This window comes from Coffea arabica, chromosome 8e, assembly GCF_036785885.1.
Source record: "Coffea arabica cultivar ET-39 chromosome 8e, Coffea Arabica ET-39 HiFi, whole genome shotgun sequence".
In the NCBI taxonomy this organism is placed as follows: domain Eukaryota; kingdom Viridiplantae; phylum Streptophyta; class Magnoliopsida; order Gentianales; family Rubiaceae; genus Coffea; species Coffea arabica.
In genome coordinates, this window is record NC_092324.1 from 43,830,306 (window position 1) to 43,901,057 (window position 70,752).

The following is a 70,752-nucleotide window of genomic DNA, read 5'->3' on the forward strand; positions in this document are numbered from 1 at the left end:
ATATGTATGCACAACCTTCTTGACATTCGTTTGCACAAACTGCAGTGGTGTACAGTAAGTGAAAATTATGCCTTTTGCAGTTCTATTCTGATATTTTTTGAATTTGTGACATTAGGTGAACTTTCAGAGATTCAGCATAAAGTTAATAATGTTGTAAACAACAAAAAAGAAAAGGCTAATTTAATGATAGTATTGAAATTCAGTCATATGAAAAGCGCAGCCTGACTGATTTTTCTTCAAAACTTTCAGTCGAGAATTCACACATCGAGTAAAATCTGTGTCAATGGCTAAATTTTCTGTAGAAGAAGTAGATGCTCTTCAGGCAGGGGGTAATGAGGTCTGCTCGCATATCAGTTTAAACCTACTTTTGTTTCTTCAGTCGAAATTAACTGAACTTTATATAATGACTAACCTAATGGACAATGTCACAGCGAGCAAGGCAGATTTATCTTAAAGAATGGGATCCACATAGAAATTATTTTCCTGACGGGAGGTAAATCTATTTGCTTCCACACTAGGATAGAGGCATCATAGGGACTCTTTCTGTCTGATGAGATATTCTTTTTGTTTCCAGTAATCTTCATAGACTTCGTGATTTCATCAAGCATGTCTACATAGACAGAAAATATGCTGGTGTTAGGAGTAATGACAAGCTTTCAATGGTTAAAGCGGTAAGTCTCTCTGAATGGATAATCATACAGCCATTAAATCATCTTTTATTATCTTTAGCAGTTTTAATAATCTCACTGTTTAAAATATAACTGATCTGAATATGTACTTTGTAGTAGTTATTTGCTCCTATTTGTCTTATCGGCAACCAAATGCATTGAGTTTCTGTCAAAATGAACCTAGGCCAGGTAGATCTCAACTGACATGCTTCTGTATATGGTAAAGAGCGCAAAGGAGGACCTCCAAGAGCGGCATTCTTTTGAAACATCCCGTCATGGTGCTAGAGAAGAATTTTTTCATACGGATGATGCTCGGAGAGATGATTTCTTTGAGCGGCACTCATTTGAACATTCTTTTCTAAGTAGAAACGATGGCAGAAATTTGAAAAATCACATTGATCCAAGAAATAGCCCTCGATACAAACAAGAAATGCTGAAATCTGGAAGTCAGAATAGTCGGGCACCTCGATTTGAAATAGTTGATGATAGGTTCCGGGAAAATGGATATGGATCTGTAAGGAAAGTTTTGACTCACAGATACTCAGATACAGAGTCCAGGGCTAGAAACAGCTCACCAATTTCACAAAAGAGCAGAGATATTTCCAAAGAGCCCGCAATACGTCCACTAAAAGACATTTTAGATGACAAAATTTCTCCTCTAAAAGTGGGAGAATCTCCTAAAGCAAATGCTGTTGATGGCTCTGGCCATGTTCAGGTTAGTTAAATTTCTGATTCTGGTCATGCAACAAATATTAAATTCCTTTCACATGTTAAACACGTATTACTTGCTCCTTGATGTCAGTGTGGTTGTTGACTTAGCTATACTTCATCTGATGCTTCTTCAGTTGAGAAAGTCAGTGCTGTAAAAGGATAGTTATTAATATTAATTTGAACATTCATGATGCTGCACTTTATCATGCCCTAGGTAAAGATGGACTTGTTTTTTTCTCAATAACTTTTTTCCTACGGAAACACAACATCAGCATCTATAGAAATTGAAACATTGAACCGGAATGATTTCTCGCTTCAAATTTTGAATTTGGCCAGTGTATGTACAGCTCCATGTCAGATAGAAAAAATAGTGACAAACATGAAACACAACTTGCTGAACATGAAAGGTACATAGGATAGACCATTCTTCTCTTCACTTTTGAAAAGTTTTCAGAAATCAAATAGCAACAGATCACTTTTCTTTATTGAATTGTAAAATGCGCATAGCTTATTTATTTAGTTTTTCTGGAATGGCTCCATTTTGATTGCAAGAAAGGACAGATATCTCATCCAATGACTTTTAATGTGGCTTAAGGTATGACTAAAGTGATGATTCTTGAACAACTTCTTGCTTTTGGGATCCTTGAACACCTTCTCTACACATGCTCGACTTTTAATCTTTCAATATTCCCATAACAGACAGCAGGAAGCTACACAATTCCAGGCTCTGTTGATAAAAAGGAAGAGGAAAACAAGAAAGTGAATACTCTTAACAGCTTGATAGATTTTGATGCTAACCTTGAGCCTTCTGCAACAACAGCAGTAGTGCAGACTCAACAAACAGTTCCTGTTGGTGATGGTAGCAAGAGTGCTGCCATGTCTTCTGCAAATGAGAAGGCCTCTAATGCTCCAAATGCTAATTCACTTGAACTGCTATTGTTTGGACTGGCGGATCCTGCAGGTAGCATGCCTGAAATGTCTCCTGGTGGTGACAATCCAGCTGCTATTGTAGGTTCATCTAATCCTGATGTGGGTACAGTTTCGAACAATGTTGCAATTACTACTGCTTCACACATTGAAAATGCTGCACCATGCCCTGGTAATAGCAGTGACTCTAAGGATAAGCTTGCTGATGCCCAAACGCTGCCAGCTTTGCAGCAAAGTGAGCCATTTGGAGCCCCTCCAGTAAATAGTAACTTTACTGCTCAGAAGGCTACTGCTTCTCATGAAGCTGCAAACAATGAGGTAAGAAGTTGATTTGGCCTCAAGCTGTCCTTAGGAGATCATTCGTTCAAGTCTGGTTTAGGTACTCAGATGCAACAGTTGAACTGCAAAATTTTGTATTCTCCTGTGTCTTGCTTTAATTTGTCCAACCAAGGAGCAGTAGCTGATTCTACTCTATGCTGGCCTACAGTCCTTGACTTCAGAACCTGAGCATGCTAAAGTGCCACCAACCAATACATCATTTGGACAAGCAACACAAGTTGTCCCACAGGCAGCTAATGATACTAGTTTGGGAAATGAATTACTCAGTGGAAGAAAAGAACTTCCAGCGGTATGAGCATAGTGGAACATTTTGATTTTTTATGCAATTCTCACTAATTTCATCTAATTATAGACTGTACCATGCAGGACCTTTTTACATCAAGCTATTCATCATTTGCTGCTGCTGTTCCAGGCTGGCAATCCACTTCCCCTTATGGAATGGGATATGGCACTCAGTACCATGTTACTGCAATGGTAGCATAACACCCTCTAAAAATTTAAGATAACAGCAACTAAAACAAATTACCAGTTCTTTTAATTAACTCAATTTTTTTGTTCTCTCTCTCTCTCTCTCTCTCTCTGTGTGGGTACAGTCCATGGGAGCTCACCAAGATTCGGTTAAATCAAGGAACCCATTTGATATTGGTGATGATGGTCCCTTACCTCAAGGCACCATGGTAGGCACAGATCATCTCATTTATTTTCTTCCCCTTCCACCACCCCCCCCCCCCCAACAAAAAAAACCCCACCAACCTCATTCCCTTCCCAAGGCCAGAAAAGGACCAACAGGCATTTTAGCATATAATTAAAATTATTGTCTATAATTTTCTCAGGAAGATAAATTTTTGTTTCAATATGTACTAGCCATTCATGCACACTCTACACGTGTGCCATTCTAGAAGTTAATTTAGCACAAGTTATAAATGAAGTAAAGTTTAACTTACAACTTTAACAAAGGAGTAGATTAGGGCAGTTTGTTATTTTTTTGAGGTTTAATGAAAATGAGAAAATTGGTATTGCAACTGGCAACTGCCAGTAGAATAGGTCAAATCCTTTTATAATTAAGTATGATACTCTTCCTAGCTACCTCTTATCACAACTTCGTTCTAAATTGTCACTCCAAAATGGAATATGGTGATTAACATTTACTGGCTTGACAGACCTGTATCATGCGTGCCTGCAAATTTAGTTGATGTGAGTTCGGATGAACCTGAGTTGTGGAAAAACTCACAGAAAGACACTTGTAGTTGTTTTTATCTTCCTCGGTATATTCTTGCTTACGTTTGCATGGTTGTGTTTCATTTCTGGTTTCTAGATCAGGTATTTTTTGAATTTACTAACCATGAAGTATCATTTCTCTTTGTTTAGCTTCCTTCCATGTCACCTTTGCAAGGACCGATGCCAAATATGTCAACTTCGCAAGGGTTACAGCCTCAAGTAGTGCCATATTCATCGGCAACGCAACCACAGAGACCTCCTTATGGAATTATGAGGCCTCCAGGTTAAATGAAAGGATTCACATATCTCTCTTAGAAAATCTGTTTGTTTGTGTGTTATTTGTAACATATTGTCATCTTGACCTATGGCAACACTTTCAGGAGTATACATGGGGCAACAGATAGCAAATAATATACTTCCTTCCAGGTAAAGTCTTTGCTTTCGCTTCTTAGAACATCATATTATGGATATCTCTACCTGGTTGAACGAGGTAAAGACAAATAGAGACAGCCCTTAGGCTCTATGATTGCTTGAATGCGAACTACTCTGTAGTCAATTGATCCAATGGAAAATATTGAATTAAGGACTAAAGTAACATCTTACTCTGATATATGCAGACCGCAAGGAGCTAATACCTTTGGTGGCAATGATGCTGCCTTTGCCTCTCTTAACCCTATTAAACAGTCTAGTGGGATGAACGATGATACTGCCTTTTCTTCTCTTAACCCCATTCAACAATCAAATGGCGTAAATCCCTCATCAGCTGCACCACAATCCTACTCGTTGACAGGAGGAAATCCATTTGGATAGCTGCAGCCAAGTACGCATAGTTGAATATAGCACAATATGGTTCTTCTTTTCTGATTTCTGACCCCATCACATCTGAAGAATTTTGGTTGCTCGCTGCTGGAATGAGCTAGATTTAAGTGAGCCTTCTTTGCGTTGTGAATGTCCTTATACCTTTATGGGGATGCATATACAAAGGAATACTCTCAAAGTGTTACTAGAAATCTGTGTAGTACATGCTCTCATGTGCTGTGTATACAATTTAGAAGTCAGAAACTTGAAGTAGTGACATCTGTAGCTGGGAATTTTTTTTTTGAAACTTGAAACTTGAAGTAGACCACCATACTTGCAAAATTCAAAGAAAATTTTTTTTTTTTTTTGAGATTATAGAAAAAGAAAAGAAAGGTAGAGGGTAATGTCTATTTTATGTGAATTCTCAGTTAAATTGTATTTATTCACTTGTTCAGTTTATTGTCTACAAAGAAATTCTTTTAATACACTGATTTTTGTAATCTGGCATAATGGTACCATTACCATCCTTATCCCAATGTCTTGAGTTTTCTGGTCGCTTGAGCTGCTGCCTTTAGTTGTCTCAGTATGCCTTTGCGTACATATTTTTTCACCTTCTCTGCAGATATAGATGTCAGGAAAAGAGTCCCAATGAAACATTGGTCTAACCAATTCATTCTTTCACCAAAACAATCAAGTTATGTACACTTCACAAATTGACACTTTTAGCAAAAACTGGAAGCAAAAAATATTTGTTTGGACTAATGCGCAATGACACACTTTTAGCGCATTGGGTCACATCTGCAGAAGTCTAAACCTGATCCACCTAATCTAAGAAACAAGGTGTGATAACAAATTAAATATCGCTGCTACGTTTGTCCAACCCTCATTACTGATGCTGTGCCCACAAAAATCAGCCAATGAAGTTGGACTGATCAGTAGGTTTGAAAGGGGCGTAATAAGGCATTTTAGCATGGTTAGCAATCAGGAAACTAAGAAAATTGTTTGTGGTTTATGCATCCATAACCAACCAAATTTGGGGCATTTATAATGTTATGACATATGAGCTTGAGTGTTGGTACTACATCATACTAAACTGTTTTCTTTCCAAGACAAAAATGTCAAAGTTAAAATGTGTAATGTGTTGAAAATAAAGGGTTGAATCACGTCCAACTTGTATCCAATAATGTGGACATTGGCGCATTGATATGACTTTAAATCCGACAAACTAACTGTATTCAGCCTCTGAAAAGTCAAACTAATTTTGGGTATTGCTTTCCTACTCATACTCCCTTGAATGCTTTTGAGCATATCAAGTTCTCGACCTTTTCAATGGATCCTTTACTTGTTGTTTTCTGTGTTTTCAACCCAGTGAACTGAAGTGTCAAACTGCTTGATTTTACTTCATTTGTCTCTTATGTTGTGTATAATTGCCTTAAATATTGCATTTCATCAGTTACAAAGGGATATTGGCAACATGTTTTCATCAAATCAATTGTTTTTTTTTTATTGTCTATTTCTATACCCTGAAATTTGCTTTCTTACAAATTTAAGCACAACCTTATCAACTCGGAAATTAATAAAGAGAGAAGAAAATGGCATAGTTGGAAGATGATAGGGAGCTATAGTCAATATTCCTTGTGCTAACAAGAAAACGGAAAAAGGATGATGACAAATTTGTTCACTGTCAATCAATAGTGACGGTTAAAAATTCTGACAACTGGAGAGTTTGCTAAAATCTAACCTCTGAAAACAGGTATGCATCTCATTAGTTACCTTCCTAAGCAATCAGGGTGACAGGTGACGCCAATAGACGGTACATTTTCATGCAGGCACCAATGTCGGCAAAAATTTAATGCAGGGATGGCTCAGGAAAAACTAGTACTGCCATAAAGGACAGTTACTGTTTCACTGATATGAACTTTATTTGGAGTTGAGAAATTTTGGTGCAATGATTGATGGCTTAATGGTGGGGATGCAATCATGTTTCCTCACAATTCTTCTTCTTCTTGTTTTTTTTTTTTGTTTCAATTTTTTACAGTTCACATTTAGCAATGGACGCTACTTTTGGCTTAGAAGCACAGCACATCTTTGGAACATCAATTGAAAAACAACTGATATTCTTAGCTCCCTTTAGATTGGGCTGTTTATAAAAAATTTTGCTGTAGATGCATGTCTTCTTAGCTCTTAAATACTACTATTTCCTACTAGGAAAAATTGTGAAAGGAAGCAGTGATTGGTGGACATATGTTATTACTGATTGCGTAGACAATTGAACTATACCTACCTACCTGATGAAGAAAAGTCTTTGTAACGTACGTCTGATTGATACTTAAACAGGAAATCATGTTTAGCATTTAGTAATTACAACTAACTCTTTTGTTTTTTATGGATCAGCAAGTGATAAATCCTCTGGTGCTGATCAGAGGTGGAAAGTACTAGTAATTCTTAGGAAAGAAAAGTTATCTGCACGAACCATACATTAAATACATTGGACTGAAAAGCGCCAAGTTAGTTGGCCATTTGACCTATAGATAGTCCTTTTTCCCCGTAACATGTCAGAACATATCAAGCAAGTTTGCAAGGTGTTTATTGCACTGTTTCCAAGGAGAGGGAAAAAGGGGTCTGAACTCTGAAATGGGGAGGAGCATCAGGGTTTGGGGATTGATGATCACAGTTTATGTGTCAATGATGCTAGCTCAAAATGCCACAGGACAAAGCACATATGCTTGTTGGGGAGGATGTTACAATGTGTGCTTTCTGCTTAGTGGCAGCCCAATAGCAGAGAGGTATCCGTGTTATTTGAATTGCCTGGCCAGCTGCTTTCCTCAGTCTGCTCTGGAAAGCCAGCTTTACTATTGCCATGTTGGTTGTTCAGCACAACGTTGCCTCCAAATAAAAGATGGTACTATCAAATTAAGCACTCTCTGCTCTGTGTGTGTGCGTGTGTGGGTGTATTTGTGTCTGCCTGAGAGTTTTTCCGTCAAACTTTTAGGAAAATCATTTAAGGCTTACTTGCAATATTTTGGCTGAATTCAAGGCAATCTTTCTTTGCTTTCTAACACGTTTCTTTCTGTTTGTTTGTCTTCATGGGCAGCTTCTGCAAGGGAGAAATGCTTTGGTGGCTGTGGAGACGCCTGCAAAACTTAGAACTGTCTTGCAATTCTGTGGTGCATCCAACATAGGGAGTTTGATCATACTGCTTTATGTAATAAACAATAATTTAATGGTTCTTCTTTATCTTTTCATTCACCGAGAAAGGAATGAACTCCATCCTTTCAAATTTGTCCCTCCTTTTGTTCTTCCCCATTCCCGATCAAGAAGAAAGTATATTTTCCTTTTATTATTCTTGTTATGATTCACATAGCGCATCAAGCAAGGCGGAAATGTTAAACATTACCAAAAAAAGGTGTGCATTAAGATCACAGATCTTTTAATCAGTTCACTAAGGCGAAGCTTGAACAGCTTTCCAGGATTTTGCATTGAGACCTCAATTATGGGTTACCATGAAAGCAAATTGCAGAAGAAGACTGACCACCATACAGTTTTCTTAGCCTGAGGAGCAAATAAACAACAATTCCACTCAGGAAACCTAGTGCTGCACTAGAGCCTACCAGTGAAACAGCAGTGCAAGTCAGCATGACAAATGAATCTTCCTTTGAGTTCATATCCCTTGAGCAAATAGCAAGTTCAATCCCAGCAAACAATAACAGAACCCCCAATACTCCAACAGGAAATTGGTCCAAAATCTTCACTAGAGAGCTACCTAAAACTAAACCCAAAACCAACTTGGCTAAACCAAGGAGGGCCACACATCCACCACTCCTCCCACCAAATTTATACTGTCCAGCTAGCCCTCCTGCACCGTGGCAGCATGGCATGGCTCCAAACCAACATCCTATTAAGTTCATCATTCCAACAGTAATTGAAACAGACGTGGCTGAAATGTCCTTCTCTGGAAAAAGATCAGTCGACAACTTACAGACAGCAATCACTGAATTTAGAATTGATAGTGGAAGTTGAGGAATTGTGCCCTTAATGAATCCTTCCTTCCATGCATGCTTAGACATTTTCACAACTTCAATAGGAGATGGTCCAAATTTAAATCCTTTGACTGCTTTAGGCCCTCTAATAATTGCCAAAACCACACCTAACAAAAAGATGATGAAAGCAGAAGGCAGAGAAGTTATGATTTTTCGCAACCTTTTTCTTCTGTTGTTTCCTGATCCACTGGCATCATTGGCACCACTCTCAGTTTCTGCTGCATACTCATTGTCATCGCCAGCACCGTTAACACCTATAATGAAACAAGCACAAATAATAGCCAAGAGCAATCCATCTAAGCCTAACCAATGCCTGTCTGAACCAGACTTTGACTTAGAAAAGTTTTGTACTTTTCTTATGTACTTCACTGCAGTCATAGCAAATGACAGGCCTTGTGCTAGCTGAATTCCTCTGACAATTGAAATTGGAATAAGCTTATACACAAGTTGCATCAAACCTGTTACACCAAGAACAGCCAAAATCCCTGCAGTGCAAATTCCTGATGCCATAACTTCTGGAATATTAAAATCTGCATCAGATATGGCCACTGCTGCAATTGACTTCATCGGCTGCACTGGCATGGGGACACCATAGATTGCACCTGTGACAAAGTTGTATACACCGGTGAATATCAGCGTGGTACCAAGATTCAGGTCCTTGGCTAGTGTCAAAGCCAATATTATAGGAATATAAGTGCCCAAATCCCCCATTGCACCATTTAACTCAGCCCACTTTGATCTGAAAATTAAGTTGTTCTTCACTTTTTCTACAATACTGCTCCTATGACCTTGATTTCTGATTTGATTAGTGTTTTCAGAAGGGTTTTCCATAGCCTAACTCTTTGGTAGTTTAGTGGCTGTGGGTTATTAGGTAGTTCTTGTTATTGAAATGGTGCTAAAAATATGTCAAGAATCAGTCAGGATTTGATTGGGTTGAAGAGAGGTGTATTTGTGTATGATGCAGGCCTGCAAGACATGTGAAAGAACAGGTGTCGTTAACTTAATAATGCGCCCCTTGCATTGATGGGAGGTCGTTGGCAAAGGAGAAATGTCTGCCGCTGAATTTGGCCCAAGGCATCAAGCAAGCAAGAAATGTTGCAGATATATTCTATTAGATATATTCCCCTCAAACGAATTGACTCTGGGAAGAATATGAACGTTGTTGGTGATTAAGACTGTTTGGCAAGCCTTGACCTCGAATGAGATGTGTAAAGAATCTCGAAAGATGTGTATATATATATCTAGCGGTAACCTCACTTGAGATTTTTGACAATTTCACCAAGCTACTTGCAATTTATGAAAATCTCACTTGGCTCCCTCATTTGGAACTTGTATGGAACATATAAGCCCAAATCAATGAAAGGTTCAATAGAAAAATAATTGTTGGAGAGAGAATGTAATTTGGTGGCAAAAATGCCCTTACTAATTGTTGCAACTATTTGTTTTGAGAAACTATTAAATGAATTAAAACTTGGCAAACAAAAAGCAAAATTTAGATGATCAGACTAGCCAATAGCTAAATTTGCAATGTAGCTCAACTAAATATAACCCCCAAAAAAAACCTTAGAAAAGTAAATGATATAGGACACTTTTTTTAATAGTACGTAACTACCATTAGAAAAGTATGCCATTTGAATTTGGAGGAGAGATTCGCGCCAATTTATTGAAGACAATTGGCCAATTTTCTATCCTTTTTTCTTTACATATAGTCCAATAGCAATTTTTTAGGACATGTATAGTTAATATCACAAAATACTAAGGATATGATAGTCATTTCGCCACACCTTATATGGTCTCAATCTTATATTAGGAAAGAACGTAAGATTTTCAAAAGTTGAAGGAAGGCAAGTGAAATTGTCAAAAAGTTTGGGGAAGGTTTTTAAAATTATTATCTATCTCTAATCTCTTTATCTTCTTTCATTTTTTTTTTTATTTTAAACATAGGAGTAGGTTGATTATAAATTTCAAACATTATCATCTGCTCGAGAATGCAGAGACTTTAGTAAGATAAATTTAAGGGCAAATTACTTGTGACCTTCTTGTAATTTTACACAATGTCAGATGACCTCCCATAAGATTTTAAAATAGTCATCCAATCCCTCTGTAATTTTATGTAAAGTGCAAAATGGACGGAATGCACAATCAATTATGGCGTTTATACCAAACGTACTTTAAAAGCGCATGTGATAAAATTTTAATATCCATATAATTCCTCTATAATTTGTATAAATATCTACTTTATTTCCCTATGATTTTTGCATTTATCCACATAATCTCCCTTTACTTTTATACAAAGTGGTTAAGCCGTCGATTGATTTAGTATTTAAGTAAGGATACTATTGGTATTTCAACTAATGACATCACATAAGTTATTTTCCGTCAAATCTCCACTTTACATAAAATCATAAGGGGATAAATTAAGCTTTTAATATGTTCGGAAGCTATATGACAATAGATGAAACTACAGAAGATTATACGTAATTTACCCTAAATTTAAACTTTCATCCATTACTAACCACTGGACCTACTTGTTGTCCTGTGTGCCCACAATAAAATAACCATTCCGTGATAATTTATATGTATATTTCTAATCTATCTGTCTGTCTACAACTCCGTAAGAGCTAAGAAGCGTGATGAAGTTGTTTATTCCCATATTGACCTATGCGGAAAAGGTTGTCAAATGGGGTGACGAAGTTTTGAACTTTTCTATGAGTTTAAAGAACGATTCTAATCATTATAATTTTGGGTGCGAAATTTTGGGTTCTTCGCACTTCGCCTGGATAAATGACTAATTTGCAAGTATCGTATGTCCTATTCGAGGGCAATGTGATACAATAAGACTTCAATAGCTACCACATCAACTACCTATTCCTCTATGCTACACAGTCATTAAGGTTTGGATCAAATACTCTAATGGCCCTCAAACTATTATAAAATTTGTCTTTTGATCCTTAAAATATTAGCTAAGTAATTTTAACTCTCGAACTAATTAAAATGTACACTTGTAATTTTTCTGTCAATTTAAATCGTCATGTCTAACGGAAATAGTACCACATATGACAAACGATGGGCCTGTTTGTCTACACTAGAGAGATTTATTCAAGTTTCACCATTAATCATCATTCAAGCACCAAGACCAAGAAGATCACTGATTCTTTACCATAAGTCCGACCATCTTATATTTCCCTTACCATTAAGAATCATCATCATATAACTTCATCATCAAAAGCCTTAATCACCCGAACCAGAAACCTCAACTTCCCATTTTGCATTTCCCTTAAACTTTAGTCACAAAAATCCATGGTCTATCTTCATCTTTTCAACATTTGTCTAAAAGCAACCTCCAAAAATCCTCCGATCTCAACTTAACCTCTTAAATTCCATCCAAATTCAAAAAGGGAAAATCAATAAAAGAAAGACTAGAAAAAAGTGAAAAAAAAAAAAAGACAATAGGAAAAAAGAAGAACAGAAATGTAGGTGTTGCCTTTGTCGTTGCTAGAATCCACCAGTGCCTACCAAACCATCATCAAAACAGCATTATAAAGGGTCAAAAGTTAAATTTTATAATAGTTTGAGAGGCATTGGAGCATTTTGCCCTTAGGCTTTGTGCAGAATACTAATTACAATTAAACCCATTAATCATGAAAATGTCAAGAGTTTACCCAACCAAAACTCAGTTAATTAGGGCAATAATCGAAACATCTTCTCTTGGAGTGTCCCTATGCATTAATACCGCAGAAGACCTGCTAAAATACCACATTCGAATCCATAAGTCATAGCAAGATTTACCAATGGACCCTAAACCTAAATTCACCAAATAAAAGCTTTCTAGTGGCATTAAAAATGCACCGCAGCACCAACAAGAAGGCAGACTATAGACAAAGATCCTGATTAATGTAAAGCACCGAAAAATTGTATGAAAGGAAAACTGATTAAAAGCGATTAATACTACTAGGGTAGGCCTAGCGCCCAAAGAAGTTTTCCTAAAGTCCTTCTCGCTATTAGATTCAGGATTTGTGACAATTCTCAAATATCGATAATAGCCTGATTTCCCCTATGGGAAGGGAAAGTGAATTTAAAATAAATTTAGATGGTGCTATATCTAAAGATCCCGTTACATTGCATCTTTTTCTGATTATTACTTGGGTTCCTAATGATGTTTTTGAGAGTGTTTTTGAAAATATATTTCAGGATATTTTTAAGATTTAATATTTTAATGGGGTATTTTTAAAATTTTATAAAACTTTACCACCACCCACCATCCCTGCCCCGCCCCATTATCATTAAGACTTTTTACTTGATTTAACTTTTTCTATTTATATAGATCTAATAATAGTTTGTATTAACTGTTTTTTGAGGTGTTTTTAAAATATTAACTATAGTAATGTAATTAAAAAAAATTTTACTTTAAATGTTTCTAATGGTATTTTTTGAAGTGTTTTTGAAAATATATTTTAGGATATTTTTAAGATTTAAAATTTTAATGAGGTATTTTTAAAATTTTATAAAACTTTACCACCACCCACCATCCCTCCTTCTTTCTCCCTTTTCCTCCTTCCCTTTCTTCCTTCCCCTCCCTCCCCTTCTCCCTCCTCCTCACCCCTTTCATGCAACTCTCTTCTCCACCCCATCCCCCCTCCTATAGTCACCACCCATGACCAGATACTAGTCGCCATGGCCAGTGACCAAAGGAGAGAGGGAAAGGGAAGGGGGGTTGCAAGAGAGGATAGGAGGAGGGAGAAGAAAGAACGAAGAAGGATGAGGGAGGAGAGAAGAGGGGGAGCTGGCAGTGGATGGTGGTATGTGATGAAAGCTGATGATGGTGGTGGTGGGTGATGGGTGAAGAAGAAAGAGGGGGGTTTTTATTTTATTTTTTAGTATATCTGAGATATTTCTTTTTTTTAGTTGTTTTTGGAGTTGCTTTTAGAATTTATTATTGTTGATTTGTAAAACAAAACCAGTTTTTTAAAAAACTGTTGAATCCAAGCGGATTCTCACTTTATTATAACAACATAACATATTACTTAATTCATGTAAATATATTCATATAATAACAATAACATAGCATTTATAACATATTATACATTCCTCCTTGTACACATTCTGCAATTTGCAGAGATACTTTGACATTTAAATATTTAGTCCTACTCCAATGTGGTTTTGGCGACTGTTCTCTTTTGTTTCGCCAATGCAGAGCAAAGTGTCAATGAGTTTGAAGAAGCAATGCTGCTGCAATTAATTTTTAGTACAAAATCTACATATTTATAACATCTCCAATGTTATGTGTACATTAATTTCAAAAAATTAATTCTTATTAAGACAATTTTTCAAATTAGATTTGCAATCCTATATTAGTCCTCAAAACCTAACTTAACTAGTAAGAATATTAGTCCCTAACTGAACTTTCAACCCTTGAGAAATTTTATCCGTAGTTACCTTTTGACTAATGAAATACTACCAATTAGACAAATAAGGACACGCAATCTTATTTGGATTGTATTTAATATGGAATTAGTAAGCTCCACAATCTAATTTGAAGCTTTTTCATTGTTCAAAGGTCAACTATTAGAGTTGCCAAGTAGTTGATTCAAGATAAAATTTCTCCAATCTCTCCAATTTTCCTTGTTCTCTTGAAAGACTCATTTGAAAAAAATTAATTATAAAGTACGGAAAACTTTGGTTCGACATAGTAGCATATAATCAAGATTCAAGATTAACCTATAAATGACATGCAAGAAATTAATTTCCATAAAACAATGAAAAAGAAAATTATCATTATGAGAAATTCTACATTGTCATTGTGGGTACCATATTTTTAGCTCGACATTAATAGTTGATGCTATTGAACTATTGGTACCTATTGTATTTGACGCTTTCCCTATCTTCATATCCAAGCTTATGTACATTTCCAACAATTACAGAAATTAATTTGAAGTGTGAGAATTTTACAAACAAACTTTGCAATCATATCTGCTAATAAATCTGGACTAAACACAAGGACATTCAGAACGACACAAGGGGCACATATGACTCTCTTGTAGCCACTTGCGAATGCAATCTCCATGGAAGACATGATAGCAATGCAAACGAGTGACTTCTGATCCCAGAACCAAGTCTTCCAAGCAAATTGGACAAGACTTGTTTGAACTACAACCCTCTAGCCTCACCACCTCCAGTTTTCTAATGCATGATGGACTTGTTGCTCTAAACCTTGTGCTTGTTTCGTACGTCAATTCTTCAATCGTTCGCGGCCTGCTAATTGCTTCTTTGTAGTCCTTCTCGAAATTGGGGTCATTCTACTTCTTGTCATCATACCAAGAATTCCATTCCTTGAGCTCACTGTCTGGGGCTTTAACTTCTTTTCTGATTTCTAATGTAAAAGGCAGAATATTGTAGCTTGCAGGATTGATACTGCTTAATTGTTCCCTCATCCAACATGCAAAACTATAAGCAAAAATAGCTGTTCGTTCGATATCTATGTCGAATGGAAGCAACGTTTCATCACTAGCAAGCATGTATATTACTCTTTCTGTGAAGTCTGATTTTGAGGCTATATAGCGCAGTGGAATATCAAGTTGTTCCTCACGGTAAAAGCCTTGAATGCCTCTTTCATTAGCCGACTTGTAGTCGATGGAGATGATAATCTTGATTGCATATAAAGGAAGCGGAAGACATGGCTTGTAATCGGGGAGATCTGCACCAGCCTCAGCTATTGCTTCATATTCATGAGGAGAATTGACTGGCGGCAGCCAACCTGGTGGTGACATATTGAATGCTTTTCCAGAAAAGATGGAGAAAATCTTAGAAGAAAGCAAGAAAGATATCTCTGGGAGGGTTCGTTTTCTTGATTTTTTTTTTTCGATTGACGAGCTTTGATGTTTTCAAGGATAATGATCTGTGTATCGATATATGCACAAGTATCTAGCAACGGTTTTGTCATTCCTAATTTGTTTTGGAGATGGAACTTCAGTAAAGGCAATAATTGAACAATTTTGGTTCTTGGAAGTTGAATCCCATTCAGTGTTAATTTAGAATTAATTCTTGATAACAAATGCTTCGAGATCAAAGTCGGTAGTTCTGAAGTTGTTGTTATTATCATTATTATTAATTTGTTGGGTATTAATTCTCTGTTTTTGTAATGGGATAGTTCTTTTGAATTTAGATCAATTAATTAAAACACCATATAGGCATGCCCCGACAAATCTATTTGTGCCTTAAGTTGAAGGTGTTAAGAGTAATATACATGCAAGAATTTCATTATCAGTAGTAAATATCCCTTAAATCTTTGATTTATTTGAATATTGTTTCAGTTTTCCGTCCTGCTATTATTTTCATGTGTTTGATCAACATGTTCATCTGATTGTGATGCTGTCACTTGTACAATGTACTGATCGCGTTTATTCAATGGTGGCGACTAAATTGGTGATTCCATTATTTAGACCTTGATCAATTTGAAAGTGAAAAACGATTTTAGTTTCAAGGATTATGAACAATTTGGAAGGGGAAAAAAAAGAGAAAAGAAAAAGGTAGTATGTAAATCTTGGGGCTTGCTAAGAATGTACACGAAAGTATGAAATCTTGAAATCTCTTTTCCAGATGTGATTAGCATTTGAGCCTATTAGATGACAAGAATGGTGTTTAGGTCTGTTTAACGAGCGTCCATTGAACACTCGTTAAGGTATATTTTAGGTGTCATAATCTAAGAAATATAAGATTAAATGGGGAAAGTATATAAATGCAATGGAGGGTAATAATTATTGTTGTATATATATATATATATACATGATGTGTTAGGCAAATTTTAGGTGTGTTAATGAATATCCAATTGGCACCTATTAAAAAAACTTATGGAATTTATGTATGGGATTTCTTTGTTTCCTTGAGAAAATAGAGCAATTATTTGGATAGTTTATTATTTGCACAAATTTATTTGTTTTTATCATAAATATATTTTTTTTTAAAAATTATTTTTTACAAAAAAATTATTTCAACTAATCTCCTGTTTACACATACTCTACACACACACACACTCAAAGTTAGTAGTTCACTTGTCAACAAGGCTAACGCATTTTTTCAATGCCATCCATCTTATTCAGGAAAGTTTTATATGTGCGTTTTATCTCTTGATTTGCTTTTTTCTTCTCTTGTTTTTGTTCTTGTCTTTTATTTTGAGAAATTGCTCCAATCTATGCATCCAATTAATTTCACACTTAGCTGATTTGAATACATGTCCGTTCTTACCAACTAAACCAACTATAGTACTTTTTATAGAGCTCTGCAAGTGAGGGTAGACCTTTGTGCATTAATTGTTGTTATTAGCACGTACAACTCTTGGACTCATTGAGGTAATAAACTTTTTTTTATTGGAGTTTATACATCTAATAGGATGCCATTGGTTTGAAATTTTGTAAAATTTTGAAGTTTGGGAATGAAAAGTCAGACCATGACCAAAAGGTACCAAATATTTGGATTGGGTCTCAATAAGTTGCCATAAATCTACATGCCCATCTGGTTGAAGTCCTTGGACAATACTAAAAGGTCAAAGGATTTAGTTGGCACGAAGAACACCAGTCATAATCTTAGATCAATTGGACTTGAGGGAAGGAAAATTAAAGAGAGTGAAAGAGCTATTTAATTGTTAAAATTTGATAATAAAAAAAAAACTCCCAACGTGGCTGGAAAGTTTCCAGGACAAAGAACAAAAAAGAATACATAATCAGATATGTATGTTCTGCATTCATGCATTACAAATCTTCAAGAATTTGAAGAGATTGAATCAATTTGAAGTTTTTTAGGAGATGTGAATACAATCATCAATTATTGACCTACACAAGGGACACATATTACTCGTTAGCAACCACCTCGAAATACAATCTCTATGAAAAATATGCGAGCAAGGCAGTCGATTTTCTTGTGTTCCCACCTTCGACTCATCTAGACAGATACAACAATAACTTCTTGAACTCAAACCATCATCAAGGGTTACCACCTCTAATGCTTTAATTGACGATTTGGTTGCTCCCCTAGATAGAAGAGTCGTTTCATAAATCAATTCTTCATCCGTTCTTGGTCTTCTAATTGCTTCTTGAAAGTCCCTCTCAAAATTGGGATCATTACTTCTCTTATCCTTATAATAAGCATTCCACTCCTTGAGTTCATGGTCGGGTATTGTAACCATCTTCTCTATCTCTAACTTGAAAGGCAATTTCTTCTTGCCAGAATTATGTGCCTGTTCCTTCATGCACAGAAGAAATAGCCAGATTCTTTCAAGAAAATCTGCGTTGTCGGTCAATTTGTCGTCTTTTGTTGCCTCGTTTAACAGCTTTTGTCTCCAGATCGCTCCATCGAACTCAAAAGGGATTTTCATGTCATACAGCATAGATGATATGGCTTCCCACCCGGACACTGCGGTTACTTCATGACAGGGTATGGTGAAATATTTCTCCATATTCAGGCCTTCGATGCACCTCTCATTTGTACTGACATTGTCTGAGAAGAAAATTACAGAAAGTTTGATCAGGATTGCAAAGTGAGGAAATTCAAGTGTTTGATCATCACGTTCGGCCTGCCCCGGCTGTGATGCTTTCACGGATATAACGTACTGACTGTGAGCGTTCAATGGTGGCAACCATATTGGTGACTCCATTATTTAGACCTATAGATTAATTTGCAAGTGAAAAACAATCACTGAAGGGCTATGAACAGTTGGGGGGGAAAAAACCAAAAGGAACGCTAGTATGCAATTTACTGGAGGCTGGCTGAAATTAGATATAAAAGGGAGTATAAAATCTTGAAATCGTTTTCCAGATGTGATTAGGATTTGAGTTTATTAAATGACAAGAATGGACAGTTCACTTGGGAGACAAATAGCGTAGGCAGTTCACTTGGGAGACAAAAGGCTAACCCGTTTCCTTCACTGTCATTCAATTTAAGAAGAAAAAGGGTTATTATCACTTTACCCCCTTAACGTTTGGTACTACTATCAATTTCTCCCTTAACGTTATCTTTTAGTCACTTTACCCCCAAGACTAACGGTCTAACTTAATGGAGTTTGTTAATTAAAGTAAAAAGACGTGTTTAACCCTTAAAATTATTATCACTTTACCCCCATAAAATATAGTCTCATTATCAATTTACCCTCAGAGTTATTTTTTGAGCAATTTATCCTACCATTAAACCAATTTAGCAAGTTAAAAAATTTTAGAAGAAAATACCCTCCTCTTTCCATAATAAAAATAATAAAAAATTTAAAGTGACTCTTTTCCTTTTTAGTATAAAGAAAAAAAGTCAAAGTATTAATTTCTTTCTTCTTGGCAATCTTATTAATATTGAAAACAATAGAAAGATGGAGAGGGGGAAGGGGAGGGGGGGAGGGAGAGAGAGAGCTCAATTCTTTTTTTAAAAATTACAAATAAAAAAATTAAATACTTTTATTGTTTTAAAATTATTTCACTTTTTTGTTTACTACCAAATTCCAATCCTAATCTCGACAACCTTAAAGTAATACGATAATGTTAGACTTTTCTTTATTTTCTTTTTTTTTGTAAAATCTCATTTTTTTTGTCTCCTTCTTTCCTATCTCTTTTTCTTTTCCTAGTATTAGTAAATGTGAAAAAAAGAAATTTGAGAAAATCCTTTTATTTTTATATTTTTCAATCTCTTAAAGTACTGAAAAAATGAAGAAAAATCGTTCCAACTTTTTTATTTTTGATTATATATAAAAAAGGGTAAATATATTTAAAATTTTTTGACCATACTAGTTAGACTAACGATGAGGTAAAATGTCTAGAAAATAATATTAGAAACTAAGGTGATTGTATCACTATAATCTAAACGAATAAATGATAATAACAATGTAGTAATACTATAAAATAAAAGGGTATTTTTGTCCAAAATTTCTTAACATGTTGAGTTAAATTACTTATGGAGGTAAAGTGACTAAAAGATAACGCTAGGGGGTAAACTGATAGCAGTGATATAGTTTAAGGGGGTAAAGTGATAATAACCCAAAATTTTTTTTTTTTTTTGTTATGGTCTCTTCATTTGTTTTTTCGTTTTTAGCATTATCTCCAATCCAACCGTTAAGTCTATTCATTAAGATGACTTTCCTATATTCGTCTGCTTTTGATATTCTTTTTTGTTTTTTAGGGTAAAGTACAGGTTACTTCCCATGTGATTTAAAAAATTATACATAATCCTCTCATAATTTGAACTAAAGTGTAAAAATGAGGAAAATAATCATCTATAACAAAACCTAGAGAAATATCGAGATTATCCCTATTTAAAATCCTAATATATAAACCTAACATGGATGACAATTTAACCTCTTGTGATTTTGTGTTTTATCACATAATCTCCTTATAATTTAGTATTTTACCAAACAACCCCCTTATAATTTTTAATATATATATATATATATATATATATATATATATATATATATAACCACCCATGTGGTTATCAAATAATTTTTAACTTTACATAGCAGTAATTTTGACATTTTTTAGTTGACTCCGTTATGGAATGCAAATTCTATCACTTTGACACTTTAGTTCAAATCATGAGGGGATTATATATAACTTTTGAAACTATTAGAGAATTGTGAGGAAAAGTGCTAAACCATAGGGGTTGAGGTGTAATTTACACAACGTTTGTTAGTTATGATCTTTCTAGTTTATAACAAAAAGAAGACTTGTTTAATTTTGAAAAAACATTTCAATTTTATGAAATAATTTCTTAGAACAGTGCTATTAAACACAACTCAAGCTTTATTTTTATTAGTTTTAATTAACATTGTTTTGGCTATTTTTTACAACACTTTTATCTTCTGAGAGTTTCTGCAATTTGAAAAAGAAGAATAAAATAAAAAGAGACTAGGGTAACTGATGGAGAAATACAATAACAAAGATTGAATATCAAAAAAACCACAAAGAGATGTGACACATCCCTAAAAACTTAAAACTCTCATAACATTTTATCATAAAATTTACCAACATTTAGCGAATAAACGTCCTAAACTGATGAGCACGTCCTTATCCTTCTGAAGTATGCAAAATAGTGCATAACTGAGAAGATTTCTATCATGCCCTTGTGGGGTTGCCATCCTACATCGGTTCTTGGGGGGTTTGGGGTTGGGTTTATAAGTCCCTGGGGAGGACCTCAAAAGTTGCCGACTTTTGAGGTTTCTTCTGGGATTAGATTTATATATCTAACTTTCGTCAAAAAAAAAAAAAAAAAAAGAGAAGATTTCTATCAGGGAACACAAAAGAAAAAACAAAGGCTGGCAATTGTTTGGTGCATCTAGGAAGTTAGACCATACTCCTTTATGTAATAAACAGGCATTATTGTTCTTAACTATTTTAGAAACTTGATTTTAACTTTTGATTTATGAAAGGCTTTTGGGCCCATAAAAGCGGAAAATCAAAAGCACGTCTTGAGGTCAATTTTGATTCTAGCCTACTTTTTCATGTAAACAAAATTATTCTTCTAATTTTAATATAATTATTAAACTACCTTCAGATGACCATTTATGTGTCCTTTGTTTTTCTCATTTGCCATTTAATCTTCATAAGAAAAGTTATTAATTACATCAAAAATTATTTAATTAGCGCAAAAATTCATTGATATAGCATATAAGTGTAACATAGTAATCTTTTTGTCAAAATCAACTTTTTAACTTTTTTTGAGAACATCTATGCATTTCTTAAAATGACTTTTGTGAACAAGAGTTATTTTAAAAAGATCTGATTTTCAAGAAGCAATTCTACAAAATTAGAATCAGTTGAGAACACGCTCATAATAGGGTACGATTTAGCGATAAAAATAAACTAAAAAATGCACCATCTCCTTGAAACAAGGGGTTTTATGTTTGTGTGTACCGTTTAGGAACGTTGGAATTTTCAAATGTGTTTTGTAGGTGGACTCTAAATAATAATAACATGGTTCTTTATCCTTTCCTTAGTGTGGTAGGAATAAACTCCATCCTTAAACAATTGTCCCTCTTTTTTGTCTTCATTATTATTTATGAAAGGGTTAAAAACAAACAAAAAACCCCATGTGGTATATCTAATACACAGAAAAGCCCTCCACGGTTTCAAAACATACAAAACGACACCTCATTTTTGAACTAAATTGTTAACTAACAGAATTCGTTAAATTTAATGGAATCCGGTAAACTTAACGGTAAATTTAACGGAATCCGGTAAGTTTAACGGTCGAAACCGTCATTTTCATTAAGTTTAACAATTCCTGTTAGTTTACAATTTAGTTCAAAACATAAGGTGTCGTTTTGTATGTTTTGAAATTACGGAGGACTTTTCTGTGCATTAGGTATACCATAAAGGGCTTTTTTGTTTTTAACCCTTTATGAAATTTCTTTTCCTTTGCTATTCTTGTTCTGATTCACATAGAACATCAAACAAGTAAAAAACGTTAAACCATTATTATACAAGAGGTGTACATTAAAATTACAGATCTTATTGCCACCAGATAATGGTGGTGTAAGCATTAAAAAAAAAAAAAAAAAGACACAAAAATCTTAGGCAAAGCTTGGAAAGCTTTCCTGGATTCATACATTGAGACCTCAATTATGGGTTACCATGAAAGCAAATTGCAGAAGAAGACTGACCACCATACAGTTTTCTTAGCCTGAGAAGCAAATAAACAACAATTCCACACAGGAAACCGAGTGCTGCACTAGAGCCTACCAGTGAAACAGCAGTGCAAATCAGCATGACAAATGCATCTTCCTTCGAGTTCATGTCCCTTGAGCAAATAGCAAGTTCAATCCCTGCAAACAATAACAAAACCCCTAGGACACCAACAGGAAATTGGTCCAAAATCTTCACTAGAGAGCTACCTAAAACTAAACCCAAAACCAACTTGGCTAAACCAAGGAGGGCCACACATCCACCACTCCTCCCACCAAATTTATACTGTCCAGCTAGCCCTCCTGCACCGTGGCAGCATGGCATGGCTCCAAACCAACATCCTATTAAGTTCATCATTCCAACAGTAACTGAAACAGACGTGGCTGAGATGTCCTTCTCTGGAAAAAGATCAGTCGACAATTTACAGACAGCAATCACTGAATTTAGAATTGATAGTGGAAGTTGAGGAATTGTGCCCTTAATGAATCCTTCCTTCCATGCATGCTTAGACATTTTCACAACTTCAATAGAAGATGGTCCAAATTTAAATCCTTTGACTATTTTAGGCCCTCTAATAATTGCCAAAACCACACCTAACAAAAAGATGATGAAAGCAGAAGGCAGAGAAGTTATGATTTTTCTCAACCTTTTTCTTCTGTTGTTTCCTGATCCACTGGCATCATTGGCACCACTCTCAGTTTCTGCTGCATACTCATTGTCATCGCCAGCACCGTTAACAACTATAACGAAACAAGCACAAATAACATCCAAGAGCAATCCATCCAAGCCTAACCAATGCCTGTCTGCACCAGACTTTGATTTAGATAAGTTTTGTATTTTTCTTATGTACTTGACCGCAGTCATGGCAAATGATAAGCCTTGTGCTAGCTGAATTCCTCTGACAATTGAAATTGGAATAAGCTTATACACAAGTTGCATCAAGCCTGTCACACCAAGAACAAGTAAAATCCCTGCAGTGCAAATCCCTGATGCCATAACTTCTGGGATATTAAAATCTGCATCAGATATGGCCACTGCTGCAATTGACTTCATCGGCTGCACTGGCATGGGGACACCATAGATTGCACCCGTGACAAAGTTGTATACACCAGTGAATATCAGCGTGGTACCAAGATTCAGGTCCTTGGCTAGTGTCAAAGCCAATATTATAGGAATGTAAGTGCCTAGATCCCCCATTGCACCATTTATCTCCGCCCACTTTGATCTGAAAAGTAAGTTGTTCTTCACTTTTTGTACAACATTGAACCTTTGGCCGCGGTTTCTGATTTGATTAGTGTTTTCTAAAGGGTTTTCCATAGCCTAACTCTTTGGTAGTTTGGCGGCTGTGGGTTTTTGGGAGTTCTTGTTATTGAAATAGTGCTAAAAATATGTCAAGAATCAGGCAGGATTTGATTGGACTGAAGAGAGGTGCATTTATGTATGATGCATACCTGCAAGAAAAATGAAAGAGAGGATTTTTGGGAGTTCTTGTTATTGAAATAGTGCTAAAAATATGTCAAGAATCGGGCAGGATTTGATTGGACTGAAGAGAGGTGCATTTATGTATGATGCATACCAAGAAAAATGAAAGAGAGGATTTTTGGGAGTTCTTGTTATTGAAATAGTGCTAAAAATATGTCAAGAATCAGGCAGGATTTGATTGGACTGAAGAGAGGTGCATTTATGTATGATGCATACCTGCAAGAAAAATGAAAGAGCAGGCGTCATTGACTTTGTTAAAAAAAAAAAAAAAAAAGTTGTCATTGACGTAATAATGCGGCCCTTGGATTGATGGGAGGCCATTAGCAATAGAGGAATGCCCGCCGGTGAATTTGGCACAAGGCATCAAGCAAGCAAGGGAGCCCCCGGGTTAGATCACCCGGTCTGCGGCTGGAAAACCACTCGCAAGGTCGTGGGATCGAACCTCACCTAACGCCTGGGTGCGGTTGGGGTGGCGCTGTACTCCAGGCGCAGGGGATTAGTCGGGCCGCCTTCGGGTCTTGACCCGGACACCCCTGTGTTGACAAAAAAAAAAAAAAAAAAAAAAAAAAATCAAGCAAGCAAGGGCCAAGAAGGCTGCTGATGATGATATATTCCCCTCCGAGAATTGACCCTGGAAAGAACATGAACTGCTATTGTTATAAAAACTATTTGACGAGCCTTAGACAATTGATTTTCTGATTAATTTTTGTTTGTGAATATAGAATATAATAGGTTTCGTCTAATAAAGACAAAGTAAGATGAATATAGAATCTCAAACAATGATGGAAATATTTATTTATAATCTAACAATGTATACTTGTATAGTCCGAGAATCTATCTTTATCTATGCTTTATTTTATACTGTGAAGGAGTATATGCTTTATACTATGCTGTTGATTCCCACATATCTGCCTTTCTTTTTTATTCTTCTAGCCACACATTAATCTACCTTAATTGCCTTCATTGGAAAACTAGTATTTTGACCTGTGCACTAGCACAGTTCTTTTTTTATATTAGCACAAGTTGTGAATCAATGCAAACATGAATGAATAATTCAAGAAAAAAAAAACAATATTTCTATATATTCATGAATATTCATGTTAGAAATGTAATGTATTGAAGTGTTCAAGTACTCTATTATCGAGAAGGTTTTGATCTAGTGACTAAGGTTGAGATTTCAAAACGTAAGGGTCTTGAGTTCAAATCCTCTTTCCCCCTTCCATCATTTTATATCCCATCTATTCCCTGCCATCACCATTCCTATTCTGAGTGCTACAGCTTCCTCCACTGACCATTCCCATTCTGAGTGGTTCGCTTGAGTTTATCTCAGATCTTGCCCATGCCTTCAGTAGTCTTCTTTTCCAAACTCTATGCATGCAGGACTGGTCGATTCAAAAGAATACGTGCCATGGAGTTAGCTTAATGCAGCTCTTAAATTGATGAGAGGGCGTTAGCGCTGATGATGATCATGCATTCTCCTCAAGAGAGAATTTACCTCGGGAAGAATATAAAACTTGTTGGAGATTGAGATGGGTATAGAATCTTCATCATCTATAAGAAAGAGTTTGACGGAGTCTATATGTTACATCAAGTTAGTTATTCCCATATTCACTGCCTTAGTTGCATTTGTTTGTAATTATATCATGGTATAAAGGCCTTTTTTTTTTGGGTTTTATTTGGATGATGATGCAGGATCATAGTTAGTAAATACTCATATAATACACCCCCGCAAATATTATTCAAAAAACACATCTTAAACTATATAAAAAATAAGAGCAATCTATATCATAAAAACTATAATATATTTATCCATATTTAATATTAGTATAAATATAGTATAGTCTCCGAAAACTATATAATATATTTATTCATATTTTTTAGTTTCATAACTTTCAAATATGTTCGTACTACTCACGTATAAATTTATATGCTTGATTTTACCAAACACGTATTTTTGTGACGCATCGAAAACTTTTCATCGTACTCTTTGAAAAAAATTCATACAATTATTCAAGCAATTTTTGTGATACGTCCTTCAAACTCTACAATAGGATAACTATCCATTAAAATTTACCAACACTAGGCATATAAAGTTCCTGTCATACTTCCAAAGGTCATAAATTCTCATTCTCCCAAAATACAAAACTGGGAAGACGTCTATCCCCAATACCCAAAAAACAAAAAAAAAGAATGCAACAGCAACTTTTCCTGTGTTCACTCATCACCATCCTCGTCGTCATCATCATTTCCAGCAGCCGAGTTCAATGCATTTAACCTCTCTATCAACTTAGCCCTTCTTTCCTCATAAGTTAGCTTTTTAAGGTTGTACCTGAAAGAAGTATCCACTCGGTACATCAGAACAAGGAATGAAGGAAATATACAAACACATGTTTGGCAGATGAAGTGACTCAGCAAGAGTCAACATAATTGGTCTATTACAAAGAATTCATGTTCTAAAAAATTTCAGTTTAGTAGGAAACTACCAAGAAAGCAAATAAATGATTGAAATGCATCTATCTCATTCCTCACTGCTAGTAGGAGCAAATGTGCTTCAACTTCATCAAACAGTTACTCCAGCAACTACTAAAGAAAGATTGAGACCAGACCTTCTAATAAAACACTTACCTCTTGTGTTCCTTTGGAGGCTCCTTCTCAGATTTCTTTGCAGTAGGATCAGCACGAATAGCTGCATGGACTTTTTTGTACAACTCCTCGATATTTTCTGCCTCCAATCCCCTATTTATGTACTCACTAAAATGAGACTGATACCTCTCTGGTTCATCTTCAATCAATGTCTGCACATTCAGAAAAGCAACATAGCATCTCCAGACAGAGAATTAAAAAGAAACTGCCAAAACAGAAATGATGTCCATCCACATTATACTTACTCTCATGTAAGCCGCAACATGCCCACCATAGATGTACTTGCGGTGAACCTCAGGGTCAAGTTGTTTAGACTCCTTGTCAAATCCAGCAAACCTCTTTTCACCATGAGGTATGTCAAGCCCACCATCCAATGCCCCCTAAAACCAAGCACAAAATAATGTCACATGGTACAAAATTTGGACTGGGTTTGCAAACATAACTTGAACTAGTATCAAACTCTCCCTAAAAATTGGCTAGACAGTTTCTATGTCCAAAGGATAGTTTGGATATTGGCTACATTTGTAATTTTAAAACCTTCATCACCATTCCTATTCCTCAAACGTCAAGACATGATTTTGAACAGTAAATACAGTTCTTGAGAGCCAAGCAGGCCTTGATTTTAGATTACCATGACTTCAACCATAGGATCTTGTCAATTCCCCAATCCAAAGCTCTTGAAACAAGCAAATACATGTATCGTGCTTGATACATCAGCACAATATATAGTATAATGTTGACACAATTTTAATACTGAACAAACATAACAATTATCAACCATTCTTCATAGTGGACTCGTCGCGACAGAATGTCAATAATGAGGTTGTTCAGACTTATAGACCAACACCGTTACTCTCACCACATGCCGTTAGGAATATTCATTCAGATTTCAGAGTATTCTACAACTTTTCCACATCTCTATGACTAAAAGGGTACATATCATTCAACATATTATACTGGTCAAATCAGTTCACCACCAAGCATATCAAAATTGAAAGTGAAAGGCGGCAAAATTTTTTCAAGTTAATAGACCCGCATTTCGCCATAGCATGAAAGACCATGAATAAGAGTCTAACCTTGAGTGCACCAAAAACACGGTTGCCTGTGGTGGTCCGTACAAGACCAACATCCAGAAGAGCACGGAAAGGCCTTCTGCTATCAGCTGGTTCAACAGAGTAATCTTCACCAGTAGCCTGCCAATATAATAGGCTTAATAGCTCAATAAATAATTGCTCCAGATCACTGGAATATGACACCCCCTTTTCCCCCTCTATCAAGAGAAGTGCAAGAGAAGATCATATATACATTAAGAGGTATACACTCTGGTTACCTCAACATTTCCTTCATACTCCTCATCCATTTGAAGTTCTTTGAGAACTCGACGAGCCAGTAAAAGACCAGTACAGTAAGCTGAGATACCACTTCTCACAGTCAGAAGACATGCAACTAAAAATTTGCCCAAAAATCAAACTTACAAATCCTAATCAGTCAAGTAGGTACCAGCAGCATAATTTGTCAGTCCAATTTCAAGGCCGTAACGCGGCAATTCATGTGCATAAGCTGATGCAAGCACAATGTCACCTGCAATGCTAGCAGAAACAATTTGTGCAACAATGTCCTTGTTGGTCTACAGCCAGTGTCAAGGTGGTATATCGGTCCACAAAAACATAATGAGGTTCTATACTACACAGTAATAAACTATCTTCCAACTAGACATCACCAGTTCAGTCAGTTAGTCATGTGGCACCACGTAAAATAACCAATGAGATTCATGCACCAGACAGCGAGGTTCAGACATCAATACTACATCACATACCTATCAACTGCCAATAACTGAGAACCCACCCAAGAGGGAAAAAACAGCACGAAAAAAGGTAACAGGGAGAGAATAAGAGCAGACAAAAAACACAGGACACACATGCGGAAAGAATCCCATGCCCATGCAGGAAAAAGCAGAGAAAACCAAAAATAATCCTAGCAATAAGATAAGCAATGATGCCAAAATTCCTGTGAAAAAAACTTGGAAAAAGAAAGACAGTAGGATACAAATCTCACAACAAACCGATACTTTGGGGTATTATACTTGTTTTTGTCCTGATTGATCAACCGAACCCTAGCTCGATAGTCTGTCTTCCCCTCTACATAATGTAGACAAAAATCAAAATTAATAGCATTCAGTACCACATAATATCCTCAGCATGAAAAGCAACATAGAGGCAAACCAAAACCCCCATACCTCTCCTCCTCTTGAATTGGACTTGATACCGCTTACAGTATGCTTTTGTTTTCTGGGCTTTAACGAATCCCTGAAAGTAATATATGTTATCTGATTGAATCAAAAAACTTAAAAGCCTACCAAACACACACAACACACAGACACAGAAACTAGCAAAAACTAGTAAAAGTTGAACCCAAAAAGAGAAATTACCCATTGATCAGTTAAAAATAATCATATCATGCCCAGTTCTAGTGAACCCTTTTGGGATCAACAGCCCAAGAACTTCAGAGTTCAAACAGCAACGTTACCGCATACCATAATATAACAATCCCGGGCTTGTCAAATGAAGCAACATTTCTATTCTGAAACAATTCCAATTCTGATTCAGAACCAAATGCAGCCTATGCACATTCACATTCATGGTCCAAACCCAAAAATTTCCTCTAATTTTAAATCTTTTACCCGATTAACTGATAAATTTAATTGATATCTTGTAGTAGATTAACTTAACCAGCAGCATTTGGGAACCTAAAGTCCTCAATTTGACTAGATTGAACCATACCATTCAATTAACCTATGGAAACCCAAAAAAAAGGCAACAGAATAAACAAATAAACTAAGCAAAATCATCCACAAAGCAACAGAATAAACAAAATAACTAAGCAAAATCTTCCACAAAAGCAATCGACTCACTCCTGAAAACTCGTAACATTTCTTAATACAGTTCTCCTAGGCATTTCACAGTTTTACTCCGCATTTATCACCGAGAAAATGCAGAAAACTTAAAATAAAACATCAGAGCAAATCCATATCCAGGTAAAACGAAATAAATTACTGTAAAATTTTTAACAGCTTGAACCAGCAATGTAGGTTTAGTTTTTCTCTTTTATACCATTGTGGTTCCTCAAATTGCTTCCTTCCGCCGACAGCTGCCGCTTGCTGCCGAGATTTGTCGGGTGGGAGAGGGCGGGTTTAGGAAGCTGAAAAAGAGCATCCATCTCCAGAGAAGCCGCTTATATATCAGAACTAAAACCCTAGTGCTCTGAAGCTAAGTTTTACTACTGGGCTATTATCATTCGAAACTTTGGCCCAAACCAAAATTAACGAAGGCTGGGAGTTGGGTCAGCACATTGGAGATTTTCTCGGCCCATTTTATTTTGTTATATGCATTTTTGCTAAGGAAAAAAATCCAATTTTCGTCCTTATACTTTCAGCTAAAGATACATTTCATTCCTAAACTTTTCGACAAAACACATTTAGTACATGAATTAACAATTTCTGACCACATTTAGTCCAAAAATAGTAAATTGCTCAATTTAAATAGAGAATGCCATGTGATACTCACGTGGCCGTTAACAAAAACCCAAATATCGGCCAAAACCAACGAAACAAAACCCACAATTTTTACTCTCTCTTACCTTCATCGATTTCCTTCTCCAAATTTTCCCTTTTTACACCGATTCAAATCCACAATCAGCAGAGTAGAGATTTCTGATTTGTGATTGAAAGCTACCGAGCGTGGAGAAAATGTCGGTTCGGAAGAAAGAATTCAACGATCACGCACCCCCAAATTATAGTAAAATTTTTAGGGTTTTTGATTTATTAGATAAAGAGTTAAATGTAAAAGTTTTTAACTTTTGTGAGTATAATATTTAGATGTGGTTCCTGAGGTTTGCATTGTAGGTATATTCTCGTTACTTTGAGTTGTATTGGGTTGAAAAGATTAATTATTTTTAACCTAATTGTCGTTACTAACATATGCATGTGGTCCTTATTTGTGATTATGATATTAAGATGGGTCCATGATGTATGCATTATTGAGTGCATTATTGTTAGTGTGGGCCCTGTTGATTATTGAATGATTGATATGTGCATTTTTTTTATCAGAACAAGGTAGTACACTTATAACTCTAAGGTGTCACCATGGAGAGTTGATTTCATACACTCCTCATCCACGTTATGAGGATGGAGATGCATGTGTCATTGACTTTTTTGAAAGCATAGGTTTAAATGTTTTTGAAGTAGATAGATTGACTGAAAATGCTGATTTGTATGGACACAAAGTATATTATGGTTGGGAAAACAAGAACTTTATAAGGATAGAAATAAGTAGAGAATTGCATGGATATATTAAAAGGAATGGTGGTTTAAATAGGCAAATTATTTTGTATGTTGAGATATCATTCCATAAAATCTTTATTCAACAGCTAGGTTATGATCCGTATCAGATTGGTGAAAATGAAGGAATTGATGGTAATGACAATTTTAATACACCTAATACTGACCGTATAGGGGGAGGAAAGGGGAAGGAAATGACAATGAGGCTAATGGGAACAATAATAATGATTCTGATTCAGGGAGTGAATCCTTTTTTTCAGCAGTGGACCCTGATTATAATATGACTGATAGTGATAATAATGAGTTCCATGACAATGTAGATAAAAATGCTGAATGGTTAGATGTAGAACACCATAAGAATTTTTTGAAAAATAAATCAACTGAAATTGAAAGAGATGACAATTTGGAGCTGCCAGAGGACAATGATGTTGCCCTATTTTCTGAATCTGATTTTGAAACTGTGAATGAACATGATGATGAAAAAATCAGTGGTGAATGTACAGTCTTCAACCCCAAAAATATTGACAATCCAAAATTAGAGTTAAAAATGTTGTTCAGTAGTATAAAAAAGTGCAAGTTGGTTGTGACAAATTATAGTATAAGACAGGGCAAGCCATGTTAATTTGTAAAGCAAAACAAAATCAGATTGAGGGCAAAATGTAGAAGTGAAGGGTGTGACTGGCTTACTTATGCTAGAAAATTGAGTAGGGAAGATAGTGTGCAAATCAAGACATTTGAGGACACCCACAAATGTGGTTTTACCATGACAATTCATTTGTAAATTCTGGATGGGTTGGTAGAAAGTATATTGAGGAGTTTAGGACTAATCCTAAGGTAGATATGGAGTACTTTAGAATGACTGTAATGAAGGATAATAAGTGCTCTTTCACAAAAAAAAAAAAAAAAAAAACATACAGGGTCAGGAGAAAGGCTATGAAGATTATTCATAGGAGGTAAACTCACCAATATAATAAGTCAGGAGCATGCATGCATGAAATTCAGAAATCCAACCCTAGTAGCTCCATTATATTGAAAACTTATGGATGGATCTATAAGTACACCAACACAGTAGCAAAGGTTCCAAAGGTTGTTCATGTGTTTTGATGGAGTGAAACAAGGTTTCTTAGTTGGATGTAGGTCTTTGATTGGAGTAGATGGTACATTCTTGAAAGGGTCAGTTGGGGGAGTTCTATTGATAGATATTGGATTAGATGCTAATAATAACATTTATCCAACTGCATATGCTGTAACAGAGGGAGAAAATAAGGAATCTTGGGCATGGTTCTTCAAGTTACTCAAAGAAGACTTGAAAATTGAATGGGATTATGAGTGGACTGTCATAAGTGACAAGCAAAAGGGACTGATTCAGGAATGTGACAGTGTTTTCCCAAATACAGCTCATAGGTTTTGTGTGAAACACATGCATGGCAACCTTTCATCTGCTGGATTCAAAGAAGAAGCTCTGAGAAAAGTCTTATGGGCTGCTGCAAAGACAACTATTCCAGCAAAATTTGCCAGCAGAATGGAAGAAATGGCAGCAATTGACATACATGCAGTCAAAGGGTTTGATGATAAACCTCCATCTCATTGGAGTAGAGCCTACTTTAGCCCTCAAGTCCAAGTGTGATATCTTGTTGAATAATGTGTGTTTCAACAGCAAAATAGTAGATGCTAGGGAGAAACCAATCATTGAAATGCTAGAATTGTTAAGATTGTATATGATGCAAAGATTGCAACAGAATAGGGACTTGACTCAACAGAGGTGGAAAAACTATATGTACTGTCCTAGAATTATTGAGAGAATAGAAAAAAGGATGGAAAAGGTCACTCAGTGTTTTCCTTTCAAATCAAATGATGACTTGAATGAGATTTTCTCCCCATATAGTGATCATTATGCTGTGAACATCAAGACCATACCTGTTCATGTAGGAGATGGGAGTTGGCAGGAATTCCTTATCCCCATGCTATTTTTGCACTATGGATAGCAAAAAAAGATTCAATGTTGTATGTAACCAATAGGTATACAGTGGAGAAATACTTGAAATGCTATGAAGGCTGTGTGTCCAATGAATAGGGAAAGAAATTAGGAGAACACTGAACTTAAAAGGTCCAAAACCATCTCTGTACAGTAAACCAGCTGGAAGACCAAAGAAATAAAGGAGGAAGAGCATGGATAAGGTAGAGTAAGGAAAGGAAAAACAAAAAAAAAATACGCAGAGTTGGACAGGTAATAAGATGCAAATATTGTCTGCAAAGAGGTCACAATATAAGATCTTGCAAGCTTAGAAAGGATGAGCAGCATGCAGTATCTACTGAAGCAATCCATGCGGCCTCCCAAGTTCCTCAGAATACCACTGCAAATGTTGAAGACATCTCTGTAGGCTGCAATGAAGCTGAAGCTGAAACTGAAGAGCTAGCTACATGTATTTCTCAAATTTTTGACAAGAATTCAGTTGATAAGGCAGCTCCAGTGCCTATAATTATTGTATTTCTCTCACTTTTTTTCTGTTACTTCAAACATTCTTCAACATACTGTACGTTTATGTTATTGTTTTTGCAGAAAAGAAAGAAGCCAAAAAAGGGGGATGCAACTAGACCAACAGAAATAGTTGTTGGTGTTGGTGTCAAAGAGCCTGTCCCATCTTCACCTAATTTGTATGAAGTTTTTGGTCTAAAAAGGTCTCAAGTGAAATATAGCCAACCATTACATCCAAAAAAAAGACAAGGATAAGGTGTCTTTCAAGAGTAGGACTGGACATATAGACATGGCTGCTACCAAATAAAGTGTTGCTGCGTCCTCTAGGTTGAAGAAAAAAAAGAAGCAGCTATAAATATGCACATGATAGCAGTCTTTTGCTGATGCTTTTTATGTAATAGTCTTAGTCTTAGTCTTTGCTAATGCTTTTGAACAAGACTTCTCTTTTTGAACAAGATGCTTTCATTATGGTGCTAATCACCTTTTTGAGAAAGTCTATGGTTCGTGAACAAGTTGTCCAATTTGGTATTATTTTAAATTCTTACTTAATGGAAATGATGCCAATTTGTGTATATTGGCTTATTAATATATTACATAAAATCCAGATTAGCTTGTTATTATTACGTACAAACAATTTGTCTCACTATGCTGCTGGTCATCTTTTTTATGTTATTCCTATTTCATCCAAATTGCCTTACTATCATTTTGCTGAAACAGAGCAATTTTATTATCAAATTTTGTACAACATACATGCAACAACCATTCAAAACAATCTTTCACATTAACAACCAGAAGTAAGGGTAGTAGTACACAACATAAGCACTTTAAATTAGACCTACAAGTTACAGAATTGCGCACCATCATTTGCAAGATCTAAAAGCATGCTAATTCTACGTTTACAAATTCAGTCAAATTTCTGCCCCATGAAAGAAACAAACCATAGTCAGCAGCCCCCCTTTTGGTAACTCATTCCAACCTTAGTACCAACTTTCCTTCTCTTGCATTTGTATGTCCCCTATTTTTCCTAGCAATAGATATCATAAGTAGCATAGCAAACATCAGGATAATACAAATCATAATTTTTTCCCTTCTTCGACTTTTTCGAATTGTTTCCTCCATTTTATTTAACCTTCTCAGTAAACCAGGTATTATGCTCCTTCCTCTTGCACAGATTGGTTCATCAAACTATTCAAAATATTTGCACCTATCCGGCCTCTATAAATACAACCACATTCTTACAGCATCAGCAAAGTGAATTTTCTGCACTTTACTTACAAAAAATTACATTATGCTTACCGGCCATCTTGGACAACCATAGAATCTTCTTCCAGAATTATCATCCCGTTAACAAGTCGTCAATTTTGGTCTTAATCCGCACCCACAAACATGACTACTGCTATTGGACGAAATCGAGGATTTGAGCTTCATGACCTCATTTTAGGGCAAGTACCAATTGTAGATATAGTTTTGTTGCTTGATATGGTGGATTACTCCATTAACTCTACTCCATTTCTTGGTAGATTGTAGATCCAGAAGTTAGGGTTTAAGGATGGAAATTGAAAATCGGTGTGAAAAAGGGAAATTTGGAGAAGCAAAGCGACGAAGGTAAGAGAGAGTAAAAATGGTGGGTTTCGTTTCGTTGGTTTTTACCGATATTTGGGTTTTTGTGTCCGTCCAAATTGAGTAATTTACCGTTTTTGGACTAAATGTGGCCAGAAATTGTTAATTCATGTACTAAATGTGTTCTGTCGAAAAATTTGGGGACGAAATGTGTCTTTAACTCAAAATTTAGGGACAAAAAATGGATTTTTCCCCTTTTGCTAAAGTAGGAATGCTGGTATAGTTGAAGACTGTAAAGTAAAATTAATCCTAAAGGTATAAATGGCAATGAACAAAATACAAATCTTTTTGTGTTTATTGTTTAACCTTTATGAAGTTATTTTCTTTAATTTTTGTTTTTTCCCAATAGATAGTAAAATGCCACATGGTTGTAAAAGGGACTTTAATTTGTTTTGCATTATTAATTGAAGCCCTTTTGAAATGATAGTAACACATTTTAACCTAGGTATAATGTACCACAAATATGAATTTTTCTAATGGATTTAAAATATTTAGTTATCGTACACATTACACATTAATCCATACATGTAAGTTATGTCAAGAGTTAAACCATTGGGTTTGTCCAATGTCAAGGGAAAGGCTATTAGAGTCTTTCTTGCTATTATATTTAAGATATGAATCCTGTACCTGAGGGTGAAAAGGATGTGAGGAATGATGGAAGGATTAAAAAAACTAAAAATAAAAAAGTTACGTCAAGAGTTAGATGACATTATTTGAACTATAAATTTTTAAGTTGTACATTGTTGCCATTTATATTTTGATTCAGAGTTGATGTAATTATATTGTGCTTTTAATAGCCAAAATCAAATCACATCAATTCAATTTGATATGAATTACTCATTTCAAAATCACAAAATCTTGAATTGCATAGCATGACTTGAACTAAACTAATATGATCAATTCTAAACCATCAAAAGAACTTTTGTAGTTACACTTGCAATTGCAGGGCACCGAATCCCTTATTGTTTGTGAGATACAACTATTCCAACCCCGATTCCATTATGATGAATATGTACAGTTCACACAATAATTCCTAACAAAATCAATTAATTGTTACTAGAGGGAAGAGATGGAGGGAAGAGGGGAATGAAATAGATGAGAAGAAGAAAAAAGGAGATGGGAAGTAGCGAGGAAAAGAGGAAGGATGTAACAAATAACGGTAGGGAAAGAGGAGGATGTAGGAGGAATGAAATAGGATGAGAGGAAGTGGAAAGGGAAAGAAAGGTAGGGAAGGAAGGAAGAGGGAAGGAAGAGGGAAGGGAGAATGGAGAAGGAGGAGGGGGAGGTGAGGGTGGTAGAGGAAGGTGGTGGCGGCGAAAGTGAGGAAGAGAGTGATGGCAAGCGGCAAAGTTAGGGGCAGCAGTAGTGGTGCTAGGGTATTGGCACATGAAGGGTGACGGAATATTACAACTATCCTTCGAATACTTCCAAATACCCAAAAGGTTTTTTCAAAAATTTTGTAATAAATTAAAGTAAAATTTTAGACAAAAACCCAAAAAAACACATCATCCATATTTTGGATGAATATTTTTGGGTATCTTCGCATTTAAGCCTAGTCCCATATTCTTATGTCTATGCTGCCCAAATTAGGTTTGGGCGTGGGAAGGCCACTGGATCTTGAGAGTTACTGCCACCTCAAACTCTGCTTACACAACATAGTTTGATCAGAGATTTTGGTGAACAGTATGTCCTATATCACATGCAAGGGCAAACAATGCCTTGATGCTAGTATCATATAAGTTTTCTTCACTCAAGATGCCCTCAAGATGAAACTTGCTAAACTGCTCAAGATGAAATCTGTCAAAACTGATGACTATGTAGTTGTAAACACTGAGTTGAAAAAGGTATAGTAACATGGTAACATGGTGGAAGATTCAAGTCAGAACATCGGTTTCTAGACATGAGTTTCCATTAAAATTTTTCTTTTAGTAATTCTTGCCGCATGAAATGTGTTATATATATATATATTATGGTTAACTTTAATGAATTAAAAGGATAGAAAATGTCTAAACGATAAAGATTTGTATCTTTTCATTTTCTATTCATTTATAACGTTTTATTAGTACTATTTTTTTTCCTTTTACTACTAATTAATTTAACTTGGTAACATGGTTTAACTAATTTACGGGATGCAAAAATAAACTTATCATGATAACCAAATGTATCAATAATGCAGAGTATTTTTTAGGGAGAAATAATGAAAACCCTCTAAGAAAAAAATATAATTTTAAAAGAAAAAGAGAAATAGTGAGAGAAAAAGAAAAAAAAAGACTAATTAAAATAAAGTAATAACTGATAAGCGAATCTCAAAGACCTCTAAAAAACTGTTGGATTGAATGTGTAGATACTTCAGTTGTGGCAGTTGTATGCATGGTTGTCAAAATCGCGATCCGGACCAGAATCGATCCAGATCGCATTCAAAATCGCAAATTACATTAATCGTTCATAGGATCGGTAGGATCGTATAGAATCGTACGATCCTACGATCCTACAACGATTCTACAAAATTTTACTAATATGTGAAATATGAGGATCCATTTTGCAAGTAAATGAAAACATTTGGGATATGATTGTAATTTATTAAAGAATTGCAGCCTTTAATTGCAATGTTTTAATAACTTTTGCTCACAAAGTCAAAGAAAGCGCCGATTCTTCTCCTTTCCTCAGTCGGTCAGTTCTTTGGGTTTTGAGTCTTTGTCTCTTTGACTAATTGACTCCTTTCCTTTGTGACGTTTCTTTTAATCTTTTCTTCATTCTTCAGCCTGCACTTTCCTTTTCTTCTCCACCGCTGCCCAAAACCCTAGATTTATCCATCAAACCACCATTGCTGCAACTCATACGCCTACCAACAAGACGAAATCGCTGCAGGCCTGCGGCTTCTACGGTCTACCAAGTACCAACAAGCTACAGCTTCAAGCTTCAAAGCTTCAAGCTCCAACACCCGTTGCTTCAAGGCATCAAGGCACGAAATCCTGGGAAAATAATGATTTTGATAATGTGAATTATGGGGATAATGAATTTGATGAAATGATTGGTTATAAATTAATGTATTTCTGAATTATTATGATACTTGAAAATGATGAATTGTTACTATTTTATTTTTTATTTTTTCATGTTTGTTTAAACTTGACAGATGACATTTTAGTAGTTAATTTTGATCTTGAAAATCTTTTTGGATGTTTGGCTTTTTAGTATTTGTGGAGGTTGATAATTATTTTATATTTGAAATTATGATTGTGTAAACTATAAAGCATTTGATTTTAAAACTTGAAATCATGACAGATAACAGGTTTATGTTCTCTTCTTTATTACTTGTCAGATAGTAAGTAAAAAATGTTATATATTTATGAGTAATTTATTTATTTGATATCTTTTAGGATGTACAAAAGGGTATATGAATTTCAAATTCATTAATTTAGTAAATTTAGGAATTTTTAGTGGGATCTTACGATCCGATTCTGTGAAACTAAAATTGATCCTACGTAGGATCCCGATTTTACAAACCTTGGTTGTATGTCACCAATTGGCTGGATCGGGTTGCTCTGTGAGTCCCCCTTAGATTGCTTGTTTATCGGGCCGGTTTACCCGTTAACTCTCGTGCTTAGTCTAATTAAGTGTGTGTGTGTTTATTTCAGTATCTGAAAAAAGACAATAGCTTCAACTTCAACAAACTCACAAGAAACACTTCCATATTATTAACACAAAAAATAGGCGCCAATGCAGTTGGCCATCAGATTGTGTAGATACCAATATATGGCTACTTTCCATGCCTGCAACTGTAAACTGAGGTGAGGATTCTTTAATATTTCAGCTTCAAGAAAACTAGCAATGGATCAATACTAAGAGAGACACTATAATTGGACACAGCTATCTTTCTCGAGGATCATTGATGAAATAGATTTTGTACTTCAGGAGACAAATTTTACGCTTTAGAGGGCTGAAGTGAAAAAATTTTATACTAATGAACTAAAGTATCATATTTTTAAATTTAAGAATTAAAATAAGAATTCAGGTATAGTTTAAGGGTACAAAGTGGAATTAAGATTTTTTTTCTTTTTTTTTATTTTTTTGGGAGGAGGGGTGGGGTTGGGTTGATGGTTCAATTATTAACCATGTGACTATTGAATGGCTATAACTATAAGGATGGAATTGTAGAATTGTTTTATTTTATGATAAAGAATGAGATTAAGACTGAAGAGTGAAAGTTTGACATTGGTCGGTGTTGACAACTTAGGTGTCTTACCCAAACGCTTTGGCTTCATCAGACAACAAATGGGCGGCTTCTCTCTCATGTCTCCATGATGGTGAAATAAAGCATCTGATAGAGATCAAACAAAACCATAATTTTCGTCTGTGGTTAGCCTTTTTTTTTTTTTTTTTTTTTTTGTGGTTAGCGTATTTGTTTACATGAAAAGTGATTGTGTATGTCCTCAAAATACGTGTGTAAGCAACTCAATCTTTTAATGAATTACTAATTTTATTTTTTGGGACTTCAAGAGTAGTTTTAAGGCACCTTAGGATTCATTATCTCTTTTTTAGTTTTTGTTCTGTTCAATTTGGCCATTTTCGTGCTCATATAGTATTTGAAGGGTTAATTACATTAGCTTGTCAGATTACTCATAGATCTCTTGAAAAATCACTCCAATTTTTTAATTGATACTGCATTATTTCTTAAGTCATGAACTATAATTCAAATTTTCTTAATATAAGTAGAAACCTACATGAAATACATATGGTACTGCCAAATTTCAAGTAACACCTTAGTCCCCATTTTGATAATCCAATTCAACACTTAAACTTAATAGACTCAGATTTTAACATATTCAGGTGCGTTTGATAATAAAAAATTGAACATCTGAATTAATTAAGTAAAATACTGAATTTCTTAAGCAAAACTTGCTCCCAAAAATAAATGATGGGCTATTCACTTATCTTTTAATGTGGTATACACTCAAATGTATCAGATTCAATACTTAACAATTCAATAACTTAATGATTCAAAATTTAGATTTCAATTTTCAAACTTCAGTTTTACTTTTATTGACAAAATGAAAGGGAAAAAAGAAAAATGGCCGCTTGATCCCTTTCTCTTTTTGAATTCTTCCTCCCCTACAAGTCTCTCCCCTTTCTTTTACGGACATACTTTCTTCTGCCTCTTCACATTCATGCAAGAAAATATACAAAAAGAATCCTTCAGACACAATGGCTGGAATTCGGCATAAACGAATAGTATTTTCACCTTTCACCCACCTTTTTCTTAAAAGGAATATAAATCGATCAACTTTTAATTGTCATCAGATAAGGTGACTTTATGATGCTAAATTGCTAATATAAGCATCTAACAATTTTGCTTAACTATGTGCATTACACTTATTTTATCTTCGCTGGCTTCAATTGTTGAACAGTAATCATAGATTTTTTCTTATTACACATTATTAATGACTAGTGGTTGAAACACGCCAAACGTGTATGTAACTAAGGAAAACATATTAAAAAAAGATTAGAATTAATTTTTGTTGGAAAATAGTAGTTTAGAATAGTTCAACTGTGTTTTAATATTTTAGAAAAGTGGTAGTTTATTGTTAGGAAGTGGTAATTAATCAACAGATTTGAAATGGTTGTAAGGAGGTGAGTAATTAAAACTAGTGATGCTAACACACTCGATGCGTGGGCAACGCTTTAAAGATCATAGTTAGTTCTTAATATTTTTAGCATTTTACTTAGCAAGTAAATGGCAAGAAAATCATAATTAGTACTTAATATAATTACTTCTTAACATCCTTAATAGTTTACTTGGTAAGAAAATGGCAAATTTTGAGTGTGTAAAAACAATTGGAAAAAGTTGAGAACTTAGGAATAGAACATCACTTCCATAAATTTAGGAATTTTTGTGTTAGTTTGTTTGCTTGGCCTTTTTGGGGGAGAAACGTTCATTAATCACTTATGCAAAAAGAAAAGAAAACCCAAGAACTTAAGAACATAATTCATGTGCATAAATTCAATAGATCGAGCAAAAGATTGTAAATTACCTTGAAACTTGGATCTTGATTGAACCATCTCATGCCGTGGATACCATCGGCTAACCATCATCCTTTGAATTGTCTTGTTTAGTTTTTTGTGTGTTTCAACTTTCAATTTAGTGCTATTAATTTGTTCCCTGTTCAAATTGCTTGTGAGTTGGCTACAATATAAATGTGGAAGTTTGTAGAAAGGAAATAGTGGTTGCGTGGGATTAGTAGAGGAGATCGTAGTTATTGGATTAACTAGAGGATTTATTATTGTAGAGATAATATAATTGTCTTTAGACATAAGGTTAAGATTAGACAATATATTAAATAATACAATTTAATTGCACTAGACCCCTCCCTTGCGCTTTCTTTATATATAGTTAGATAAGGTATATTTGTAACAAGTATTCTCTTTAATTTGTAACATGTTTTTCCTTCTCAAATTATGAGAACTAATCAACTCCAAAAATCAAACTCAATTCACCCTTTCTAAACTTTAAAAAAAAAATGAAATAACACTATATACATACACTAATGGGGATTTGGGGCAGGACGGTCATCAGGCGGACTACCCCTGAACAGTTCACGGTCAAGATTTGACTAAAAAAATTGTATGATCCAAATCTCATCTTGTATCTCATTTTTAATAATATATGTGGGATCCATAAAATTTTGTTCTAAAATTACACGTTGTTGAAGGTAAATTACACCATGTATAAACAAAGATACATCGTGTATAAAATACACGTAACCTTCAACAACGATTACAGGTGAAACCGTTGCTGCCCCTGATCCACACTAATGGAGTCTGCCCAGGAGGGCTTTTAGAATCTTTCCTATTATCGAGTTTATCCACCTACACCTTGGAACGCTCATTTCCAGCTCTTTCTTGGTAATAAAATAAAGAAATAAATAAACTTTTTGCTGTAATGTGATTAATCGATCCTCCCACGTGTTCACAAGTTAGGAGATCCCTGTGGACCATTATCCCTCGTGTGAAACTCCCATGAATGCCAATCTTCAAGAACTGACGTGGCAACTGCTTCCAATTCTTTTATAGTTTAACCGATAAGGTAAATAATTTTAATTTTTTTATTCTGTTCTTGACGTGGAAAATCTATCTAAACTTTCATCCGCGTAAACCAAAATATTTTTAACTTGTAATATACAAAAAAAATGCAGATTAAGGTTTAATCATTGGGGCCAATCAATATCATCTATTTATGGAAGCTTGATTACGTGACAGCTCCGAAAGTTAATTACGTACTTAATAGGTATTTTAACGCAATCCACACACGTCAACCCCCTGTTTAAGTGGCTAATTACTATCTAATTTGCATTGTGGGCCCAGCATGGACAAGTGTCAGGTCTGCTTTGCATATGCGGCTGATGATCTAGTCAGACTCAGAATCATGCCGAGGGCTAATTATAACCTCGTGCTCAGGCGCACATACACCCAACATCACCACCGTTCATCTTAATCAGGTCGAACTTATTTCTTCCCAGCGCCCGCCTGCCAAGATGGAACATGTAGAAGGAGAGAGGAAAATTACAAAACGTTAGTCATTAGTACTAAACAAATTACAATGGACAAAAGATGCTAGCATTTGTACTAGTGCTACAATATGTGGTAGTATAATTGGTTTCGAAGTAAGAATACTATGTTTTTTTAAATGTAAAATTGGACTTATGTGAAAATTAATATATAATCTAATCTAAAGAACGTAGAAGTATTAGTCTTAGTAAATAAAAAATTTATTAATAATTACAGTTGATAATTGTTAATCGAGTTCAATATCTGTCAAGTTTCAATATGTAGCCACAAATTTTTCATAATCCAATTAAATTGTTTATCAATTAATAACCTAATTTAAGCAAATTTGATAAAACACTAAGTTAATTTTAACTATTTTTGTGGGGTGATTTATGTCAATACCAAATTAAAAGAAATAACTTTTAGTTTTAAAGTAAAAAGCGTAAAATAATTGCAATCTCACAATGATGGTTTTCTTTGATAAACACTTGAATGTTGTTTGAACTTCAAATGCTAAATTAATGCTCTAAATTTGTTTTTTTAATTACTTATAAATAATCATTTTAACAATCACTGTGGTCGGCCTAATAATCGGGAGAGGACTATTAGAGGAAAAAAATCACCTTAACATTCTCAAACATCAAAATATGCGTAGCTCTCAACCTTTCATTAAGCATAATTTTCCAATTCATCATATTGATTTAATTTTTAAAACGTGATGCCAAATTGGTGAGAACTCAGTTTGACTTTCCCAAAGCCCAGCTCATCTTACGGTCTGGATCTTCAGCGAACTCAGTCACAGAACATCAATGGTGTACTTGCACGCAGGCTAATGCTATCACCGTTCCACGGATATCTATAAGGATTAAGGAGATTGAGAAGACATTGGTCTAAATACGTTTCCCAAGGGCAAAATTGTAAACAAACAAACTCGAAACCGTCAACAGCGCGTGACGAAAGCCAAAAGCAAGGGGCCAGCTATCAATCACTGTCGGCGTTAAGTTGAAACTTACAAAATTCGAAGTCTCTAGAAATTCAACAAAGGCCACAAATTTTTTCAATATTTTCAAATCACACCCCGTCAGGACGTCCACCTATAAAAGCCGCCCAGTTCGAAGAATCCACGAGAAAATGCAAGTTCACAACTCTCTCTGTCTCTCTATCTGAGAAGTGAAAAAACGCATTTGCTTTGATAATCTCTGCAGACCATTTCTCTCTCTACCTATAGATACAATATACATTCTGCTTTGTATCGATATATCTGTGTATATCTATCTCTAGAATTGCAGAGAAATTGCGGAGCTGAGGGGGAGAAGCGATCGGAGGAAGCTGTTGCGGCTCCGGAGTCGGTGATCGGTGATCGTGATTGAAAGTTCGTTAATCCTGCGAAACTGGATTAATATTTTATTTCCCTGTTTTGTTTGAATTTTTTTTCCTGATTTTGGGTGAAATTTAATACGTTTGTTCACTTCCTTGAGCTGAAGTGTACTCTGTGCATGTGTGTTTGAGTTTATAAAGGTAAAGTTTTGATAGAATTATAATGAGTTGGTGATGTTAAGTGTTCTTTGGTTGTGGATTGTGATAAAGCTTACTGTTCAGGGTTTTATTGGCTGTTGACTAAGTAGGGGGTGGAGATCAGAAAGAGGATTTGAATCTTTTTGTGGTTACAATTTTAGGTTTGATTTTGTATCTTTTTTTCGTTGTATTAGTGACTTTCATATGGAATTATGTGTTTTGGGTGGTTTTAAGGATTGCTCTGATCTGAAAATTCTCGAAAACTTGTGTTGTTGATGTATCTGCTGTGAATAGTTAAACTATATAGATTTTGACTTATTCTATTCTTGTTACTTTACATAGTTGCAAAGAGATGGTTGGTTTCTTATGTTATTACTAGGGAAGCTAGCATTTGATGTTTTAAAATTGTACCAGTAGTTTGTGATTTACACTTTTGATGTTGTGTATGTTTACTGTGCTTGTGTAGATAATTTTCTATAATCAGTTGAATGATGTGGGTTTGGGGAGAAACGATTGATTTTTAAGAGAGCAACATTTTGACATTTAAAAGTTGTAGTGCTAGTAGTAATTCTTAGTTACCCTTTTCCCGCGTGAATGTTTGAATGTGTCCTTTGTTAATGTTTTCAGACACCGATTGAGGATTCCAAGGAATCTGTCGATGATAGATTGCAGAATCTAGCCTTTTACTGATTCCAAGGAATGTTTGAATGTGTCCTTTGGTTTTCTCGGCTTCATTTTGTACTTGATGGCTGTTAGAATCTTTATGGAGAATATTGTTGGACAATGCTTCCTGGCTTGTTAATAACACGTGTTAGTCGTGGGCTGGATATCCATCAAATTTTTGTCATATATTGTTTGAGTGAATTGATTTCTTTAATGTGTCTGCCGCCTTTTCTGTTGAGTTCTATGTGATGTTTTTTCAATCACGGATAGAGGTTATACGATATTCAACTGTTACTTCTTTGAGCTAAAGAGGCCTACTTTTCAAGAAATGAGCCTGGATTGCTTGATGAAACTGACTGCTTATGTCTTGTCCACTTGTGGAAACCAATGACAATTCATTGGAACAACATCAAGATTGTGAAATTCAATACTAGATGTTGAAAGACCGACCTTTTTTCTGAATTCTCCATAATTGGATGTGAAACTATAGTGATCGTTAACAGGTCAAATGCATTGGAAAGTTTGCCTTGTTGAGAAGAATTAGAGTGGAACCCTTAGGCAGAAATATGATGAATTCCTACCATTTATAGCGGATGGCCAGAGATGGTAAGGAATCTAATCTTAAAATGTTAAGTGTCTCAGTTGAGTGGAGGCAGGGTTTTCACGGCCCTGCGTCTATAAATATTTTGGGGGTAAGTTCTTTTTCAAGAGGACGTGGTGCCAAATCGCAGACCGAGGTAGGCTTGTCCTTATGTGGACAATAACTTATCTCTGCAATCTCGCACTCCCCTACTTTTTTTTGACTTGTAGAAAGGATTTGATTTTTAATGTATTGCTTTGAACATAGGTTGGATGTCCATCATTGGTGTCCTGTTTAGATGGATTTGGACTTCTTCAAGTATCAAGTGATCATGCAATCGTTACTATCTACTGCTGGAAGCTTTGCAGTTCCATAAAGCTGCCTGATAGTTATTATTTCAGATTCTTGTAGATCTACTTGTTTTGCTGAATGGAGCTCTTCAACCTTACTTGGAATTTGTTCTTGCTGATTTCACATGGTCTGCCACAAGGCAACAATGTGCGACAAGGCAACATTTGTCTTGTGGTGCCTCTAGAAGGGCAACTCTCATGCCTTTATAGGGTTTAGAATTCTTCCTAAATCTGTTCGTAAATGCAGGTGATTTAAGCTCATTGCAAGCTGCTAAGTAGTTGTTAGTCCCATTCATTAGAGCAGATGGCAGAGACAGCTTTTGATCAATGTGGGACTGTGCTGATTGAGCCAAAAGACTCAATAACAATAACCGAAGAAAAAAGGACTGAGACTCATCACGTTCACCCTCAGCAATCCAATGATGAATGCACTGCTAATGAAGAATTCACTTGTCAGGATATGATAAGTGGTACTGACACCCTGGATAAAGGCTACATGGAGCATGGGTATGATTAATGTCCCTGATTTGTACTTGTCTATGTTTTTTAGTTACTTGAATGCTAAGATTGATTTCATTTAATAGGTGTTCACACTATCGTCGAAGGTGTCGCATTAGAGCCCCTTGCTGCAATGAAATATTTGATTGTCGTCATTGTCATAATGAGGCAAAGGTAGGTTGAGTCAAGTCCCAATTAGAAGCTAATTTACTTTGTTTAATGTACTACAATGGACCTGCTTTAATTGCAGCTGGTAATGATAAATAATTGGTCAAGCTATTATTCTTTCTTTCAAATTTATATATTGTGTCGTTGATTTTATACCACTCTCAGAGTTAACAGTTGTGAGGGATTCATTCTAGCTTTTTCCGTAGTTAAGATGTTAACAACCACTTCCTAATTGTTGTATTTAAAAGGGGAGATAGCATGTTATAGAAAGCCGTGCGCAACTTGAAGGACACGATCCATTTTGGATCAAAATCTAGTGGATTGCATCTTTGATGAAGTTATTGTTTATCATCTTCCCGTCATCCAGCTTTTTAATCTGTTATGTGCTGTTGATATGCTGACCATTTTTACCTACCAAAATAAAAAATATGCTGACCAGGCCTGATATGCCAATTCTTGTATTGCAGAATGATCTCAAGGTTGACCAAAAGCTCAGGCATGATGTTCCTCGCCATCAAATTGAGAAGGCATGGATTGCTTTAGCTTTCTGTCCGAGTGCTTTATTTTGTTGTCTTGCTGCTCGTTTAAAAGTTGATTCACATAATTGAAAAAAAAAATTTCATCTGGTGCAGATTATATGCTCACTTTGTGGAACTGAACAAGAGGTTCGTTGCTTATGCTACACTTCTCATTTTGCTGCTTAGAACAATCTATCTCTTTTTAACTTCAGTTTGCTGATTTTGCCTATAGTCTTTATCTCCTCACTTAGATATGCCTTTTCTGTTTATTACCAGGTTCGTCAAGTTTGTATAAATTGTGGTGTGTGCATGGCTAGATATTATTGTGGAACTTGCAAGTTGTTTGATGATGATGTAAGTTTGAAGTTGTTTCCCTGTCTTTCACATTATCATTATTGTCCCAATTAATTATATCTTGTGTCTGAGTCTATTAAACAAATTAGTCAAATTAGTCATGCTTGGGTCAATTGCTTCAAACATAGCTGAAGTTCCATTTCTTTACTGGAGATTCAAGATCGGTCTAATATGGTTATGTTGTTTATACATTTGCAGACATCAAAGAGGCAGTACCATTGTGATGGTTGTGGCATTTGCAGGTATGATCTATGAATAGCAACATTGGAAAGGACAAATTTACCTTAAGGTGTTATAGATTGCGCTCAGAAAGAAAAAAGGGGGGGGGGGGGGGTACATCTAATTGTAGAAGAACACCCTTTTTCTGATGAATTTCTTCATCTGTTCATAGGATGTGTAGATCTTTCATTCTCTCTCTCTCTCTCTCTTTGTTGATGGTCTTCTTGAAATAGCATTTAGGGAGAGGATATTGTAGTTTCATATTGAATCACAAGGCGTAATTATGTGTAGTTGTGAGAGAGTACCTTGATTGGCAGCATTAAAGCCATGTTTAGACTTTCTTTCTTGAGAAATTCATTGAGAATCCATGTGGCACAAATGTCTGTGTGTCTTCGAGTTGATTTGCACATTAATACTTCTGATTATAACTTCCAAAAGATGTGGTTCTTAGTAGTTTTTAAACTTATGTGCCATTGCAGAATTGGTGGACGGGAAAATTACTTCCATTGTCATAAATGCCGTAAGTTTCTTGCTCTTACCACTTTCCTACTTCTCCGAAGTGCAAAATTTCTTTTTTATATGGTTTTGATACAGCTGTAACTTTTTTACTTGTCTTTGTTTTGATTTAGGATGTTGCTACTCAACACTTCTGAAGAATAGCCACCCGTGCATAGAAGGAGCCATGCACCATGATTGCCCTGTTTGCTTTGAGGTCTTAGACTCCGGTGTTAATTGTTCCTAACAATCTCTCTCTCTCTCTCTGTGCTAAAATCATTGAAATTGATTATTTGCAGTATCTCTTTGAGTCAAGAAATGATATAACAGTTTTGCCTTGCGGGCACACAATTCACAAGAACTGCTTGGAGGAAATGCAGGAACACTTGCAGTAAGTTTTCACATTAATGGCCTCCGAGACTTATGATCTCTTTTTCTTTTATTTGGTAATGTATCCTGCATTAACTGCTGCTTCCATCAGGTATGCTTGCCCACTGTGCTCGAAGTCAGTCTGTGATATGTCAAAAGTGTGGGAGAAATTTGACCTGGAGATTGCAGCAACCCCCATGCCTGAACCTTACCAAAATATGAAGGTAATGCCATGTCCCTTCCCCCCCCCCCCCCCCCAAAACACCACAAAAAGAGTTCACTACTTTATGAATTGTACATGTATGTGTACATGGAACAGGAAGGCTAGTTGTATTAAGTTCACCCTAAGATGCAGTTTGGTTGCATACTTCTGCTTTTTAGTGTGCATATAGTCTGACAGAATGCACATTGCAGGTTTGGATTCTGTGCAATGATTGTGGAACAAGTGCAGAAGTACAATTTCACATTGTAGCCCAGAAATGCCCTAGTTGCAAGTCTTATAACACTCGCCAAACCAGAGGATAGGAGAATTGGGTGTGGCTACTTTTGGCAGTGACAGACAAACCTCCACCTGTTTGTGATTGCAATTGCTTTGCTGTGATGCAAATGGTGTATCTCAAGGTAACTGGAAGATACGTCGAGACCTGTTGAAGAATGAAGACCGCATGCAACAGCGAATTATGCTTCGGCAAATGGTGGTTGCCGGAGTGTAGATAGGGCTCTGCCACTATTTCATATCTATCCCTTCTTTTTTTCCTTCCATGGATTTTTTGTAACTCGACTTTATTTGGCTGCTTGTCTTGCCAGCATGCTGCCTTAACAAATTTCATATGCTTGTAAAAATTTTTAGAGAATGCAGTTTCAAAGCCTATTGCTCCAATTTCTGGTTCCTTAGATTCTTTGAAAATGGCTGTTTTTATAATGCATCCTTACGTGTTGTGGTTTTTGTTAACAAAGTTCACTCTCTTTAATTGCTTCTGGGGTTGGTATCATGGGAGGACTGAAAGCTGAATGTGGTTATCTGGTAATTCTGAAGTTAAAAGGTCTTAGTTGCTTCTGAAGTTGGTATTGAAGGGACAGAATTGAATGTCCTTATGTGGTAAACCTTTCAAGTTAAATACAATGTCAAGATTATGTCTCAATCTTATTACTGGCAGGGAGACAATCTTGACAAATAACGTGCCTGTGGTTGGTGTGAAATTTATTCGTAGCTTGGTCGGTTAATTTGGCAGTTTGACCATCGTGGTCCTCCTCGTTTCCCCGGCAGGCAACAGTGTCATTTTCTACTTTCACTTGTACTAGATTCGCATTTTTAGTTGCAGATCCTGTCTTCTGGGTCTCCTCTTCTGTCTTCTGTGGGAAGGACTTGACTATCCAGGAATCAAACTCGTGAAATGACATCCACAAACAAACAAAAGGAAAAATTTAAAATCAGGGCATCAGAGCAAGAAGATCTGAGGCAGACTTTATCTCTGATGATCTAACATTGCAGAAGTTGTAGTGCCTTTTGGCTCGGGCAAGCAAAGACGTGTGTGAAAAGGAATGTGGGCAAAGTTTGTCATTTACAGTCATAATTCTTCTGGAACTAACCAAGGGGATGTTACAAATTGGGGTCATAAACTGTGCATGGGCCAGAACTACAAATGTTTCGAGTGTTTCCAAAGCAGTTGAGTTGAGCTGTTAAAAAATCGACAAAAAAAGAAGAAGCTCAACTTGGCTTTGTATAAGCTTGAGTTCGACTCAACGAATCAAGTTCAAAGATCAAATCAAAGCAGAAACGAGCTACTAGGTTCATGACATTCCTTTGTGTTCGTGAAGAATGGGGGTATAAATAGCATTTAGAATTGACTCATCATTTCATCATTAGCTATTTTAGTAATAAGCCTACCATATTTGGCTTAAGCTGCTTCATATTGTTCCATTCATGTTATTTGTGCTTTCTGTCCATCAATGATTAAGGCATCTCTTTTTAATGTCAAAATAAGCTAAAAGTTGTCCAATTGGAGTTTGGACTGCAATTTTTTGTTAAAAAAAAAAAAAATTTGTAGTGCTTTTTTTTTAAAGATGTGATATAGGTAAAGTAAAAGGGTAATTAGGAAATGCGTTGGAGAAATACTTCCCCCAAAATTTCAACAAAATTTGTGCACAAATGCTATTATGCATAGGTTATTAAACGAGTCGAATTTAAATAATAATATTCACTCAAAATACTAGACAAATGTAGAGTTCAATTAATAAGATACACGACTCACTCGCTCGTTCACAGCGCTCCCACAAAATAGTGAATTTGCATTCCAAGATGGGAATGTGCGGGGCAAAGTTACTGATGAAGTTCTGATTAAACTGATTCTCTAGCAACGAAATTGAAATGGCATTCAATCGAATCCAAGTCCTTGTTCTGTAAGCAAAATTATGATGAGCAATCGACATCATGGTACGATTTGCATCGACATTCATAGTATATGTTTCCCTGAATACAGATTTGCTCTTCGCAATAGCTTTCTTCAAGCTTATAAAAGCACACCGACTGAGGATAAAAGATGTCTTCCAGTGGACCTAAAGTACAGGAGAACATGCCATGAGGGCCGGCCAACCTCAGAATGCCAAAATCTTTAGCACAAAAAGGCATAATCTCGCTTATCATTTCAATCGTCAGCTTCGAAGCTGATACCTTCTTAAGTTCATTGATGGAAGCTATTGGCATTTATTTCATCAATTAAACGGAACTACATGTCATCAGTCGAGCATTACAATCATCTTTGAAAGAAGCAGAAATGTTCAATTAGCAGCATGGATATCTTATCCAATTTAACTTTCTTCATCCAGGAAAGTAATGCCTGCCAATGATGGGCAGTAAGCTGTAGATACTCTGTAAATTCACAAAATCATTTATATTCATTCAAAACTCCGACTTGGTTGCTTATACAGCAAAATGAACATGTTAATAATTTGGGGAGCCACAATCATGGGCTGCTACCACCCTTCTTTTGTTTGATATATAGAGATCTTCAGAGTCAGAATATGTAAAGCAAAATTTGCTGGTTGCAACCATCACCAACCAGAACCATGCATGCTGAAACACCACCACCATAATGAACAAAAAACACGATCATCCATGGCTGCTTACAGATGCACATATACAGCTCTCGGAGAACAGATTATCTTGTGTGTCTACCTGTGTGCACATTTCATCAATCATGGGCACGGTAATGACATCAAAGGATTTCAAGTAGAAATGAACAGGCCGGTCTCAGAAAGTTCCTCACTGTTGCTTGGCTTCGCAGACTTTTCTGAAACATTTTTGTTGCATTTCTCTGTCTCTTCGTCAATCATAATCTCCTCCAGACGGCAAGCCCAACTGCAAAATGCTTTCTCGCCTCTGCCAAACAGCAAACAACGAGAGATTTCACGTTAAAATCCCACGCATGTATCGATGAATAAACAGAACAAATACCAATAGACCAGCTCGCTATCACATACCTGTACATGTAAATATCTTCCCCATCCAATTTCTTCTTGCAAGAGTAGCAAAAACTCAAGAAGTCGCTGGAGGGGTATGAGGTTGGAACCTCTGAGCACTCAGCTGTCAGGGGCAAGGCATTGCCCTCTTCCTTACACTTACCAAAATTTGATAACTCACTATTGTGACATTCCAAAACACAGTCACCAAAAATGTGAGTTACTTTAGGATTGGGGCCATGCTTTCTGACACAGGTATAATCCTCTGAAAGCTCAATCTCACTTGGTGAAATGGTACCAATGAGACCATTTGCAATAGTAGCAGTAATTGAAGGCTGTTCTGCACCAGAAGAATCACCCAACACTGAGCCTATCTTAAAATGTGATGGTGAAGTGACGGGGCCTGTTCCATTGCTGGAGCCAAAATTTGTAGAACTCAGGTTGGAGTTATGGTTTGCAAGACGGCTGAGATGTGAACCAGACCTTCCAGAATCTAATGAACAGGGGCGGAAATTTCCAAGGGAGTTCCGTTGCAATGGGCCATCTCCAATTTCAAAAAGAACATCAGAGCTGCCGTTTTGCAGATTAGAAAGCTTAGATTTGGCAAAAGGAAAAATACCAACATCTTTGGGCAGAGATTTAGGCGCCTCAAAAGAATCAGTACAATTGTTAAAATTTGGTGTTTTTATCCTTATCTTTGGTCCAAAAAGAATGTTTTTACTATCAGAAGATCGGAGAACTTTTCCCGATTGCTTAACCTCATAATCAAGAGAATCAATAATGCTTAGCCCTACTTTATTGGTATCCCAGGTCTTTTGATGATGACTTTCATGGGACAATTTTGGGGACCTAAAGGGATTTCCCCAGGTAGAAAACACCCTAAAATCCAAAGGCGAAGTGGGGCTTCTAGCTGAATCAGATTCAGAATTCTTAGAGTTGAAACCAACAAACAGACCAGGCACATTGAAAAAGGAGCTATTTTTATTCCTATGAGCCAAAAAATCAGAGTGAACAAAGGATTCTGAAACAACATCAGAATTGAGCTGACCCATGTTTTGATCTTTCTGATGTGATCTGGTCCTCTTTCTCAGCATTGTCCCAAACCACACAAAGCCCCGATGCCCTACACCCTTGAGTCCTTCACCTATACCTGTATCAAGATAAAAAGATGCTCTCACAACTAATTACAATACGAGTCTTGACAGTCCCCTTTTTTTTTTTCTTTCAAAATTTTACAACCCCAAAATCCGCTACACCAGTCTTGACAGTTAACCAAAAAAGACAGACGTGAGGACAAAATACACCGCAAGAAAGCTGAAACCCCAGAGCTGCATTTACACAAAGACGAGCAATAACTTCGATTCCAAGCAGACTTAATAGAGAACCACATGAAATGCTTCACAGGAGGATTTCAAGAAAATAGCAATGAGAATGACAAAAATGGGAAAAGACAAATCTTGATAAAAAAAAAAAATCAATGCCAAAAGGAGGATGAAAATAGAAAAGATAAAATTAAAAAAAAAAATCAAAAGCCAAAATATTTAGAAAAATATTTACCCTTCTCTATGTCTAAGAAAATTAATCCCTTCTACATCAAGGACGAAAAATGGTGTAGAGCTGGAAAATGAGAAGACTGTAATGGACTGATGATGAAATTTCAAGGAACAATTAACAATCATATCCAAACATGTCACGAAGAGTCAAAAATTGCAGATTAAACGTCAAAAAAATGACTCACGATCATGACAAAGCGATTAAACGACTCCCATTTTGCCTTTACATCCCAGCAAAGAAATTTTCAATCCCACATTCCTATTACTCCAAACATCTCTCTTCAAATATCACATCCAATGATCAAAAGAAAACATCAAAAAAATCAAAACTTTTTCTCTTCCAGGTAGAAAAAATCAAAACTTGTATGATAAACCTTAAAGGTCTGTTAACCCCCAAGAGCTTCAAGAATGCAACTTCAACAATGTATCAACATTGAAAAGCAACAAAAAAGCACAAACAAAAAAAATAAGCAAAGCCCACCTGGTTTTGTATGGTTTTGTTCTCTTGGATGAGCCTTTCCTTACTCCTCCAGAAACTTCAGAAAGAAGAGCATACAGGAGAAGAGACGTTTGAGAGGAGACTAGTAGAAAGCCCCAAAACTGCAATGAAGAAAATAGTATAAAAGTGCTATATATAAAGGCCCTCTCTCTCCCTCCCTCTCTCTCTCTCTCACACACACACAATTTTAGTGTGTGTTGTGTGTGTGAAACTTGTTGAGTACTCTGTACTATTCTCTTTCTTACATGCATCAAAATCAGAGAAGTTGTGAGAGGAGCTTCTCCCTTACACCTCTCCCCCTCTCTCTCTCTCTCTCTGTCATATTTTTTCTTTTATCTTTTTTTTTTTGTTTTTGATTCATTTTTGCCTTTATATCTTTTATTGTATAGGGACTGTATTTAAGGAGGAATACAGTATATCATACATTTTACAAATTTGTCGCGATTTTCTCTGTACTACATTTCTAGATATTAATGTAGTCAACTTAGTCAATACTTCTTTTCTTTAATAAAAAATTTAGATTTATCAAAAAATTAGAAGAAATGTTTTATTTATACTCCATATTTTGTGATTTGCACTCCTACTAGTTGTATATCATATAGTCGAACAAATAAAAATTATATAATAAAAAAGATAGTGAGAGTACAAATAACACATTTCTAAAAAATTATTATTAGCCAATATTTGGACATTTATAATTCTATTATGAAAAAGGAACTTATAAATTCGAAAGGAAAAATGTAGAGATCATACTTATTTGTAAAAATTTCTAGCAGGATCCTCTTTTATTTTGCTTATTATTTTTTATTTATGATAGGTTAAATACTGTGTGTATGTGTGTGCATATGGAGAGAGTGAAAGTAAAATCTATGGAAAATTTTGTTTGTATTGCCATTTTTCTTTAAAAAAATTTTATGTTTTTTATGAACATGTTTTTTTAAATAGTTTTTTACTTTGCGTACATGAAATTACTACAGTGTACTTTTCTATAAAATTTCCAGAAACTAACAATGCAAATGGGCTTTCATGTGAAGGTGTATACTTAACTTAGAATATAGTAACTTTTGTAAGATAAGTACTTATTTTCATATTAATGTATGAAAATGCATCTCTCCCTTTTTTCCAAACCAAATTCACTTGGAGATAAGTGATGAGTCATCACAGGTGGCATTAGTAAATGCAGATTTCTCGTTCAAGCAAGTTAAGTATGTTAAGCAAGCTTGTTTAACCGCGCGTCTTATTTGGACAATTTGTACCTTTCTTTCTTTGGTCAAGGGAAAATTGTCTAAGAGAGGAAAATCCATTACAATAATCCGATATAAAAAATATCAGCTCATTTCCTTACCTCCACTTTAGCCTATTTAATATTATTCTTACATAGTGTGACACATAAGTATGTCTGCATATGAAATATACTAGGAAAAGGCATATCTGTTTTTCCAAAAAAAAAAAAAAAGAAATGTGGATATTTTTATGTTTCAATTTACTAGATTCTAATTTTATGAAAAGTTTTTCCATTGAAATGAACAAGCTTTATGAAATTTAACCCAAAAAATGAGCAATTAATGTGCAAGTCAACAAAATTCTGAGAGCAAGACAATCATCGTAGGCTTTTTGAAAGCTATGCTAAAAAGAGGAAAAAACATCTACCGATTGTTTTCTTTAGGCTATAATGTATCCCTTTTTTAAAGTAAAATACTAATTCGTTTTTGATATTCAGTCTTGTGATTAAGAAAAGTAAAAATCTCAGGCATATTCCTATCTCTAATAAGATTGTTTATTCTTTTCTCAATCTTCATGTTTATACTCGCACATCCTTAAAGCATAGTTTATTTCTACAAACTTTTCATTAACCACCCATAATTCTAGATTTCTAGAGGATGTAAATATACATATAGTTGTAAATGTTAAACGCAACTTTGATGAAAAGTCCAACTATTTAGGTATGTGTGTAAATATATAGTTAAAGAAAGACTCCAAATTATATAGGGGGGAGGGGTTCCATAAAGCATTCAATTTAAAGACTTTTGTGACTATTATGCTTTTCGATCTTGTTTAGATTTTGGTTTTCCGAAGAAATTTTTTTATGTTTTCAATGAACACATTTTTCAACAATCCTTGTACATCACATATATCAAATAGTTATAATACATTTTTCTATAAAAATTTCTAAAAATATCAATTCAAACATGCCTAACGCTTTTATGAAACCAATGCGATAATTATTCTTTAAGCAACTAATTCCTTTAATATAGGGATAAAGAAGAAATATGAAGAAGCTATTTTCTATATACTTGCAAAAGTTCGAAGAATTTTTTTTATTCCAAACATCAAACAAGTATGATATATCTTTAATAATTGGAAAAGGCCCAAATAAACGTCCAAACATGATGATGTAATAATGTGCAAAATCAACAAATGAATCACTTGCTATTCTTCATCTCATCCCCAACCAAGAAACTTGTCAATTCAATTTTTGCATAATCATGAAAAGATTGGAGCATTTTTAAGATAGTTAATTTATACACCTTGGGGAGTAGTTCTTTTGCAAATTTTGGCACAAATAATAAATATAGGCTGGTGTACGAAGTAGTATTTATTCGCAAGATGTTGAGCAGTAGAAGTGGCTGATAATACTCTATTACTAGTATAGTTGATAATACGAGTGGGTTTTATATATATGAGTTTATCGTTTGTCAAAAAAAAAAAAAAAGATAATACGAGTGGGTTTGTTTGGATAGGGTATTATTAGGTCAAATATATTTGCAGACATCACCATTATAATTTTCAATACAGTTTTTTATTTTTTCAATTACTTTTTTATCTCACATACATCACATCACAAAAAGTGCTAGTAATTATTTCAAATAATACCCTATCCAAACAACTTTATTACTAGTATTATACCGTATTTATTGAAGTTGAGCAGTAGAAGTAGCAGTAAGAAATACTGCAGACTAAAAAAGCTGTCATATTTTTTGAAAGGGAATCCTTTCAGTTTTTTGCTTTTTTTCACTTTTGGAAGTGATGATTCATCCCGAAAACGACAAAGAAGGAAAAAGCCCACAAAAGTGGTCCCACTCTGTCAATCACTGAATTTTTATTGAATTCGCAATGAGAACTACCTGACTTTCTTTTTCACTTTTCTTTTTCTTTTATTGCCTGACTTGACGTCGGTCCAGTCCCCTTAACTCCTAACACCGTTTACGCTTCTTCCCTCTGAATATGCTCATAAATTTTTTTGAACTTCAAATGCTCACAAATTAACGCCAGTCGTACAAAAGTAGTAACTATACTTATTATTCTTAAAGCGCCATTGAATTTACCAAAATGGATTGCTATTTTCTTGAGTTTTTTTTATGAAAAATGTACTGTAGCGATTTGATATATGTAAGATAAAAAAATAATTAAAAATATAAGGTTATTTTTGGATTACAATTTTCTGGAGCTTTTTATAGAAAATGCATTGTAGTGATTTGATATATGTTACGTAAAAAATTGATTGAGAAATGTATTCACGAAAAACGAAAATTTTTTTTGATGAAAAATCCCTTTCCAAAAAAAAAGTTCTTGAAGATTATTTGAAATCTTTTTTGAAATAATACGACTGTTTGCATTGAAGATTATTTGAAATAACAACAGACTGCTGCTGCACATTTTGTAAAAAATAAAATGGTTATTAAGAAATGTGTTTATGATACAATAATTATGGGTGTGTTTATGATACAATAACAATGGGTGTGTTTTGATACAAAATTATTTCAAATATTTTGCTTGTGTCATCAACATATTTTTTAAACCACTTATATATATATATATATATAATTATTTTTTATCTTACATATATCGTATCACAAAAAAGTGTTACAATAATTATTCCAAATAATCCTCTCCCAAAGACTTTTTTTTTAAAAAAAATACCAAACAAATTGCAGGAAACCAACTAACAGTGGCTACATGGTAACTTATCAACAGATTGCACTGATTTTGTCTTTTGAGCTCTCATTTCTTATCTAAGTTTTTGGCACCCCTTAACCTTATTGAAGCCAATTCTTTGGCACTTAAGAATTTGTCATTAAACAAAAAGGTTACGCGTTAAAAATGAAGAGGTTTTAGGTAGACTTACTTTTGGCCAAAGAGAAAAATTAAACCATTTTAAAATATTTTTTTTCTCCTTTAAACTTTTCGTGTCATGGTAGACACAAATCATGTGATAGCCAATAAAGAACATACAATAGAAAAATAGTACACTAAAGTGTTATGACTTAACCAATAGATTTCATATCATCTTTTCCAAGCAAGCTTGTCGCCTTTAGGGTGCATTATTTTCTATCACATTGGATGTTAACATGTTTATTGCATGTGGCTAAACATATTGGCAAAGTGAATAGAACAAATGGTTGCTTTTTTGATTGTTTCCAACTAGTTCATGTAAAGTTTGACTGAGCATCGCCGACTATATATGCTAAGAGATTGTTTTAGGTTTAGCTGTTTAGAATGCGATGTAATTTTTTACCTTTTAGGTAGCTTGTGTCAACATAACAATTTTTTGTAATTATATTAATGCTAGTAACATATTCTATTTTCACTTAGTACATGGAAATCATCTTATGTGTTTTATATTTGTATTTTTTTTTTTTGCAATTTTTACAAATCAAATCGAAGTTTTGTTAATGAATAAACGGTATGTCAACGATTCATAAAAAAAGAAAAATAGCGTGTTTACGTCATCATATCCATATAAAAGTAGATATATTTGTTCGAGTGCAATATCGATGTAGACCTAATTAAATCTAGATTCCAAAGTTGAAGAAAGTAAAAGGATAAAGGGAAAGCTCAAGTTATGAAAAAAAAAAATAAAAGAATGATAAAAAAATTCACCAATTTCTCTTATATTGTTCGTGGATTTTAGAAAGACATGGGGGTGATTTCATTCTGATAGGGTTTTATGCCTTCAATCCTTTGTAGAATGTAGACTAATTTTTTGTGCCTTTAAAACTTTCGTTCAATTTCCATTAATTTCTCTTCAATAAAGAAACTCTTTTTAAATATACTTCCAATAACTGTTTATGCTATAATATTTTCCTCTCTCTCCATTTCTGTTTTCTCCGGAGGCCTTGTTTGGATTGCGATTTTCTATAGAAAATTTTTTATGTTTTCCAAGAACATATTTTTTAATCATCTTTTTATCTTACATATATTAAATTAATACAGCACGATTTTCTGCAAAATTTCCTAAAAATAACAATCGTTTCCACATCTTGCAGTGCAAACTAGTGTGTTTGAATAGGAGTTTATTTGAAATAATTACCGTAACATTTTTTGTGATGTGATATATATGAGACAAAAAAAGATTGAAAATATAAAAAAGTGTGTTGAAATTTTTGTTTGTAATGCAAATAAATTATTATTATTTTTTTCAAATCATTCCTTCCTGTCCAAAGGCCTAAAATCAGTACGACAATTTTCTTACTTTTTTTTTTTTTGTCAGCAACGATACATTTGTATAACCTACTCTATCCTAATCTAGGGGGAGGGGAGCCTAAGGAGGGAGTGCTATGGAACAACCCTTAGAATTTTTTCGCTGCAGGTAAGGTTTGAACCCTCAACCTACAACCTAAGGAGTGACTTAAGTCCCTCTCTGGTGGCCACTGAGCCATTGGCTTGATCAAACCAATTACTTCTTTTGAAAGTGATTCCTCCTTGAATTGTCCTCTCTGACAAACAATCTAAATGCCATTCTTCAAAGCAAGCTCCGTAACACCAATAAAATTAGTGCGTTTGTTTGACTTTAAACAGAACAGGAAATCAAACAAAAAGGACCTCTCAGACTGACAATTGCCCGGCAAATGCAACAAAAATGAGTCACAATTCATCTCTTTATTTTACGTGTCATTTTTACTGGTTCTTCTTGGACATTTGTGGTAATTACATATCTACAATGAATAACATCCACATATTTTTACCGAGGAAAACCGTGGATTGGAGATCTTTAACCTTTGTCATTTCTTTCTAATATTCAACCATGACATTTTTATCCTGCCGGCCACAAATTCGTCCAAAAAATGGCCATCCAACAAACTATTCATCCTTGTAGAAAACAAATCACTTTCACTATATTCGATATCTTGATACTTCCACCTTATTTTACAAGTGAAAAAAAAAAAGGTGAAAATTTTTGTCCCTATTCCTAAATAACAAAACCAAGCCATGAACCAATGGTCATCTCTTGCATGTCCAACTAAATGATGTGAAATTTTTGTTCTCTATAATTTGGTATAACGGTTTATAATATGGCCCTCATTTGACAAATGAGTTTTTTTGGGTATTTGTCTAAAATTTTACTGTAAAAGTTGTAGGAAAAATTTTTAAAATGTGTAAATTTTTAGATATTTGAAATGTATAGTTTAAAAATTTTGAATAGTTTTTTGAGATTACTATAATTAAGATTATTTAAAAACTTGTAGAAAATAAATTTGGCCAAAAACTTGTTTGCCAAATAAGCCCATAATTCTTTAGTAAATTCGTTCATAGTTAAATTAAACTTTATACTATCTTGTTTTAAAGGGTACTCTAAATCTCTCTATAGTAGCAATAATAATGATCCAACTTTTTTTGTTCCTTTTATTGTAACACAAAAAGAAAATTACTTACATTCGGTAAGGGGTTTTTCCCAAAAAAAAAAAGAAAAAAGAAAAAAGCCTGTTGAGGGGTATTTAAGGGATAGAACATATTTTGCTTTGAAGTTTAAACTCCTCAACCGCCTTCAGACTTCAGAGCGAGCTAATAGGAGTAACCTTCTTGTTAGTCAACAGTCAACTCTGCAATATAACGACTAGTAACGCCGTTCACTGAGCCGTTAACGTACCAGTAATGATTTTGCTCTTCACCTTCAAGTTTCAAATGCCACGTAGGACCAGTTAACTGAACCTAACCACCGTTAAATCTTTAAATCCCCTCCAAAAGCTCTCTTGTGAGTTTGCTTCATCATTCTCTCTCCACCTGTGTGGTGTGGGCCCCTCGATTTTTGGACACTTTTTTGGCACAGTCCTCGTTTTGTCGTTTTGTGATGACTCAGCATTCATAGTCCGGTTCTATGACACGTGTACTTTTGTTACCCAAATCCCTATATAATCCAACGGGTCAAGAGACAAGATTCCTCAACGATGGCCGGTGATCGACGGTCTGCTTGACGTCAATTTCTTCAATGCTTTACCGTACGCAAGTATGAATTCCGATGACCCATAAGGGGCCCCATGTCTGGTCCACCGCACGTGTGAATCCCTCGTGAACTTTCTTTCTAAGTATTAGTATACTATTTTTATTCCTCCCCCTCTTTTTTTTTTCTCCGGTTGATTTTTTTTTATTGTTACTTGTTTCTTTTAAATTGAATTTTTCTATGAGATGCATAAATTGATGTATACCCAATGAGAGTGTTTACTGTTTGGATTATTATTTTTAGAATTTTTTGTAAAAAATATACTGTAACAATTTAATGCACGTTAAACAAAAATGTGATTGAAAAAATTTATTCATGAAAAATATAAAAATTTTTCTATAAAAAATTACAATCCAAACAAGTCACACACACATGTGTGTATATATATATATATATAGATGTTTGTCTATAATTAAGTTTGAATTAAAAAAAGTTTGATTTTTTTTTTGAAGGAAAATTTGAATGATTTGTGTTATAAAACATGGCTGCAATCATTGACTAGCATCCAATGTGAAATAGGTTATGTACAATAATAATTATCCGATATAATACAGTACACGAACATTGCTTATTTAATAGATGTGATGATCAATAAGGGTTGGATTCTTTGTAATTAGCAGAGTAATTGCTTACTTAATACAATTGGCAGACTAATTATATAATACAGCTATTAATGTCTCAAATGTGGTTGATTTGAAATTCGATGGATGGAATTGATCATGAGGCATAATTTTAATGAATAGTAAATTTTATTTTATTTTTATATGTTACGTCTTAGTGCCAATATTTAGTATCGTTACGTAATGCCCTGTGTTGTGTTAATGCTTGCATGCTGTAAGTGAAATTGATAATTTAAAATATACATTGAAATCATCAACAACCAGCTTTTAAAAGATTTTACGAGACCCACCAACAAAATATTGGGAATTATAATTTACTCATTTGTTTTTACAATTTGTGATTAGGTATTTATACTACAAATTTAAGTTTTTTTTATAAATAAATGCAAATAATATATATATATATATATATATAATGCTAGTATGTGTGGGTGCATGGCATAAAATCTTTATTTAAATATTAAAATTATCTTTTTATGCAAGTAGCATGCACCTAAGTCCGGTCGTATAAGAAAAATCTCTAAATTAAACTGCAGAAAATATTATTAATTTTTACACTTATTGTTCATTTTGTTTTTATAATGTTGATAACATTCTGAAAGGTTCACGGTCATGATTGATCCATGTAATATATATATATATATATATAAAGTTTGGATCAGCACGCCATATATATTGTTTTTACCATCATGCGTGGAACTCATAAAATTTGCTTTATGTTTACTTTGTATTCAAAATAAGTTACACTCTAAAACAATGAATGCACATCTTGTGAAATTGAACCGAACTGGCAACTGTTTGTGCCCTAAGTCCATTTTCCAGGAAATTACCTTTTATCTTGATGGAAGGACTTGCACACATATGACCTGCCTGCATATTTGAATTGGCTCATACAAGTTTTGTGAGAAATTGTTCCGTTAGTTATAAATTGAAGAAGAAGAGGTAAAAGTGCGCAGACAAGAATCAAATACAAATATTTATCTCGACAAAGATTGACTGCTACTATTAATCCGATTGTCTTCTATTTTAGTGATAGAATCTAATTAAGCTGTTGAAGAGTGAGCTGCATGAAATTTCCGCTTTCAATTGTTATACAGCAACCTTTGACGTACATTTTTATTTATCTTCCTTAGATAACACATCTGAAAAAATGTTTTGAGTTTAGTTCTTTTTTGAAAATTAGTCTCTATAGAAATTGTTTGAATGCATGAGTTGTTAAAAATGTTGTCCTGGTAAAACTATCTATAGCTTTTTCTTTTTTTTTTTAAAATCGTGTAATTGCTACTAGCACTCTAATGTATAAGCGTTTTTTTTTTTTCATTTTTTTAATAGAATTGATATTCTTTGAGAACTCCAAATGCCAAATAACTCTAGAATTTAGGCATATAAGCAACTAATTTTTCGTAGCATACGCAATAATTTACTCGTGCAGTAAAATCACAATCAAATTAAGAGTCTTCGATTTTGGACTTTATATTAGGACTTTTTTTCTTTATACACATAGATTTTGTTTTATGTCCTTCTCCATCAAGGGAAATAAATTCTATGGTATGCACGCTTTAATAATTTTGGAATAAATTTTTAAAAAATACTGTAACACTTTTTATAATAAATTTGTTTGAATTGCAAATTATTTGTACAATTTTATTTGTTTACGTTATCAACACATTTTTCGACCACCATTTAATTTCATATATATCATGTCCAAAAACTATTACAGTATTTTTTTTTCAAAAAATTATCTCACATCCAAAAAGTGCTATAGTATTTTTTGTTTTATAAAAAAAATTATCTTAAATAATCTACTATCCTTACACACTTATATAAGTAAGAAACTATCCAAACACACCAAATATTTATTTTTCTAACCAAGACAAAAGTACTAATTCTTGTAGTGCGTTTCTTTGCTTCTCATGTGAATTTCTAGTTTACACTTCTTTAGTAGACATTTTAAGTAGTGTCTCCCAATCTATGTGGTTCATACTTGACAACTGAAACGATCCATCATCATTTCTCAGTACCATTCCAAGGTTTATCATGAAAAGAAAAAATGTGAAGCACTTGGTTGAACACCAATGGCCATTATTTCAAGAAAAAAATAGAGTGGCCTCGGTACTCAATAAAAGCTGCAAGTTGGTGAAAAGGATTATTAACAGTAGATTGCCTTTTATTTGACGAACTTATTAAGATTATTTTTCAGTGACCAGAACCTTTTGATGATGATATCAAATCCCAAAAGTAAAGGGAGTGTAGCTCATGATCTTGAGGGAAAATTATTTATTTTGGCCACTCTTTCTTCTCTTTTGGTTGTACAAAATATGAGTTTGTCTTCAACTTTCACGTTTTTAATCCTCTAAATTCTGCTAAAAGCATAACCATTCATGACTTGTCCTTGGTTCCTACGTCCATTTACAATTTCTAAGTCTGAAAGCCCACATAAACAGCATATAGTTATACTTAACCTTAAGTTGATTTAGTACCATGGTTAGCTGATGATTTTGCTAAAAAGGAATGGTCTTTTTTTTTGTTGTCACACAGGGTATCCCAGCATTTTTGTCGGACTAATCCTCTGAGGCTGTATAGAGCCCCGCCTAAAGATGCACAGCAAAGTTCGAACTGGTGATCTACGAGATACTATCGTATGTAGTCACCGGTTGAGCTCCCTGCTGGGGGCAAGGAATGGTCTATTGGATCCTTCTTCTTTTCGAGGTAATTTGGAGCCTTCATTTTAGGCAACAAAAGGAATGGTCTATGGGATCCTTCTTCTTTTCGAGGTAATTTGAAGCCTTCATTGCAGGCAACAAAAGGAATGGTCTACTTCGACAACTTGTAGCACATTATGAAAGATTCATACCATCATGATAATCATCTGTAAAAGATTACAACTGTTAAATTTAGTGCCAAGGTCTTGCACTCGAGTTTGTCAATTCATCTTTTCCTTTATTTCACATGAGGAGTTGGGAACCATTCAACTTCGTTTATGCTGTGACCACCACTTTGTGGAGAGTGGCAGCAGCAGAAAAACGTTTGTCATTTCGTTTTCAATTTCTGAAGGCTCATGAGTTGGTGCTATATTCAAATATCTTTATTCTGATGACTAAAATGGATGGCAGAAGTTTCGATTTGGTCACCCCAGAGATGTTCTTTATTCGTAATTGTCACATAGACATTCCATAAAACAGCGCACACATGACAAATGTTCTTGAGGTTGCTAAGGCCTGTTTGAGTTGCAGGTGCGTTTACTAAAGAAGCGCTTTTACACGCTAAAAGTATTTTCAGAGTGTTTGATAACTAATTTTTCATAATTTAAAAAATATCAATCATTTTTTGATAATTTAGAAGCACTTTTGTTAAAAATACATGTGTCGTAAGTGCTTCTTTATAAGTCATTGCAACCTTAAATGAGGCCTAAATGCTTTTCAGTATCTACCTATGTGAGGCTACTATCCAAGAAAATGAATTGAATATCTTAAATTTATATTATTGTATACTTTTTTTTTGGTGTGATACAAAAGAGGGAAGATTGAAATTTATCCATAGCTCATAAGATGAGAGTCATTTTTATATTGCAAATTGAATTAGCCTGCATAGTGCAAGACATCTGAGACAGATGCTAGTGCTGAGGTGGGATTTTTCTTTCTTTCCTTGTTGAATTGTGTAGCCATCACCACAATCATATTCTCTGTTTATTCTCTTATTTTTCTCTTTTTTTTCCCCTTGATTTCTCTTTTTGACAAAGAAAACTATTCATGGTTCAATGTGGAAGGCACATGACAAGGCAAGTATAGGAGAAAGTAGAAAGGTGAATCCAAACATGAGAGACAGATAATGATGAGGGGCAAATTCAAAACCACCCCTTTGTTTTTATGTGTTAACTATGAAGGTTCCTGTTGGCTCAAATAAGACCAAATTGTTAAATGGCCTGAAAAAGTATTAAGTCTATTGGTATAATGTATAAGCCCTCATGGAATTTTGTATCAAAAGATATTCAAATGTCTGAACTGTCCCTCTTGTCCCAGACAATAATACACTGCCAATTGTACTATTACAATTATCAATTCGATTCTTTAATACTAATCAACACTATCAATCTTTTCAACAGGCATTAGTTTATTAGTGCATGTTATGTCACAGAGAACGAAATATTCCAATGTCATAGAAAACCAAGAAAATTAAATAGAACCATTTTTTTATTTTTGTTGTTGTGAAATAGAATAGTGTAGTTATATTTATTTTAGTCCCAATTTGATGTTGTCATCATCATGGCCTCCTCGTCAAGAAGATACTGTAGTCAGTCAGATAAGTACTCTTTTTTTTCTTTTTTTTTTCCTATAACGATAACAATTGTATAACATATTCTATTATAATTTACAGGAAGGGAGAGTCTAAGGAGACTTGTGTGTCAAGGGTTAGTAGGTATGCAGACCAGACTAAACCAAGAAAATACTATGACATCACCTTAAAATTTTTTTTACTGCAGGTAGGGCTGCAAACGAGCCAAGTCGAGTTGAGTTTTGGCCTAATTGAGCCGAGTCTCGACATAATTTCATTGAACTCGAACTCGAGCTTGAGCTCGACTAGCTGACAATTTCAAACTCGAGCTCGAAAAAATAAAAAATAATTATTTTATTTTTTTAAAAATAAATAAAATAATATTTTTTCTTAATAAATAATAAAATATTAAGAATATATATGTAATTTTACTATTAAAATTAAAAAATATAAAATATATATATATACTTAAAATAAAAAATATATATATATATATATATATATATTCGAGCTCGCGAGCCTAAAGAGCTTAATATTTTGAGCTCGAGTTCGACTCAAGCCAGCTCGAACTCGACTTGAGCTCAGTTAGGGCTGCAAACGAATCGAGCCGCTCGCGAGCCGCTCGAGTCAAGCTCGACTCGAGCTCGATCGAGTCGAGCTTGACTCGAGCGGCTCGATTCGTTTGCAGCCCTAACTGCAGGTGAGGTTTGAACCCCTCACTTACAGCCAAAGGAGGGATTTCATTGAGCTAAGTTTAGTGGTTGTAGTCAGATAAGTACTCTGCTACTGGATTGTGCGAGTGTTTCGAGTCGAGCTTGACTCGAGCGGCTCGCGAGCGGCTCGATTTGTTTGCAGCCCTAACTGCAGGTGAGGTTTGAACCCCTCACTTACAGCCAAAGGAGGGATTTCATTGAGCTAAGTTCAGTGGTTGTAGTCAGATAAGTACTCTGCTACTGGATTGTGCGAGTGTGTGGCTTGTTATTCTTTCCTTTTCCCCCATTTTCCGCTAAAGTGTGAATGTCCGTGAGCTATGCATGTCTTCTCAATGTTGTCATATACGAATGGCCAAAGAAATGTGCATAAAAAGGCCAAACATGAGCAAAACAAGTAAATCACTTTCTTGACAAATTCAGAACGGATCAGGCCTCACAAGTTGAATCTTATCCTGTTCAGATCGATTGTTGTAATTCTCATTATGTCCGGTGAAATTCGTACAGTTTGATAAAAATCATCAATTTAGTCGTATAAGTTGACAAATTTAAATTTACACTCAAATTGTGATTGTATAAGATTATATATCAAAAATCATATAAATTATATGAACCGATTTGAACCAAAAAAAAAAAAAAACTCAACTTGGTGAGGCCTTGATCCAGTGATGACACAACAAATTGGGTAACATTGGACCCTTAAATCTACATAGGACTGCAAAATTTAGAAGCAATCAAAGACAATAAAACTAGGATTAATTTTATATATACTAACAGTGTATAAATTATCACGATTGGATACATGATACGTATGTAAAATTTGAGTTTTAAATTCAAATTTAAATTATGTGTCATACACTAATGGTAAAAGTATATACAATGTCGATGTATAAAAGATTAATCCTAAAAATTAAGAAGTAATAGAAGGAAAGCGAGATAAAAAATCAAAGCAGAATCAACTGAATCAACCTTGTATTTGCAAAATTTACAGTAAACTTATGATGCCTTGAATTCTTAACCATTTGATTTTGATCCCAAAACGAAAAAAGAAATAACCTAACGTTTAATAATTGTCAAAAAGATGGCGTAGGTATGAATGTCAAATTCTTGTAGGCACAGTCCACAGAGTGATAGGGATGACTGACTTATACACGCGTGCATCTTACTGTCTACACAGCTTGATAACTGTATATTCATCTTCTTAGTAATTATTTTTTTTAACAATTTCCATCACAATTTGAGGACTCCACACATCTACACAGCTTGATAACTTTATACTTATTTCCTTAATAATTTTTTTTTTGCAATTTCCATCACAATTTGAGGACTCCAAACATGTTATCACTGCCTGATATTTCTTATTATTATTTTTAATAGGAAAATGATGGAATTTAAAAAGTGAGGAGGGGCTAGAGGATTAGAACGCAGAATCCATTATTGCCTCCTTAATTATTCTTGTTCTAATTTTTGCAGTTTTCAAAGTTATTTATCCCCCCATCGGTTGGATTCTTTGGTATTAATCCTGCTAGTTAGGTCCTCTGTCTACGTTGTAATTGGAGTTCAATAGTTGGATATCTCATTTAGGCCTACTTGAGCCCGGTCCATTAAGCCTTAAGATCTCAATTAGAACATCTATATAAATATTAGGCAGAAGGTACACCACATGCACTATTTGGTGAATTACGGTGTGTTTGATAAATTTGAAATTTGAAAATTGAAATCTGAAGTTTGAATCCATTAACATATTGAATTGTTAAGTACTAAATCTAATAAATTAGAGTATATATCACATTCAGTAATAAGTAAATAGCTTATCACTTAATTTTAGGAGCAAGTTTTGCTTAAGAAATTCAGTGCTACTTAATCAATTCAGATTTTCAATTTTTGATTATCAAATGTGTCTGAACATGTTAAGATTTGAATCCATTAAGTTTAAATGTTGAATTAGGTTATCAAACAAGTGCTAGTGATTTAGCATCAATCCAAATCCACCAAGTAGGAATGCAAATACTCTCAATTTGCAAATAGGAATGCATTGTTTCCAAACTCACCAAACATGGTTAAATTATGTTTAGTTAAAGCTCTAATGTATGCATAGTCAATAGAACATTGTAAATTTAAATTCTGCCTCTAATTGACCAAAAAAAAAAAAGAATTCATCAAGTACAGTAGTGAACTATTTTTTGTCTGATATTCACTAGACAAAAGAATGACATGTCACGTGGTGCACATAGTATCTAATCAATACCAAATTTTATGCCACAATAAATCTTTACAAAAATCATATTACTCATCCCAAGTCAAATTTAAGATGATGTTTAATTTGACATGAGTAGGGTAAGACTGATATATTGTCAAAAAATGGGATATTAAAATTTTGAGCTTTGGCAATACTATTATTATGTCTTGTTTTTTTTTTTTGTCGATACGATAGACTTACAATTTTTTGTATTTTTTATGCTACGGGGAGGGAAGGACCTGAATAAGTCGGGAGAAATCGGAGGGGACTGAACCACCTACCGGCACTCGTCTGGAAGACACTCGAAGTGGCTTGCCACATATTGTGTCTTGCTAGTTGATTCTACTGTGACCATCTTGTTCATACAAACTCAAGACTGATTTCAGCTTCAGACTAGCTTCAATACGACAGCTTGTTCAACAACTTTAATTTTGTTTTAGCTATGCTTTTTCCATTTCTTACTCTGGTTAAGGTTGAGAAATATGCTTCCATTAAACTAAAGTTTTACACAATGATAAACATTTCTACTCACCAAAATTGGTTTTCATCTAAACTGGTTCAATCTAAATTGACACAGCGATAGAAGGAATTTGGGATGGTCAAACTGCAGCTTGCAACTCAAAACTTTCCATGATGGTGATTGAGATCTCCTAACCCTTCATATACACAAAAAAAAAAAGAAGAATAAATTTTTTATATACTGACAGTGTACATAATATCACTGTTTAATCTATGACACGTGTAAAAGTTGAATTTTAAATTCAACTTTTGTATAATTGTTATTCATTCAAAACTGGCAACATATACATTACACTGTCAGTGTATAGAAAATTAACCCTTAGTGTAATTGCAAAATCATGAATGGAAACCTGCCAGTTTACTATCTTTATGTTATTAAATTCCCAAATGACATCCACATTTTCTTATCATGATAGATAAGTCATTCAAAAAATTTCGTCTCCAGTTCGTTTTGCGCTACATATTAGTTTTCCCATTTCGTACCTTATTAACTTTTCGTAGGCCAGTCCAATGGACCAAACCCGATAGAAACCCCCGGCCCAATTCAACTAGCATAAAAATTTGAAAGAAACTAAGAATTTACACGTCATCAACTCTCCAGATACCGAAAGCCTATAAATACAGAAATCGAAAATTCAAACTGCGCGCGGTTAGTTATTCGTTCTCGCAATTTCTCCTCTACTAGCTCTCTCTCTCTCGGCTCTGTGCGTGTGTGTGTTTTCCCATCTGCAATGGCGGATGCGACGTCGTCTTCACCATCACGATCTCCGGCGAATGCTGAGCTGGCTCTTCCACGTTCCGACGTTGAATCTCAGCTCTCCTCTTTCCTTTACGGTTCGTGTTGTACAATATTCTCGAACTTTAATTTCACAAATTCAAGTAGGAAATGCCAGCGAATATTCTCATTTTTTCCCTCGAATTATCCACAATTATTTGCAGTTTTGTGCTTTTATCGGCTACGTTTTTCAGCTAGTTTTTTATCATAAGGCGACAGAAGAATTTATCCGCATTATCTCGATTCAAATTTTATAACTACGGAATTTGAACAAGCCTATTTAGCTAAATCTCAGACATTACTGCGAGAAAATTAATTACAAAAATTTAACTTTCGAATTTCGTTATGCGTTTTTAAAGTAATATAGTAACAATTATTATCTAGGATTATTCATGACTTTTTGTCACTAAGGATGCTGGAACGGTTCTTACGTTGTATTCAATCTCAATTACGTCTAGTATTCACAAAGCATTCATCTGTTTAGTCAGTTTATTACAATCTTTAAGCACATTTTAACAAATGCTAGTAGTATTGTACCCTGAGTACTTAATTTTTGGTATCTAGAATTTAATTGGGAAGGTGTAAAAGATTTACAACAGAATCGTATTATTCTTGGTCCAATTTAGGAGAAAATGAGCATTGATTGTTCAATAGTGCTCTATGTTCACTTACATTTTTGACAGAAGTTTATGACATAATCCTTTCGAAG

The 70,752-nt window shown here is 34.7% G+C and overlaps 7 protein-coding genes across 15 annotated transcripts in view; 3 read left to right on the forward strand and 4 right to left on the reverse strand.

Moving 5' to 3' along the window:
* The window catches only part of LOC113704020 (uncharacterized), a 9,471-nt gene extending 1,470 nt beyond the window's left edge, over window positions 1-8,001 (forward strand). For 2 of the 6 annotated variants that reach the window (XR_011820024.1, XR_011820025.1), the window contains exons 3-15: window positions 1-54; window positions 250-337; window positions 432-493; window positions 575-671; window positions 895-1,383; window positions 2,079-2,624; window positions 2,794-2,934; window positions 3,012-3,119; window positions 3,239-3,322; window positions 4,014-4,146; window positions 4,244-4,289; window positions 4,481-7,563; window positions 7,756-8,001. The exon at window positions 1-54 is cut by the window's left edge and continues 8 nt beyond it. Coding sequence is in view for 1 of the 6 variants with exons in the window: in XM_072061736.1 (XP_071917837.1) it covers window positions 1-54; window positions 250-337; window positions 432-493; window positions 575-671; window positions 895-1,383; window positions 2,079-2,624; window positions 2,794-2,934; window positions 3,012-3,119; window positions 3,239-3,322; window positions 4,014-4,146; window positions 4,244-4,289; window positions 4,481-4,673 (2,041 nt within the window). In the remaining 5 variants the exon portion in view is untranslated. Of the gene's footprint in view, window positions 55-249; window positions 338-431; window positions 494-572; window positions 672-852; window positions 1,384-2,078; window positions 2,625-2,793; window positions 2,935-3,011; window positions 3,120-3,238; window positions 3,323-3,805; window positions 3,911-4,013; window positions 4,148-4,243; window positions 4,290-4,480; window positions 7,569-7,755 lie in introns of those variants that run through there. The other 4 variants (XM_072061736.1, XR_011820026.1, XR_011820027.1 and 1 more) reach the window with 4 other exon arrangements.
* An 88-nt stretch (window positions 8,002-8,089) lies between these two features.
* On the reverse strand, window positions 8,090-9,890 carry LOC113704021 (molybdate transporter 1). 2 transcript variants are annotated; one of them, XM_027225629.2, is made up of 2 exons: window positions 9,160-9,890; window positions 8,090-8,955 (listed from the first exon to the last, which is right to left on the reverse strand). In XM_027225629.2, exons 1-2 carry the CDS (start codon window positions 9,530-9,532, stop codon window positions 8,153-8,155), a joined length of 1,176 nt encoding a protein of 391 aa, XP_027081430.1. In that variant the 5' UTR covers window positions 9,533-9,890; the 3' UTR covers window positions 8,090-8,152. The 2 variants fall into 2 exon arrangements, with proteins under 2 accessions (XP_027081430.1, XP_027081429.1); XM_027225628.2 differs by having other exon boundaries at window positions 8,090-9,890.
* Window positions 9,891-22,123: 12,233 nt separating this feature from the next.
* Window positions 22,124-24,038, reverse strand: LOC113704022 (molybdate transporter 1-like). The gene has a single exon (XM_027225630.2). The coding sequence runs from the start codon at window positions 23,665-23,667 to the stop codon at window positions 22,288-22,290; it is 1,380 nt and encodes a 459-aa protein (XP_027081431.1). The 5' UTR covers window positions 23,668-24,038; the 3' UTR covers window positions 22,124-22,287.
* Window positions 24,039-25,870: 1,832 nt separating this feature from the next.
* On the reverse strand, window positions 25,871-29,721 carry LOC113703994 (large ribosomal subunit protein uL18-like). The gene is made up of 9 exons (XM_027225564.2): window positions 29,586-29,721; window positions 28,712-28,781; window positions 28,522-28,613; window positions 27,976-28,102; window positions 27,806-27,885; window positions 27,552-27,668; window positions 26,721-26,855; window positions 26,458-26,627; window positions 25,871-26,161 (listed from the first exon to the last, which is right to left on the reverse strand). The coding sequence occupies exons 1-9, from the start codon at window positions 29,586-29,588 to the stop codon at window positions 26,047-26,049; spliced, it is 909 nt and encodes a 302-aa protein (XP_027081365.1). The 5' UTR covers window positions 29,589-29,721; the 3' UTR covers window positions 25,871-26,046.
* A 13,853-nt stretch (window positions 29,722-43,574) lies between these two features.
* LOC113703377 (probable E3 ubiquitin-protein ligase RZFP34) lies at window positions 43,575-49,058 on the forward strand. Of its 2 annotated transcripts, XM_027224719.2 has the most exons (12): window positions 43,575-43,821; window positions 45,805-46,064; window positions 46,142-46,229; window positions 46,691-46,750; window positions 46,856-46,888; window positions 47,018-47,095; window positions 47,294-47,337; window positions 47,794-47,834; window positions 47,944-48,026; window positions 48,109-48,200; window positions 48,291-48,402; window positions 48,593-49,058. In XM_027224719.2, exons 2-12 carry the CDS (start codon window positions 45,862-45,864, stop codon window positions 48,701-48,703), a joined length of 945 nt encoding a protein of 314 aa, XP_027080520.1. In that variant the 5' UTR covers window positions 43,575-43,821; window positions 45,805-45,861; the 3' UTR covers window positions 48,704-49,058. The 2 variants fall into 2 exon arrangements, with proteins under 2 accessions (XP_027080520.1, XP_027080517.1); XM_027224716.2 differs by having other exon boundaries at window positions 43,576-46,064.
* Window positions 49,059-51,054: 1,996 nt separating this feature from the next.
* On the reverse strand, window positions 51,055-53,809 carry LOC113703376 (FCS-Like Zinc finger 10-like). Of its 2 annotated transcripts, XM_072061705.1 has the most exons (4): window positions 53,672-53,809; window positions 51,659-52,787; window positions 51,445-51,557; window positions 51,055-51,353 (listed from the first exon to the last, which is right to left on the reverse strand). In XM_072061705.1, exons 2-4 carry the CDS (start codon window positions 52,729-52,731, stop codon window positions 51,337-51,339), a joined length of 1,203 nt encoding a protein of 400 aa, XP_071917806.1. In that variant the 5' UTR covers window positions 52,732-52,787; window positions 53,672-53,809; the 3' UTR covers window positions 51,055-51,336. The 2 variants fall into 2 exon arrangements, with proteins under 2 accessions (XP_071917806.1, XP_027080516.1); XM_027224715.2 differs by having other exon boundaries at window positions 51,199-51,557.
* Window positions 53,810-69,858: 16,049 nt separating this feature from the next.
* Window positions 69,859-70,752, forward strand: part of LOC113703379 (uncharacterized) — a 4,877-nt gene continuing 3,983 nt past the window's right edge. Inside the window, exon 1 of the mRNA XM_027224720.2 lies at window positions 69,859-70,102. Within this exon, the coding sequence (XP_027080521.1) occupies window positions 70,000-70,102 (103 nt within the window). The 5' untranslated portion in view covers window positions 69,859-69,999. The remainder of the gene's footprint in view (window positions 70,103-70,752) is intronic.

What these genes read in the sequence shown, in the direction of transcription:
- LOC113704021 (XM_027225628.2), bottom strand. Translation starts at nt 9,532, where the DNA reads ATGGAAAACCCTTCTGAAAACACTAATCAAATCAGAAATCAAGGTCAT.
- LOC113704022 (XM_027225630.2), bottom strand. Translation starts at nt 23,667, where the DNA reads ATGGAAAACCCTTTAGAAAACACTAATCAAATCAGAAACCGCGGCCAA.
- LOC113703994 (XM_027225564.2), bottom strand. An exon ending in ATCGGTTTGTTGTGAGATTT is followed by an intron (nt 28,103 to 28,521) that starts GTATCCTACTGT and finishes CACTGGCTGTAG; the next exon opens with ACCAACAAGGACATTGTTGC. An exon ending in GTGTTTTTGGTGCACTCAAG is followed by an intron (nt 26,856 to 27,551) that starts GTTAGACTCTTA and finishes GCTTGGTTTTAG; the next exon opens with GGGGCATTGGATGGTGGGCT.
- LOC113703377 (XM_027224719.2), top strand. Translation starts at nt 45,862, where the DNA reads ATGGCAGAGACAGCTTTTGATCAATGTGGGACTGTGCTGATTGAGCCA. An exon ending in ATTGTCATAATGAGGCAAAG is followed by an intron (nt 46,230 to 46,690) that starts GTAGGTTGAGTC and finishes CTTGTATTGCAG; the next exon opens with AATGATCTCAAGGTTGACCA. An exon ending in AACCTTACCAAAATATGAAG is followed by an intron (nt 48,403 to 48,592) that starts GTAATGCCATGT and finishes TGCACATTGCAG; the next exon opens with GTTTGGATTCTGTGCAATGA.
- LOC113703376 (XM_027224715.2), bottom strand. Translation starts at nt 52,731, where the DNA reads ATGCTGAGAAAGAGGACCAGATCACATCAGAAAGATCAAAACATGGGT. An exon ending in GAAGATATTTACATGTACAG is followed by an intron (nt 51,558 to 51,658) that starts GTATGTGATAGC and finishes GCTGTTTGGCAG; the next exon opens with AGGCGAGAAAGCATTTTGCA.